This window comes from Triticum aestivum, chromosome 6B, assembly GCF_018294505.1.
Source record: "Triticum aestivum cultivar Chinese Spring chromosome 6B, IWGSC CS RefSeq v2.1, whole genome shotgun sequence".
Classification (NCBI taxonomy): domain Eukaryota; kingdom Viridiplantae; phylum Streptophyta; class Magnoliopsida; order Poales; family Poaceae; genus Triticum; species Triticum aestivum.
Window position 1 is genome coordinate 694,635,236 of NC_057810.1, and position 70,182 is coordinate 694,705,417.

At 45.5% G+C, this 70,182-nt stretch overlaps 5 protein-coding genes across 7 annotated transcripts; 3 read left to right on the top strand and 2 right to left on the bottom strand.

Annotated features, from left to right (window-relative positions):
• Positions 1-7,419: 7,419 nt before the first annotated feature.
• On the top strand, positions 7,420-9,492 carry LOC123139404 (quinone oxidoreductase PIG3). Its single transcript, XM_044559210.1, has 6 exons — positions 7,420-7,790; positions 7,891-8,070; positions 8,388-8,469; positions 8,561-8,668; positions 8,815-8,973; positions 9,114-9,492. The coding sequence occupies exons 1-6, from the start codon at positions 7,533-7,535 to the stop codon at positions 9,308-9,310; spliced, it is 984 nt and encodes a 327-aa protein (XP_044415145.1). The 5' UTR covers positions 7,420-7,532; the 3' UTR covers positions 9,311-9,492.
• Positions 9,493-11,754: 2,262 nt separating this feature from the next.
• LOC123139409 (quinone oxidoreductase PIG3) lies at positions 11,755-13,962 on the top strand. The gene is made up of 6 exons (XM_044559216.1): positions 11,755-12,173; positions 12,278-12,457; positions 12,780-12,861; positions 13,051-13,158; positions 13,292-13,450; positions 13,616-13,962. Exons 1-6 carry the CDS (start codon positions 11,916-11,918, stop codon positions 13,810-13,812), a joined length of 984 nt encoding a protein of 327 aa, XP_044415151.1. The 5' UTR covers positions 11,755-11,915; the 3' UTR covers positions 13,813-13,962.
• A 950-nt stretch (positions 13,963-14,912) lies between these two features.
• LOC123139410 (uncharacterized) lies at positions 14,913-16,446 on the bottom strand. The gene is made up of 4 exons (XM_044559217.1): positions 16,230-16,446; positions 15,479-15,590; positions 15,335-15,385; positions 14,913-15,183 (listed from the first exon to the last, which is right to left on the bottom strand). The coding sequence occupies exons 1-4, from the start codon at positions 16,409-16,411 to the stop codon at positions 15,100-15,102; spliced, it is 429 nt and encodes a 142-aa protein (XP_044415152.1). The 5' UTR covers positions 16,412-16,446; the 3' UTR covers positions 14,913-15,099.
• A 330-nt stretch (positions 16,447-16,776) lies between these two features.
• LOC123139408 (acyltransferase-like protein At1g54570, chloroplastic) lies at positions 16,777-21,061 on the top strand. Of its 3 annotated transcripts, none has more exons than XM_044559212.1 (13): positions 16,777-17,159; positions 17,280-17,331; positions 17,473-17,528; positions 17,845-18,003; positions 18,106-18,210; positions 18,407-18,510; positions 18,816-18,937; positions 19,138-19,246; positions 19,339-19,469; positions 19,586-19,955; positions 20,058-20,171; positions 20,492-20,574; positions 20,649-21,061. In XM_044559212.1, exons 1-13 carry the CDS (start codon positions 16,856-16,858, stop codon positions 20,926-20,928), a joined length of 1,989 nt encoding a protein of 662 aa, XP_044415147.1. In that variant the 5' UTR covers positions 16,777-16,855; the 3' UTR covers positions 20,929-21,061. The 3 variants fall into 3 exon arrangements, with proteins under 3 accessions (XP_044415147.1, XP_044415148.1, XP_044415150.1); XM_044559213.1 differs by having other exon boundaries at positions 16,970-17,159; positions 17,828-18,003; XM_044559215.1 differs by lacking the exon at positions 16,777-17,159 and having other exon boundaries at positions 17,292-17,528; positions 17,828-18,003.
• LOC123139407 (uncharacterized protein sll0005) lies at positions 20,917-26,983 on the bottom strand. The gene is made up of 17 exons (XM_044559211.1): positions 26,513-26,983; positions 26,186-26,419; positions 25,933-26,099; positions 25,657-25,834; positions 25,512-25,564; positions 25,228-25,371; positions 25,016-25,120; positions 24,570-24,695; positions 24,280-24,477; positions 23,806-23,912; positions 23,387-23,549; positions 23,048-23,113; positions 22,827-22,920; positions 22,575-22,687; positions 21,997-22,067; positions 21,627-21,819; positions 20,917-21,498 (listed from the first exon to the last, which is right to left on the bottom strand). The coding sequence occupies exons 1-17, from the start codon at positions 26,907-26,909 to the stop codon at positions 21,073-21,075; spliced, it is 2,835 nt and encodes a 944-aa protein (XP_044415146.1). The 5' UTR covers positions 26,910-26,983; the 3' UTR covers positions 20,917-21,072.
• Between the last annotated feature and the right edge of the window lie 43,199 nt (positions 26,984-70,182).

The following is a 70,182-nucleotide window of genomic DNA, read 5'->3' on the forward strand; positions in this document are numbered from 1 at the left end:
GACAGGTTCCACCGACTGACATGCACTAGTTGCATAAGGTGGCTAGCGCGTGTCTGTCTCTCCCACTTTAGTTGGAGCGGAATGACGAAAAGGGTCCTTATGAAGGGTAAATAGAAGTTGGCATATCACGTTGTGGCTTTCACGTAGGTAAGAAAACGTTCTTGCTAGAACCCTATTGCAGCCACATAAAAACATGCAACAACAATTAGAGGACGTCTAACTTGTTTTTGCAGCATGTGTTTTGTGATGTGATATGGCCAAAAGTTGTGATGAATGATATATATGTGATGTATGAGATCATGTTCTTGTAATAGGAATCACGACTTGCATGTCGATGAGTATGACAACCGGCAGGAGCCATAGGAGTTGTCTTTATTTTTTGTATGACCTGCGTGTCATTGAATAACGCCATGTAAATTGCTTTACTTTATTGCTAAACACGTTAGCCATAGAAGTAGAAGTAATCGTTGGCGTGACAACTTCGTGAAGACACGATGATGGAGATCATGATGATGGAGATCATGGTGTCATGCCAGTGACGAAGATGATCGTGGCGCCCCAAAGATGGAGATCAAATGAGCAATATGATAATGGCCATATCATGTCACTATTTGATTGCATGTGATGTTTATCATGTTTTTCATCTTATTTGCTTAGAACGACGGTAGCTTAAATAAGATGATCCCTCGCAATAATTTCAAGAAAGTGTTCCCCTTAACTGTGCACCGTTACGAGGGTTCGTTGTTCCGAAGCACCACGTGATGATCGGATGTGATAGATCCTAACGTTCGAATACAACGGGTGTAAGCCAGATTTACACATGCAATACACTTAGGTTGACTTGACGAGCCTAGCATGTACAGACATGGCCTCGGAACACGGAGGACCGAAAGGTCGAGCATGAGTCGTATAGAAGATACGATCAACATGGAGATGTTCACCAATGTCGACTAGTCCGTCTCACGTGATGATCGGACACGGCCGAGTTGACTCGGATCATGTTTCACTTAGATGACTAGAGGGATGTCTGTCTGAGTGGGAGTTCATTGAATAATTTGATTAGATGAAATTAATTATCATGAACTTAGTCTAAAATCTTTAGAATATGTCTTGTAGATCAAATGGCCCATGTTACCCTCAACTTCAACGCGTTCCTAGAGAAAACCAAGCTGAAAGATGATGGCAACAACTATACGGACTGGGTTCGGAATCTGAGGATCATCCTCATAGCTGCCAAGAAAGATTATGTCCTAGAAGCACCGCTAGGTGAAGCACCTATCCCAGAGAACCAAGACGTTATGACCGCTTGGCAGTCTCGTGCTGATGATTACTCCCTCGTTCAGTGCAGCATGCTTTACAGCTTAGAACCGGGGCTCCAAAAGCGTTTTGAGCAACACGGAGCATATGAGATGTTCGAAGAGCTGAAAATGGTTTTCCAAGCTCATGCCCGGGTCGAGAGATATGAAGTCTCCGACAAGTTCTTCAGTTGTAAGATGGAGGAAAATAGTTCTGTCAGTGAGCACATACTCAAAATATCTGGGTTGCACAACCGCTTGACTCAGCTGGGAGTTAATCTCCCAGATGATGCGGTTATTGACAGAATCCTTTAGTCGCTTCCACCGAGCTACAAGAGCTTTGTGATGAACTTCAATATGCAGGGGATGGAAAAGACCATTCCTGAGGTATATTCAATGCTGAAATCAGCGGAGGTAGAGATAAAAAAGGAACATCAAGTGTTGATGGTGAATAAAACCACTAAGTTCAAGAAAGGTAAGGGTAAGAAGAACTTCAAGAAGGACGTCAAGGGAGTTGCCGCGCCCGGTAAGCCAGTTACCGGAAAGAAGCCAAGGAATGGACCCAAGCCTGAGACTGAGTGCTTTTATTGCAAGGGAAGTGGTCACTGGAAGCGGAACTGCCCCAAGTACTTAGCGGACAAGAAGGCCGGCAACACTAAAGGTATATGTGATATACATGTAATTGATGTGTAGCTTACCAGTACTCGTAGTAGCTCCTGGGTATTTGATACCGGTGCGGTTTCTCACATTTGTAACTCAAAGCAGGAGCTGCGGAATAAGCGGAGACTAGCGAAGGACGAGGTGACGATGCGCGTCGGGAATGGTTCCAAGGTCGATGTGATCACCGTCGGCACGCTACCTCTACATTTACCTACAGGATTAGTTTTAAACCTCAATAATTGTTATTTAGTGTCAGCTTTGAGCACAAACATTGTATCTGGATCTCGTTTAATACGAGATGGCTACTCATTTAAATCCGAGAATAATGGTTGTTCTATTTATATGAGAGATATGTTTTATGGTCATGCCCCGATGGTCAATGGTTTATTCTTAATGAATCTCGAACGTGATGTTACACATATTCATAGTGTGAATACCAAAAGATGTAAAGTTGATAACGATAGTCCCACATACTTGTGGCACTGCCGCCTTGGTCACATTGGTGTCAAGCGCATGAAGAAGCTCCATGCTGATGGACTTTTAGAGTCTCTCAATTATGAATCATTTGACACATGCGAACCATGCCTCATGAGCAAAATGACCAAGACTCCGTTCTCCGGAACAATGGAGCGAGCAACCAACTTATTGGAAATCATACATACTGATGTGTGCGGTCCAATGAGCGTTGAGGCTCGCGGAGGATATCGTTATGTTCTCACTCTCACTGACGACTTGAGTAGATATGGGTATGTCTACTTGATGAAACACAAGTCTGAGACCTTTGAAAAGTTCAAGGAATTTCAGAATGAGGTAGAGAATCAACGTGACCGAAAGATAAAGTTCTTACGATTAGATCGTGGAGGAGAATATTGAAGTCATGAATTTGGTACGCACTTAAGGAAATGTGGAATTGTTTCACAACTCACGTCGCCTGGAACACCTCAGCGTAACGGTGTATCCGAACGTCGTAATCGCACTTTATTGGATATGTTGCGATCTATGATGTCTCTTACCGATTTACCGCTATCATTTTGGGGATACGCTCTAGAGACAGCTACATTCACTTTAAATAGGGCACCGTCTAAATCCGTTGAGACGACACTGTATGAATTATGGTTTGGGAAGAAACCTAAGCTGTCGTTTCTAAAAGTTTGGGGATGCGATGCTTATGTCAAGAAACTTCAATCTGAAAAGCTCGAACCCAAGTCAGAAAAATGCGTCTTCATAGGATACCCTAAGGAAACCATTGGGTATACCTTCTACCTCAGATCCGAAGGCAAGATCTTTGTTGCCAAGAACGGGTCCTTTCTGGAGAAAGAGTTTCTCTCGAGAGAAGTAAGTGGGAGGAAGGTGGAACTTGATGAAGTACTACCTCTTGAACCGGTGAGAAGCGCAGCTCAGGAAGATGTTCCTGTGGTGCCAGCACCAAGTGAAGAGGAAGTTAATGATGTTGATCAAGGTACTTCGGATCAAGTTACTACTGAACTTCGTAGGTCCACGAGGACACGTTCCACACCAGAGTGGTATGGCAACCCTGTCCTGGAAATCATGTTGTTAGACAACGGTGAACCTTCGAACTATGAAGAAGCGATGGCGGGCCCAGATTCCACAAAATGGCTTGAAGCCATGCAATCCGAGATAGGATCCATGTATGAAAACGAAGTATGGACTTTGACAGACTTGCCCGATGATCGGCGAGCGATAGAAAACAAATGGATCTTTAAGAAAAAGACGGACGCGGATGGTAATGTTACCATCTATAAAGCTCGACTTGTCGCTAAGGGTTATCGACAAGTTCAAGGGGTTGACTACGATGAGACATTCTCTCCCGTAGCGAAGCTAAAGTCCATCCGAATCATGTTAGCAATTGCCGCATACTATGATTATGAGATATGGCAAATGGACGTCAAAACGGCATTCCTTAACGGCCATCTTAAGGAAGAACTATATATGATGCAGCCGGAAGGTTTTGTCGAGCCTGAGAATGCTAACAAGGTATCCAAGCTCCAGCGATCCATTTATGGGCTGGTGCAAGCATCTCGGAGTTAGAACATTCGCTTTGATGAGATGATCAAAGCGTTTGGGTTTATGCAGACTTATGGAGAAGCCTGCGTTTACAAGAAAATGAGTGGGAGCTCTGTAGCATTTCTCATATTATATGTAGATGACATACTTTTGATGGGAAATGATACAGAACTTTTGGACAACATTAAGGCCTACTTGAATAAGTGTTTTTCAATGAAGGACCTTGGAGAAGCTGCTTACATATTAGGCATCAAGATCTATAGGGATAGATCAAGACGCCTCATAGGTCTTTCACAAAGCACATAGCTTGATAAGATATTGAAGAAGTTCAATATGGATCTGCCCAAGAAGGAGTTCTTGCCTGTGTTGCAAGGTGTCAAATTGAGCTCAGCTCAATGCCCGACCACGGCAGAAGATAGAGAAAAGATGAGTGTCATCCCCTATGCCTCAGCTATAGGGTCTATTATGTATGCCATGCTGTGTACCAGACCTGATGTAAACCTTGCCGTAAGTTTGGTAGGAAGGTACCAAAGTAATCCCGGCATGGAACACTAGACAGCGGTCAAGAACATCCTAAAGTACTTGAAAAGGACTAAGGATATGTTTCTCATTTATGGAGGTGACGAAGAGCTCGTCGTAAAGGGTTACGTCGACGCTAGCTTCGACACAGATCTGGATGACTCTAAGTCACAAACTGGATACATGTATATTTTGAATGGTGGGGCAGTAAGCTGGTGCAGTTGCAAGCAAAGCGTCGTGGCGGGATCTACATGTGAAGCAGAGTACATGGCAGCCTCGGAGGCAGCGCATGAAGCAATCTGGGTGAAGGAGTTCATCACCGACCTAGGAGTCATACCCAATTCGTCGGGGCCGATCACACTCTTCTGTGACAACACTGGAGCTATTGCGCTTGCCAAGGAGCCCAGGTTTCACAAGAAGACCAGGCACATCAAGCGTCGCTTCAACTCCATACGTGAAAATGTTTAAGATGGAGACATAGATATTTGTAAAGTACATACGGACCTAAATGTAGCAGATCCGTTGACTAAACCTCTCCCTAGAGTAAAACATGATCAACACCAGAACGCTATGGGTGTTTGATTCATCACAATGTAACTAGAATATTGACTCTAGTGCAAGTGGGAGACTGTTGGAAATATGCCCTAGAGGCAACGATAAATGGTTATTATTATATTTCTTTGTTTATGATAATTGTCTGTTATTCATGCTATAACTGTGTTATCCGGAAATCGTAATACACATGTGAATACATAGACCACAACATGTCCCTAGTAAGCCTCTAGTTGACTAGCTCGTTGATCAACATATAGTCATGGTTTCCTGACTATGGGCATTGGATGTCATTGATAACGGGATCACATCATTAGGAGAATGATGTGATGGACAAGACCCAATCCTAAGCATAGCTCAAAGATCGTGTAGTTCGTTTAGCTAGAGCTTTTCCAAATGTCAAGTATCATTTCCTTAGACCATGAGATTGTGCAACTCCCGGATACCGTAGGAGTGCTTTGGGTGTGCCAAACATCACAACGTAACTGGGTGACTATAAAGGTGCACTACGGGTATCTCAGAAAGTGTCTGTTGGGTTGGCACGAATCGAGACTGGGATTTGTCACTCCGTATGATGGAGAGGTATCTCTGGGCCCACTCGGTAATGCATCATCATAATGAGCTCAATGTGACCAAGTGTCTGGTCACGGGATCATGCATTACAGTATGAGTAAAGTGACTTGCCAGTAACGAGATTAAACGAGGTATTGGGATACTGACGATCGAGTCTCGGGCAAGTAACGTACCGATTGACAAAGGGAATTGTATACGGGATTGATTGAATCCTCGACATCGTGGTTCATCTGATGAGATCATTGAGGAGCATGTGGGAGCCAACATGGGTATACAGATCCCGCTGTTGGTTATTGACCGGAGAGGCGTCTCGGTCATGTCTGCATGTCTCCCGAACCCGTAGGGTCTACACACTTAAGGTTCGGTGACGCTAGGGTTGTAGAGATATTAGTATGCAGTAACCTGAAAGTTGTTCGGAGTCCCAGATGAGATCCCGGACGTCACGAGGAGTTCCGGAATGGTCCGGAGGTGAAGAATTATATATAGAAAATGCAGTTTCGGCCATCGGGAAAGTTTCAGGGGTCACCGATATTGTATCGAGACCACTGAAAGGGTCCCGGGGGTCCACCGGGTGGGGCCACCTATCCCGAAGGGCCCCACGGACTGAAGTGGGAGGGGAACCAGCCCCTGGTGGGCTGGTGCGCCCCCCTTGGGCCACCCCTGCGCCTAGGGTTGGAAACCCTAGGGGTGGGGGGCGCCTCCACTTGCCTTTGGGGGCAAGCCACCCCCTTGGCCGCCGCCCCCCTTGGAGATCCCATCTCCTAGGGCCCCCCCCAGGGGGCCTATATAAAGAGGGGGGAGGGAGGGCAGCCGCACCCATGCTCTTGGCGCTCCCCTCTCCCGTTGCTACACCTCTTCCTCTCATAGAAGCTTGGCGAAGCCCTGCCGAGATCGCTGCTGCATCCACCACCACACCGTCGTGCTGCTGGATCTCCATCAACCTCTCCTTCCCCTTGCTGGATCAAGAAGGAGGAGACGTCTTCCTCAACCGTACGTGTGTTGAACGTGGAGGTGCTGTCCGTTCAGCACTAGGATCATCGGTGATTTGTATCACGACGAGTACGACTCCCTCAACCCCGTTCTCTTGAACGCTTCCGCTCGCGATCTACAAGGGTATGTAGATGCACTCCTTTCTCTTGTTGCTAGATGAACTCATAGATTGATCTTGGTGAAAGCGTAGAATTTTTTTAATTTTCTGCAACGTTCCCCAACACACGCCGACAACCCCTACGGGTTCACACCTGCGACAATGACAACGAGTGCAACGGCTCTGGCGGGAGGTCTTCGACCTCACGTCTGGCTGGAAGTAGTAGGATTTTTTAGAGTAGTTTTTAGTTGTTTTTATTACACGATCTTTTACACTACAAAAATCTATGAATGAATATGAACAGCTCGATGCCGCCTTGTTTGAAATATTGTTGGACGGACGGCGTTCGACCGGATGTCCACCAATGCGTCACGAACAAAGGTGGGTTTTGTCAGGGATTAAATGGAAAGTGGGGCGGGGGAGACGAGACGGTTACGCTATAAGTGAGTAGACATGAGCTCTCGGCAAAATAGCTCGACGCCAAAATATTAAAAACTTAAAACCTCTTATTTGATTTTTCTGCATTTTAAAATAAAAATCTAAATTTAAAATGCAAATGCAAATGCAAATGTGATCTTATTCGAAACCTCAATCGTCACATCCGTGTTCGTTTGACCGATGCCGTTGAAGATGCCCTGACCACATTTTGCCGTCCAACTTTCTTGGGCCGGATCCGGTCGGAGAAGCCCGGCCCTATATCCGAGCAGAGCCGCCGAGAGCAGAGCCGTGGAGCAGTGGCCTGCAGACGCGGAGCTACCGAGAGCCGGAAGCCGGAAGCAAGTGAGCTGAGCGCAGGCGGGTGGAGGCGGACGGACGCGACGATGAGGGCGGTGGCGATCGCGAGCCCCGGCGGGCCGGAGGCGCTGCAGGTGCGCGAGGTGGACGACCTCCCGGCGCCGGGGGAGGGCGAGGTGCTCGTCGCGGTGGCCGCCGCCGGCGTCAACCGCGCCGACACGGTCCAGCGGCAGGGCCGGTACCCGCCGCCGCCCGGCGCCTCCCCCTACCCGGGGCTCGAGTGCTCCGGCACCATCCTCGCGCTCGGGGCCAACGTGCCCCCGCGCTGGGCCGTCGGCGACCAGGTGATGTCGCCGTCTCCCCTGCCCTGCCCCCATGGTGATAAGATAACCGCTGCTGCTCCGGAGTCTGAACCTCAATTTTGCATACGCTTTTGCGTCGCAGGTGTGCGCGCTGCTTACCGGTGGCGGGTATGCGGAGAGGGTGGTGGTGCCGGCGGGGCAGCTGCTCCCGGTGCCGGAGGGGGTGTCCCTGACCGACGCCGCCGGCTTGCCCGAGGTGGCCTGCACCGTCTGGTCCACCGTCTTCATGACCAGCCACCTCTCCCCCGGCGAATCCTTCCTTGTAAGAAATTCTCTCTTGCTAATTTGTTGCCCCATGTGATGATTGCAAACGGCGTATCAATTCACTGCACTTGCTGCTTTGTGAGGATGAGATTGCTTGTGAATCTCTTACTGGCTTACACTGAGAATTGAGTCCCATATCTTTTTGGTAGAACAAATTGGCATGCTTCAGTTAACTGGGGAATAGCAAAGTAGATGATGGCTATAATTATGGAGTGTGAACTACTTTAGCAGTTACTCATATGCAAAATGGGGTGAATTATCCTGGACTCCTGGCTGTATGTATTCCTGATGGTTGGGTGTCTCCAATGTATGCAGATCCATGGCGGATCGAGTGGAATCGGTACATTCGCTATACAGATTGCGAAGCACCTTGGTGTTAAGGTTTTTGTTACTGCAGGTTTGTTAGTTATACACTTACTAAGAGAAAAAATAAGATATTACCAAATCGTTTCTGAATCTGTGCTAGTAACTCTGTCACTCTATTCTAGGAAGCGAAGAAAAACTAGCTGCCTGCAAAGGTTTGGGAGCGGATGTATGCATAAACTACAAAACTGAAGATTTTGTAGCGCGCGTAAAAGAAGAAACCGATGGAAAGGGTATGCTGCTGCTACCCTTTTGCAATGTTTGATACTCGGATCTGTTCTTCTGTTATGGTGGTTGCTAACCCCTAGTGTGTTACCTACTCACACCTATCAAGTTTATATACTCCTACATTAACAATAATACAAAATACCTTTACCAGGTGTTGATGTCATTCTGGACAATATCGGCGCATCTTATCTCCAGCGCAATCTGAACAGCTTAGCTGTTGATGGTAGACTCTTCATCATCGGTTTCATGGGAGGCACTACAACTGAAGTGAACCTGCAGGCGATGCTTGCCCGAAGATTGACCATACAAGGTTAGATGGATATTTGTGATTTCAGTATTGCCATCTTATGCCTATACTTGTTTTTTGCTTCATTGTTTTTTCATGATTGTACTATTCCTAAACATCATCTCTAATCTACCACTTGGTCGAATTGCCATGATTTTGTGCAGCTGCTGGATTGCGGAACAGAAGCCTCGCTAACAAAGCCCAGATCGTCAGCGAGGTGGAGAAGAACGTGTGGCCTGCCGTCGTGTCGGGCAAGGTGAAGCCGGTGATTTACAAGACATTCCCTCTGTCTGAAGCAGCTGAATCTCACAAGTTGATGGAGACGAGCTCCCACATTGGCAAGATACTGCTGATTCCATGATTGGATATGGTGTATCATGTATTCATGTGTACACTAGCCGCTGTGGGCACTGTTTACTGTGGTGAACTATGCATGGACATGCCCTTTTATATTGTAATAAGCTGGATCTCTAAGTGCTGGTGAAATTGGATATGTATCTCGAGGATAAATAGTCACAATAAAATGTTGGAACTTGGAAGTCTTGTCCTTTCATCTTATGGGAGGATTATTGATGTTGAGATTTTTCCACAATAGTTTTGACTGAATTTCCGATTTGAATAAGTCGATTCTGTGGGAGGAAGAAGACCGAAGGAGAAAAAAAAAGGGTAAATACCTAACATTCGGATTTTGCCCATTGGCAAATCGAACGTTTTTCATGGCAGCTTTAGTTGATGCGAGGATGGCAAATTAGTTTTCTATGGCAACTTTAGTTGTCGCGAGGATGGCAATTTAGTTGGCAAGCATGTCAATTTTCAGGCAAAAAACAAACTAAGGACGGAATTGACATGCTGAACAACTAAATTTGCCATCCTCGCATCAACTGAAGTTTCCATAAAAACCGTTTGATTTGCTCTAGGCAAAATCCGAACGTTCAACGCTTACCAAGGTCCAAAAATAAGCTGAAGGAAGAAAAAAGAAGGACAAACATTCAATGTTTAATTTAAAATGGCCTAGAGAATCGAATAACTTAAAATAAATTTTGAGACGACTTACCTATAGCCACTTCCATATTCTCCCTATTGGCGTGATCGACTTTTGAATTTTGAATTGGAAAAAGAAGTTTATACGCACTTGAAACGATGACGTGTGGTTTATCATATCGATTCAAGGATTCAACTGCGACGAGTGCGACTCCCGAACGCTGGTCCTTAGGGGCTTTGGTACGAGAGCGGCGCGTCGACGGCTCGTTCTGACGGCGGCAATGGTCGTTTGACTGTCCAATGTCCATGAACCTCGATGTAATAATTTTTATTATATTTGGGTGCTTTGTACTTTCAATAAATCTTTATAATAGGTCTCTACCTCTATGGGGCCCTCGAGAGAAGTGGGGGAGGACTGGAAAGTGTCAGGTGATTGGAGGCAAAGGACTTTCATTGGTATTGTGCTCCCCCCTCCTCCCGCGACGCTCCCGCGAGCGTCCGGGAGGAAACCCTAGCGCCGCCGCCTCTCCTCCCCTCCTCCTCTCCCCCCCTCGCCGCCGCCGAGGGGCGCGAGCGGGCGAAGCCCGGTCGTCGCCGGCGGCGGCGGGGCCCCCTCATCTCCTCGCGCGGGGATCTCGGCGCGGGCCGGATCTCGCGTGCCGGGACGCGGCGCTGGTTGTCGGGCGCGGCGGCGCAGCGGCGCTCCGGCGGGGGCCGACGACGGTGGCGTGGCGGCTGTGTGATGGGCGGCAAGGCGCGGGGTGGTGCAGGCCGGCGGGCGGTTTTAGGCGGCGGTTGCTTCTCGGCAGCTCCGGCGAGCCCCCCCTGGCGCTGCGGGTCGTGTGCGACCGGGTCGCGGGCGGCACCTCTCGCCGCGGCTCTCTGGTGGAGGGGCGGCGCAGCAGCGGTGGTGGTGGGCGCCCCCGTCCAGTCGGGCCCTTGCGGCTGGACGGCGGAGCTCGACGCGGGAAGACCCCCCTGATGGCCTCCCATGGCTCCGGCGGCGGCAGATCTGCCATCTCATCCGTCTTCCTCGACTTCGGGTGGCGGTGGCTGCTCTCCGGCGGGTCCGGACCTTCGGCTTCGGGGGCGAAACAGGTGGTTTCGGGGGGGAGGCTGGTTGGGGGATGAGCGTCTTTGGCCATTGGCCGTTCCCCCACCTCCCCCTTCCCCCGGGCAGCGTCATGTCGCAGTTCGTCTCGAGGCAGCGCCCGCCGGCGACTCCAGGAGGCGGTTGGGGGCGTGGATCTGGTCAAAGTCGTGTCCTTTGGGAGTTCTCGCGGTGGTCTGGTGGCAGGGCGGCGGCCCTGGCGGTGGGAGACGCGGCGGTCGTGGACGGACTGCGCGGCTCGGATGCGGGCGAGCATCTATGGCCGCTCAGGTGGCATAGCTGCGGGTGGCTGTCGGACCGGGGAGGCGACGGAAGAGTTGAAGCACCGGAGTACATCACTTGCCCAGTACGCGCTCTGGCCGACGATGATGGCGTCCGCGGACGTCGTGTTCCTCCCTGCAGGCTTCGTCGTGGTGCTCCTTCTCCTTCCTTCTAGCTCCGGGTGAAAGCTTGATCTTCGGATCGGACGGTGGCGACATTCCGTGGTCGTACCCCTTCTTGGAGGCATCGTCTTGGAGCCCTCGGTCCGGCGTGGTCCGTCACACTTCTTCCCGGTTCATCGGGCATCCTGTGGGGGCGTGGTAGTCGTTGAGGGTGTGTGTCGGTGCCCGGCATTCTTGTATCTCGTCTTGGGTGTGTGTGGTGTGCGTTTGTATCGATGGCTTGGTTGTGGATGTTGGTTGCTTTATAATCTAAAGCGGGGGGAAACCCTTTTTCGGAGAGAAGTGGGGGAGCCAGCGGGGACCACGCAGCTAGCCGCCGGCGGCGGGAACTTTCTACCGTCTGTCGACCTCATGGGGGGATACGTGCAACCCACTCGCGGCCGAGCTGAGCAGGCAGTGAGAGCGACGAAGGAGATCGACGCCGACAACGGATGAGGGCGGTGGCGATCGCGAGCCCCGGCGGGCCGGAGGTGCTGGAGGAGCGCGAGGTGGAGGACCCCCCACCGCCGGGGGACGGCGAGGTGCTCCTCAGGGTGGCCGCCGCCGGCGTCAACCGCACCGACACGGTCCAGCGGCAGGGCGGGTACCCGGCGCCGCCCGGCGCCTCGCCGTACCCGGGGGTCGAGTGCTCCGGCTCCATCCTCGCCCTCGGGGCCAACGTCCACCCGCGCTGGGCCGTCGGCGACCAGGTAATAGCTTTGTTCAGTGAAGTTCACCTCACCACCTCCTCTGCCCTTGCTGCTGCTGCTCTGCTATGGTGATGCATCTGCTGTTTGGCTTGCGGGCTATGCAGGTCTGCGCGCTGCTCGCCGGCGGCGGGTACGCGGAGAAGGTGGTGGTGCCGGCGGCGCTGCTGCTCCCGGTGCCGGAGGGAGTGTCGCTGACCGACGCCGCCGGCTTGCCCGAGGTGGCCTGCACCGTCTGGTCCACCGCCTTCATGACCAGCCACATCTCCCCCGGCGAATCCTTCCTTGTAAGACATCTCTCTCGATGATTTGTTGGGATTGCAGGCCGAAGAATCTGCCCCAGTCATCCCCACATATGATTCGTACTACTACTAGGAGCTGAACATTTTGTTCAGTCAGATATCTTTGGTCACAACAAATTGGCATGCTCTGACTAACTGAAAAACAGCAAAGTACTGAATGATGCCAACTCGAATGGAGTACGAAATGATTCAGTAGTCCCTTGTATGCAAAAGGAGGTGCACAATCAGTGTCGTGAGAATTGAACTGGAACTGAATTTTCATGCCTATGTTTTCGATTGCTGATGAGGTATCTCTAATCCTATGCAGATCCATGGTGGATCAAGCGGAATCGGCACATTTGCCATACAGATCGCAAAGCACCTCGGAATCAAGGTTTTTGTCACTGCAGGTTTGTTGGTTCAGATAGATAGATACAGTATACTCCCTCCGTCCCAAAATAAGTGTCTCAACTTTGTATTAGCCCTAGTACAAATTTGTACTAAGCTTAAGACACTTATTTTGGGACGGAGGGAGTATATGCTACTAAGATGTTTTCTGAAAGTGTGCCGCAAGTAACTCTGTTATTATGCTGCTCTAGGAAGCCAAGAGAAACTAGCCGCTTGTGCGGGTTTGGGTGCGGATGTATGCATAAACTACAAAACCAAAGACTTTGCAGCACGCATCAAAGAAGAAACAAATGGAAATGGTATTATCCTGCCTTTCTCTTGTAATGCTTGATGCCCTGATGCAAAAATAAAACACAATATTTTGGCTTTCCCAAGTTATGCTTGGCAATTTAACATTCATTCTCACTGTAATATGGGGAATATCTCTACCAGGTGTCGATGTCATTTTGGACAACGTCGGCGGACCATACCTCCAGCGCAATCTGGACAGCTTAGCAGTTGATGGTAGGCTTTTCATCATTGGTTTCATGGGAGGCACCGTAACTCAAGTGAACCTGCAGGCCATGCTTGCCCGAAGATTGACCATACAAGGTTGCATTGATCCACACAATTTCCCCGCTTCTCGTTATGCCACATGTTTTTTTCCTGATCACAGATTTTATATCAAAGCTTTTTGTTTGTTTTATGCGATTGGACGATTCCTAAATGGCATCGCTAATTTTAGCAATGGGATTGAATTGCTATGGTTATGTGCAGTTGCTGGGCTGCGGAGCAGAAGCCTGGCCAATAAAGCTCAGATCGTCAGCGAGGTGGAGAGAAATGTATGGCCAGCCGTGGCGTCGGGCAAGGTGAAGCCGGTGGTTTACAGGACACTCCCTCTATCTGAGGCAGCTGAAGCTCACAAGTTAATGGAATCAAGCTCCCACATTGGCAAGATACTACTGATTCCATGACTGGGTATGGTATCCTTCAGCTTTGAGCAGTGTGTAAACCACACATTGATGTGCTATCCTATCTTGTAATTTGGTTCTTGAAGTGCTGATGAAAGTGGATATAAACATATATTGAAAACCATTAGTTATAATAAGTGTTGGAACTTCGAAGTCACTAGATTTGGGTTTGAAAAAAAGTCGCTTGGTTGAGGCGCCTGGCATGGTGTCCTTGATGATGATGCTCCTAGTTCAGATCCTACTTTGCAGGATTAGCATTGGACGGTCACAACCATGATGCATTACTTTGCTCAGTAGGATTAATCCAGGCACCTGAGTAGGTTGATGGAGGATTAGTGCCTGTATATTTTGGATTGGGCAACTGTTGCATAAACAGAACTGAACAATGACAACTGCATATTTTGGATTGGGAAGTGTTGCATAAACAGAACTGAATAGGTTTGTGACAACTGTATATTTGAACTGTATTATAACCTGAATAGGTTTATGACAACCGTATATTTGCACTGTATTATAACCTGAAAATGTTTATGTAACCAGAAGACTTGAACAGAATTTCACAGTAAGGGATAACTGGTCAGAGACAAGAAGAGCAAGACAGGCCTCTGTTTTTCTTTTTTTTTGATAAAAAAATTGAAATGGAGGCAAAAAGATTTGCCTCATCATTAATTAAGCAGAAGAGAGTTGGCCAGTTAATCAACGGGAAAACCGGGCTAAAACCGTCACAAACTGCCGAGCGGCACACACATGATACCCCACACACCCCTCAACTAATAGGGCCTCATCACGATACAGCTTACCACTCATGCCAAGTGGTTCCTCTGTTTGATTCCCTCAGAAGAGAATGAAAACATATAGTGGTCTACAAATCTTAATATGCCGCCTTTTAGGCCCCCCCTTTGTAATAAGGTGGATTGGCAGGTTCAAGAAGAAAAGGAATGTCAACAGCCAAGATTTTTTACTTTTGAAAACATACACCAACGGAATTGGAGGTAACCATCACTACATTGCGTGTGTACAGGTGCCAAGCAATTTTCCCAAATCCAGCACAAAACTTAATACTGTACATAATATTTAAATGGAGCCAAAAACACACCTATGCATTGCTACTCACAAGTTATTACTTCCAAAATTGTACCAGGGTGTATAGGTCATTAACAATTGCAAACACAAGTTTCTTTGCTGCAGTCGCGATATGTACTATTACAAAGCTGCTCATTCCATCTGTCCTCACTCCAATAATAAGAAAAATGAAAACGAAACTAGTGCTAATCTGCCAGTGAAATGTACTTATTCCTGATTAATATTCAATGGAACGGTGCAATTGCACTCCAGTTTCATGGATTCAGTCTGCCTCTTCAACATCTCATTATCCTGCAGCGATGGAGATGAGCTTAAGCAAGGCATGTACATAGGAGAGAGTGAAAATAAATGGAGAGGAAGCAGACGGTCAAATGAAACAGGATACGCAGAACCAAGGTTCTGATAGAGTGAGAAAATGCACTGAAATTTGCCCCAAAATTACCTTTTGCAACTCTTCAAATCTCCTGGTTGAATCAGACAGTGAGGTCTTGACCTACAAACAAAGATTGTCCCATAAGCATCGCAGACGTGAATCATGGGAGAATATTTAGAGTGTACAGGTACATATGCTGGCAATGGAACCAACCTTTAAAAGTTCATCTTGCAGGTCCCTGTTTTTCGCCAACTCCGTGTCGTATTTCATTCTCCACTCAGCGGATTCATCCATTGCCTCTAGGTTAGCATGCTCGAACTGCCTCCTGCAAAGATGACCCAGCAAAAGAATACCAATAAACCGCTTAGCCATGCCTCTGACAAAACATCAAGATAACACGAACACGAACACACGCATATATGAAATTGTACGGACCTAGATTAAAATTTGACCGGAGACAAACAATGGCTATGGAAAAATCAAAATCAACAATGTTCTGTATGGACCAGGCAAATATAGCTTAACTAACATATGCCAGTCAAATTCTTGCTGAAAAGCATGTACTAGATACTGACAATGGCAAACACATATGTCCAGTGGAAATAAACAAACAAGGAAATAATGCCCCAATTTCACCGAACTCCCCTTGAACCCCCCCTTGATCAGGCAGCTAATTCTCAGACCATCTGGACTGGCATCAGGTAGTAAAAAAGGAACTAGAAAGAAAAGCATCTAATGCCATATAAGTCTGGATCTATGGTTTCTTACACCCAAATTGTGATATGGAATGGCAGAAAACGAACTGCCTGTCACCAAGATTTGCTCCTTGGAATCCATTCTACAGACTGAATCCGAGAGTTTTCCTCCTAGCCATGATCCACCCGTCGAACAGGCATGAGGATCCGTCAGCAGGAGGAAGGAAGGTGGGGAAGAGGGGAAGGACGCGCGGGGGCGGGGTGCGAACCGGAGCTCCTCGCGGTCGTCGGCGGTGAAGGAGGGGTCGTCGGACTGGCGCGCCCAGATGCGGAAGTAGACGGCGGTGCCCATCAGCAGCGCCACCGCGAACGCCGCCATCAGCGCCTGCCGCTCCTGCCGCCGCCCCCCTCCTCCCCCGCTCCCTACTCCCCCACCTCGTCCCCCCATCATCCTCCTCCTTCCTCGCCGATCTGCCCTCCACACCCCACAAGCTCCCGGCAAAGCTCCTGTTTACTCGCGCAGGCCTCTTCACGGCCCACCCAGCCGCGCGCCCCGGCCCAGCCCGTTCGTAATCTCAGCCCACTGGGCCCAACCATTTCGGGCCCAGCGCATCGTTTTGCGTAGGACGTGGCCGCCGGGCGGCGAAGTCCACCACGCTTCAGACACCACCGGCCACCGCCGACAGGAGCCGTTTCAGCGCAGAGAAGAGGGGGAAACCATGACCAATGTTTGGCGTGACGACGCCATGGCCGCACTCACACTCTCTGGGCCTCATTGAGATGCAGTTATGTCTGTCGCGCATCGGATGCATGAGCGGCGCGCATGGCTCATGCTTAAGTACGTAGGTCCCTCTTGAAACCATGGCCGGGATGCTCAAAAGAAAGCTTAGCGGCAATGGCGACTCTCTCCCTCTCCCTGGCACACCCGCAGGTGCTCCCCCTCTGGCAACAAGGGCTGCGGCAGCGACGGCTGCATGGCTCGTCCAGACACGCACACGCCGCCGGGAGGGTGCAGGCCAGCTACAGGGGTCTTGAGCCGCTGTACGATGATGGGTACGGGACGGTCAAGGACCTGGGCCACTACTACCGGGCGATCGGGGAGCTGGTGGAGCACGACGGCGGGCCGCCCCGCTGGCTTTGCCCCGTCGACGCCGGCGAACCGGCGGTCGAGGATGCCCCGGTCATGCTGTATTTGCCAGGTGAATGTGTGTTCGTGTCTGGAAATTGATGTTGTGCCTTCGACAGCCATGCACGTCTTTATACCTGAATTTCCGGTTAGGGGTTATGATTTGGGGTTACATACATATTAATCTTTGCAGGGATAGATGGAATGGGGATGGGGCTCTGCATGCACCACAAGGCTCTTGGAACGTGAGATACCAAGACTAGTTTACTTGGAAAAATTTATGGCAAACCCGGAGTAGTGTGATTGTGATACTACCTCGAATACATTATGCAGTTTTTTTCTTTCTAAAAGGAGAATACACTATGCATTTGTTCCTTCATTTGCAGGATATTTGAACTTAGATGCATGCATATTCCTCGTCGCGACCGCACGCCGTTCGAAGGTATGGGATATCTGTGTATTTAATTTGTTACTTTCTCTCCCGAGCATTTTCCCTCCCAAGTGAAATTCTGAGCTTATTTTAAGATTAAGAGTGAAAGACATCCTTTTTGTTGCAAATGGAACATTTCATTTCTCTCGGCGTCTGTATCATGAAGATGCACACAACACACAAAGTCATTTTTTAGAGACATGCCTTCAGGTTGACCTGTGGCAAAAACAAAAGATCCCCAAAACGCGTTAAGCAGAGCCAACGCCGCACGTCCAGTTATCAAGTTCTAAAGATTAACTGTATGGTTTTAGCTCCTTTTATTTTCCAGAACTTGTCACAATGGTAGAGGATGTTGTGAGAGCAGAGCATTCTGCTTCTCCTACTAAGCCCATCTACATATTGGGGAATTCATTTGGAGGATGCATAGCCCTTGCAGTCGCCGCTCGCAATCCTGGCACTGATTTGGTACTGGTACTAGTTAATCCAGGTATGCAAGAAATTCTGATGGTGTGCCAGTGAACCTGCCTATTTATGAAAAATTTCTGATATACATTTTTTTTTGTTTCGTCTCTCTTTTCTTCTGGGGAAGCTACATCATTTGAGAGATCACGCATAAAAACACTTCTGTCGGTTTTCAGCCCGTTGTCGGACCGTGCCTGTATTGCAGCTGCAGCTCTACTGAATTACAACATCCGTAAGTACCTTGTCGGGTCCAACATAGAAAAATTGAAAAAGGAACAAGTGTAGGAATAGCCTATAAATTAAGCAAAAACATTGATGCATTTATTGGACTGAAATTTGCCTGATATATACCATTATGTCATAAGTTACATTTGTTCCCTAAGTTTTTTGCACTTGCTTCTTCTATTCTTCCTGTTCATTGAGACCAGACAATGAGGTGAACATGGCACTGAGTATAATGAAAAGTGGGAGGCATCCTTTAGAAGCACTCAGCAGATTGACAAGTAACATGTCATCTTCCCTGAAGCATTCGGTGTGTACCATCGACCTCTCTGCATCTTGTTTCTATGTATCTAATTTTATCAAGACAATACAAATTAAGAAATAAAACATGTCAGTAAATAGTTGGGTGCATCAATTGATGTAGAGGCCAAAGGTTATCCTACCTTTCTGGGAAAAAAAATCAAATTAAGGGAGAAAATGGTCTGGAAATAAATTCAGTTTCCTGCTATCTTTTTTTCTCGTGTTTCTTTTGGTTTGTAAGATTAATGTGTGCAAAAATATGTGCCTTCAAATTTATTCATTTTTGAAGGAATATATGTGTGCCTTTAATTGCAGAAAATGCTGGACAAACTACCAAAAGACACACTAAAATGGAAGATTAAACTGATCAAACAGGCTGCATCATACGCTAATAGCCATATACAATCAGTTACAGCCGAGGTGCTACTGCTAGCCAGGTTTGTGGCCTTATTAGGCACTCGGTTCTCTACTTCCATTTTCATCCTTAGCTGCAGATTTTTGTCAAATGATAAATTCAAGCTACTGCATGATTTAGCAGTGTTTCTGGTTTGAATGCGTATTTTTTTGTCAGATTTCGACCAATTGATTTACGGTATCATGATTCATGACTCAAGTTCTTTTGTATGGTTGCACTCAGCTGCGCCGACAGGTTACTTCCGAGCAAATCTGAAGCTAACAAGCTACAGAAGAAGTTACCCAAATGCAGAGTCTTCTTCTTTGAGAAGCATGGCCACAGCTTGCTGCTGGTGAGCTTTTTTAAGCAGACTTTTATCAGATTGCAGTATATCTTATGCACTGAAAGGAACATGTCAAAGGACAATGCTGATGAAAATTTCAGGAGCATGGTGTCCATGTCTCATCCATCATCAAGTGCTCTTCCCTCTACCGCCACTCGAGGCGCTACCACCGGGTTCGCGACTACATACCGCCGTCGGCAACCGACATGAAGGAGGCCGACAAGATCAGCAGGTAGTAACCTAGATCACCACACCCAGCAGCAAATTCTTACACCCTTCATTCATACGTGCCGAATAATCATGAATGTACTACTACCACTTATTACACGCTGTACATAATAATAACAGGGGCACGATGCTCAAGACGTGCCCGGCGATGTACTCGACGATGGAGGACGGCGCGGTGGTCCGGGGCCTGGCGGGGCTGCCGGAGGAGGGGCCGGTGCTGCTGGTGGGCAACCACATGCTGATGGGCACGGAGATCATCCCGCTCGGCGCGGAGCTGATGCGGCGGAGGAAGGTGGTCGTCCGCGGCGTCGCCCACCCGCTGCTGTTCCCGAGGAAGGCGAGGACGCGGTCGCAGGGGCACGACCTCTTCGACCTCCTCAATCTGTGGGGCGGCGTGCCCATGACCTACCGGTGCATGTACGAGCTGCTGGCCGCCGGCGAGTTCGTGCTGCTCTACCCCGGTGGCTATAGGGAGGCGCTCCACTGCAAGGTAGGAGCAGGGTACACAACATAATTTGTTGTTAATTTGTTCTACTCCGGAAACTGAGTAGATGCTATTTTTGATTATGAACTTGTGGAATGTGGATTGTAGGGAGAAGAGCACAGGCTTTTCTGGCCGGACCAGGCTGAGTTCGTCAGGATGGCGGCGCAGTTCGATGCCACCATCGTGCCGTTTGGAGTCGTCGGAGAGGATGACCTTGTGAACGTAAGCCATTGACTGTTTCTTTTAAGTTTTCATTCAAGTGGTTTAAGGTACGCTCGGTTTTGGCCTTACTTGATCGAGAACACGAGTTTATGGACTAAACCCGATCACTTCCCAAAGTATTGGCCCAAAGTGTGCAATTAATTTGAGTTAACGGACCAATGACACATTTCATTCCAACACTTGCATCTAAACATTTCTATTCTTGGGTTATGTATCAACTATCAAGATGATGAATGTATCCTAAAACCGTTAGAGATTCAAGAATGCAACCACAATCATGCATTCCCTAACCGACATTTGCACCCCTTCTGAACATGCAGCTGCTCTGGACATTCAATGATATTAAGAGCGTGCCCTTCGGCAGGAAGCTGCTGCGGGGCTACAGCAACCATCTGAAGCTAAGGTTTATAGAGCTTGGGAACATTCGTTCTCTTCTCACCATGAACTGAGGCTAAGGTTGGTTGGTTTCTGCTGCAGGGACACTCACGAGGTGATCTTCCCCGGCGCAGTGCCGAAGATTCCCGGCCGGTTCTACTACCGGTTCGGGAAGCCGATCCCGACGAGGGGGCGGCAGGACGTGCTCACCGACCGGCGGGCCGCGACCGAGCTCTACTTCGATGTTAAATCGGAGGTGGAGGAAATCATCGCCTACCTGCTGGAGAAGAGGGAGGAGGACAGGTACAGGAGCATCCTGCCCAGGCTCCTCTACAGAGCTGTGAGGGGGCCCAAAACTGAAGTCCCAGCCTTCAACCCTTAACATATACAGTACTACTAGTAATGTTGCACGTAGCACTAAATATGGATGTATATATATTCTCAAAAACTCATGACCCATACCATAATACTAATACTCTACATGATTATACTGCACAAAAGTGTGGGCGTGCTCATTTACAAACTCTTAGCTACGAGCTAACTGCGGCGGCGGAGGCGCGGGCGCCCGCAGTGTCGGCAGATACTCCTCCGAGAGGAGGACGGCGAAGCGGTGTGCGCCGATGGCGGCGGACACGGCCGAGACGACGAGCGCGCTCAAGCCCACCTTGGCCATCAGCAATGGCTCCTCCCTGAGATCTTTGACAAACTTTGAGAATATGACCTTCAGCCTTCGGTCCCTCACGACCTCCTGTAACGACGACACCATGGGTGAAATCGGTGCTTCTTTGGACAGGGACATGCCAAGGTCGTCACCCATGCTGTCCCTGGATCGTTTCAGCCCGGACACCTTGACCATCCACTGGCAGACGACGTCGGCGAGAGCCCGGCTCAGGAGGGCCCGGAATATCGCCGCGTCTTTGGAGATCAGGTCCCGGGCAAGAGACTTGTGGTTCTGCACAACCAAACACAAAGTGAGCTCAAGACTCGGTTCAGCTTAGTTCAGGAAAGAACAGTCGGGAGAGCCAGCTGATTCAGGTTAAGAAGCGTCCGAAAATAGCGAAGGGTCGTTACGTCACGTACTGCTGTCATTATAAGCCTCCTTATCACAATGCTATCCCTTGATAGCAAGAGCCTCAGGCAAAGGTTTGCAGTGTGCATCGCCCTTTCTGGTGTCGCGCGGTCGAGGGAAGATGCGTCGCTGATCTCTGCAAGGTTTGAAACATCCAGGCCCTTTCTCTCGGGCAGAGCGCCAGTGTTTTGCCTGAAGTTACCCCTTCACATATATGAGAATAATGTCAGCACGCATATCATGCCTCAGACAAAACTGAATATTTGTTTGATTTCGAAGTGCTGAAAACTAAGCATCCTAATAGGAGGCTCCAGACCATTCAGAAAAGCAATTATGTTTGCTTGGTTTTTTGAGAAGACAAATCCAGAACTGGAAATCTACCTTGCTGATGCCAGCTTTAGAAACACTGCAATCTTGTGCCACTGGAACTCTTTTCTTTTGTTGAAAATCACCTGTGTTACATATGATTGGCGTCAGCAATATGGTAGATGCTTTTTTTTTGTTATGGAGCCACGGAACATCGAAATTGTGACCTGTTTCCATGCCGTACAATACAGACCACCGGAGCAGCTAGACTAGTCTTACATATTGCTAGAAGATCGAAAGAGGAACTAGGGAGTCTAGGGAGATAATAGGCCTCGGCCCTACTAAACACCGCTGCTTAAATGTGGGTCATGTTACTAGCTCAAAAGTAGTCGAGGTAAAGAGATTCTTCTGTGAATCTTTTTAGAACAGAAAAATAAGAGAAGATTGCAAATATGAAAGTATATTGCTGAGTGCTGCCTATTAGCTGAAAACTAATGATTTTATGGAAGAGGAGTCGGATGATGGTACGTGTTTAAAAGACTAACTTTAGCTAAGGAAGACAACAGAACAGTGAAGCTATCAATTAGATGCAGGACCTTCCTGGTATATAATCATGCATGCCATTCTAGAAATTAACTGGGATAAAGGAGTACCTGATGCAGGACCTTCCTAGTATCAAGTGAGTTATCAGACAGAAGCTTCCTAACAACATAGGGATATGCTGCCTGAAATGTTTTAAAAGTTCCATCTTGTGCTATGGCAAGTCCTATCAATTACAAAGGGTACAAATAAACCTCTGAAGAAACAAATCGCAATCAAAACAGACTAAGCTGGAGTAAACAACTCATGTATACACATATTTATCAAACCAGTTCAGCATCTTCACATCTGATGAACAAGCTAACCTTCCAAAGAGGCAATTGACCGCAGGACGAGCGTAAAATATGGTGGCATACGAAAGTGATATTTAAGTGCTATAGACCAAATTTTTCCAAGTACCTACAAGATGTTTGCAGCGGTTCAAGAACCACAGCACCAATGTGAAATGAATTTCATTAGACTACACATATAGGGATATCAGACCAACTGTATACGGAACTGAATCTACAGAGAGAAGGCCACTCACCCTACTAAACTTGATGTCTGGAATTCCACCTTCAAAGGTTACCTCGCCCAATGTATCCTCTAAGTCCTAAAATAGCAAAGAAAATATTGTAAAAACAAATTACAAACATCTTTTGGTGGGAAATCACAGCATCCAAATGAATTATGAGTTCATAACCCATTCTCTTTATCCAAGCGATAATGGGAGAGGCTAGATAATTGTGTGGACAACGAATCTGAAACATCTTTTGGTGGGAAATCTTATACATATAAAACTACACAATGGTCCAAGGGTAGTATAAAGCTTAAAATTAATTGAGCCCACTGATAAAGAAAACACATATTCTGCAAAACATATTACCATTGTCACCCGACGTAGATTAGTTCTTGGTGGAACAACATCCATTTCTATCAAATCGTAAACAAGGGAGGCCCAATCTCCATTTACTATGTGCACAATGCTCGAAAGCATAGCTCGGCTATGTTTCTTCTCCATCTCGCAAAGCAAACCAAAATCAAGAAACCTAACATGTTTAGGAAGATGTTACCACAGCTCGACAAATATTTCACCAGAAATGCAATTGAAATATAATTTCATCGAGCAAACTAAACTATAAGCTCTTGTAGTTTGTGTCATATGTGATAAACTACAGAATAAAATGGCCGTGTGCACAACCTCCTTTCGAAGAAAAAAAGTTTGTACCATATGAATATATTGTCTGCTCATTACTGTAGGAGTCATTTACTTGTAGCATGCAACAGAAATAAACTGGTACTTACCCAACACGACCATCAGGTGTATAACGCAAATTCCCAGGATGAGGATCAGCATGCAGCAAGCCTGTTTCAAGGAGCTGTACTAATGATGACTCAACACCTTTATTGACCTTGTTATCGAAGCAAATAACAGAATGTTAAAATCGTTGGCCAGTAAGCTCAAACTGAATAATAAAATGTCCAAATTGTCGGTAAACCCTATATACTGTAGAACATCCTTCAAGATTCAAGATATATATCTTAAATTTGCATTATTCTTAGACAAGCACAAGGTGGTACAGAACTACCTGAATTGCAACCTTTCAAACATAAAGAAGCACTCACCAAGTTATCAATGAACATAACATCATTTCCAAATATTTGCTAACAAGAACTACTACTTGGTTGGTAATAAACTCATTTATGGCACTCATCTTATGTCAAATCGGACAAATAACTACGGAATTTTTTATGAACAAACTACTAGTACTAAAATACCAGGTCAAGAAGGCGGGCTTTTGCATCCAACTTCTGTTTCTCTGACAACTCAGCAATGTTACCAGAAATTCCTTTAGCCAGAGAAAGCAATTCCCTGGGGTTTTCACCAGCCACCCACTCCATAGTCAAAACCCTCTTCCTAGTAAGTAGTTTGAGAACCTTCGGAACCATTACAAACGAATATTTCGAGTGAGTGTCCTGCAAGAGGAGTGGAAACCATGAGCTAAAACCAAACCTAGAGAAGACATGTGTTAGCAAAGCATGGGTGGGGGACAAGACCAAAGAAGCACCAGGAATTTAGTAGCATTAGCAGCTTCAATATTGTAGTCCAACTCATCAACAAAACCTCTACCCAACTCATCAGCATAGAGGGAAATGTTACTTCTTCGCTTTGCAACTTTCCTCACAAAAGAAAGCTGTAACAAATAGTACATAGTAAACAACTGAATAACCAAGCATCACAAGAATGAGACTACAATAATAGAAAATGCTGAAATTGTACAGTCAGAGCAAAGAGCTAAAGGACGTGGAAAGAACAGACAAATATAGGAAGAAAAAATTTATGTGGTACTTCTCGTGTCCAGCCAGGTTCCAAAGTTACACTATCACTGTAGAGCAAAATATTAGGAGGATAGAAAGGTAAAACTTGTCCTGTAAAAGTGACTACTATTGACAGGCCAATACAAATAATAAATTGCACATAGCAAGTTGAGAGAAGTGTAGAAAAATTACAGACCCCAAGGCGTAGTATATAGATGTCCCTCAATACAGAAGGAAGAAGGTTCGGCCGCTGAACCTTTATGGCCACAAGAGCACCATCAAATGTACGCCCCTGATAAACCTGATGGAGATGGTACAATAATATGAATAAAAATATATCGGCAACTCCAAACAATCTTTCTCTAACACATTAGAAGCAGAGGGCAAAGATCTTGGATAAAAAATTACCTGTCCAAAGGAAGCTGATGCAACAGGCTCATCAGAAATGTAACTGAAAACCTGCGAAACAGGGCGCTCAAATTCTCCCTCAATGATCTTCATTGCATCCTCTCTTGGGAAAGGAGGAACTCTCTCATGCAACTCGGCAAGTGCCTGAAATTGAGGTGCTAAGGCCAGTTTAATTTCTAGTGAAAGAATATGAGCACTACTTAACTGTGAAGCAAATGCTTGTTAAGAAGATGAAGCAATGTAAATGTAAAATTTGGTAGTATCCTGGAGTGGTTTTACCTAACCTCAGAAATCTCCGAGCCTAAGATATCAGGTCTTGTTGAGAGGGACTGTCCGACTGCATACATAGGATATGATAGGCGTATCAGGAGTAATTCGAAGCGGATGAGCACTACCATGTCTTTACACTGTCAAACATGAATACCAGACCTTTTATGAAAGTAGGCCCAAGGTCAAGAAATGTATCCTTGAGAAGCTGTCCAACCATGAATTGTGAAGCATCGAAACCTTCGTTGCTGACACTACTGCTGTGGGTAGCATCTGCGGTCAGACTTGCCTTTTTAAACATTTGCACCTTTACCACACCCACGAGGAATGCGAATAGTATCTACAGGATAGATATCATATCACGTCAAACCATTATACAAATCAGCTGAAGCAAGTAAAAATCTAGGTAAAAGCAAAGACGGTGGCCTTGTAGCTTACTTGAACCGTGCGAAACACAAGGATATGAGGCCGTGAAACAAAGTATTGTGCGAGCAGATCGGGGTCGTAATGCTGGGGCAGAGGAGTGCTGAGAATGGCCAAGAAGTAGTTGACATACAAGTTGAGGGCATCGAGGTCGGCCATCATCAGCTCCATACAAGACAACCCTACCAAATCCATGGGGAAAAAAGGTTAACAGTGTGACCAGTGAAGCTTAATTGATGTCTAGTCTTGCTTCTGTACACTGAGGAACCTGGTGGGTGGGGATGAGGAGGGAAGGCCGGGGGCTGAAGAGCCTGCTGCTGCTGCTGCTCTTTCTGCTGTCCATTGGGTTTCTTGAAAACTGGTTTGAGCTCAGTAGATTGCTGCTGGGATTGAGGTTGCTGCTTGCTTCCGAGGAACCGAAGCACGAACTCCTGCTTGGAGGAATCGGCGTACACCTTGAGGGCTTGCAGATCGGCCATCACCAGCTCCACGCAAGACAACCCTGCGGAAATTTGGGGGAAATGCCGTCAGAAACAAGGCAATGTGATGTGAGCTGAGCTTAACTTGGCATGCGCTCTCGCCGGCGGTGAGGAACCTGGAGGGTAGGCTGGGAACGCCGGGGCTTGGGGGTGTGGTGGCGCCGCCGCCTCCTGCTGCTGCTGCTGCTCCGCCGGCTTAGGTCTCGGCCGCTTCCGCTGCTGCTGCTTCTTCTCGAGGAAGCGGAGCCAGAGGGCGTCGCGGAGGGAGCCGCCGGCCGCGGCCTGGAGGAACTCGCTGTCGCGGCGGAGCACGCCGAGCACCTGGTCCAGGGCCCCTCCGCCCCCGCCTCCTCCTCGCCCCCCGCTCCCGCCCGGCTGGTGCGGCAGGCTCCGCTTGCTCCTCCCCCACCACGACCGCTGCTGCCGCGGCGCCCACTTGTCGCCGTTGCCCCCTCCGCTGCCGCTCGTCGCGGCGCACACGGGCAGCACGGCGGGCCGCACCAGCGGCGACATCGCATCCGCTCCGGATTCCGGGGAGGAGCAGGAAGGGGGGAGTGATGGTGGTGGGCACGGCGGCAAAAGTGTGCGAGAGGAGACTCAGTGGCCACGCGCCGCACACGTCATCGGCTCATCGTCCAGGTGGCCAGCGAACTGGCCGATCCACTTGGATACCATTCTTAGGCCAACTCCAGCGCGCGACCCCATCCTGTCTGGATGCGTTTAGGACAGAATGAACGAATAGCGCGGCCCAACGCGCGGCCCAAACAGAAAAATGTCCGGATTTCGTCCGTTTTTGACCCATTCCCGGTCTAAACTTGTGCCGAGTTTGGGGTGAAACGGACACGCGCGGACGGGCTCGACGCACGCCCTTGTTTCCCGTGGCCTGCCTATCGGGGTCACTAGCAGTCCATTCGCTTCCAACGCCTCCACCCGCTCTCCCCCGCCGCCGGTGCCGACACTTTATCCGGCCGCCTCCTCACTGCTCACCCTCCGGCCGTCCATACCAGAGCACGTCTCGACATGGCCGCCACCACACCCGCGCTTTCGTAGGAGTTTTGGCCGTCGCTTGGAGGAGATTTGGTCGTCGCCTTCGTAGCCGGTGGTAGAGGGGATACGACCGGCGGCGACGTTTATGGACCACGGCGGCCACGGCAGCTCCCGACGAGTGCTCCAGAGCGGCCAGTAGCCGACCGCTAACCACCCCTGCTGCATCGAGATGATCATCGCGGCCTCTTTGCCACCAGGACCGCAAGGTGTTTGACACTTTGCCCACAAAGGTATGGATAGTGGAGATGAATTTTTCTTCCACCACTTCATTTATTCATCGGACAATTCATCCTCGGATGATGAAGATCTTGTGGTGGCTGCACTGGTCGTTCACGACCACATTGAACGACAACTTCCTCGGTACAAGGCGTCACTCCTTGGCCGTGCTTCCAACCTGAACCACAACAGGGAGAGAGGCCACGCCCTGCTCTATGCCGATTACTTTGCGAACACCTCGCTCTTCAAGCCGGATAAATTTCGTCGCCGTTTTCGTATGGCAAGGCATGTGTTCAATCGTATCCGAGAGGGAGTGGTTGCTCATACCCATACTTCGAGTGCAATACGGATGCCCTTGCAAGCTTGGATTATCCTCTTACCAGAAATGCACCGCGGCCATCCGCATGCTTGCATATGGAATTCCAAGCGATCTGGTAGATGAGTATGTGCGTATGAGTGAGTCCACATGTCTGCTGTCACTGTACAACTTTTGCAAGACCGTGGTGGCAGTGTTTTGCCCTGAGTACTTGAGGCAGCCAAATGCCGCTGATACATAGAGATTGTTGGCGACCAACACAGCTAGAAGCTTTTCAGGCATGCTTGGCAGCATAGATTGTATGCATTGGGAGTGGAAGAACTGTCCATTTGCTTGGCAGGGCCGGTACAAGGGGCATGTTAAAGCGTGCACTGTCATATTAGAAGCGGGGGCTTCGCATGATCTTTGGATATGGCATTCTTTTTTTGGCATGGCAGATTCTCACAATGATATCAACGTGCTGCAACGTTCTCCAGTCTTCGCAAGGCTTGCAGAAGGCCACTCCCCACCTGTCAACTTTGAGATCAACGACCACCAGTACAACAAGGGATACTAGCTAGCTGATGGTATATATCCTTAGTGGTTAACTTTTGTGAAGACAATCTCAAATCCCCAAGGTGAGAAGAGAAAGAGATTTGCCCAAATGCAAGACAGTACTAGAAAGAATGTGGAACGTGCTTTTGATGTGCTTCAATCCCGATGGGGTATCGTTCGAGACCCTGCGCTGATATGGGATGAAGGGAAGCTTTGGGAGGTGATGACTGCTTGCGTGATCATGCACAACATGATCGTCGAGGACGAGCATGATGGTACAACATCTTCGGCCAAGGATTTGATTTTTAAGGTGAAAATGTTGAGCCCCTGCACCAAGAACCGGCCACGTTTGAACAGTTTGTCCAACTTCATCGTGAAATGCGTGATTGGCACACTCATTTGGATCTTCAAAATGATTTGATTGAGCACATGTGGACTCACATTGGCAACCAATAGATGTATTGGTTCATTCAAGACAATTTCGATACGGTTGTAAAACTATATTATTAGAGACAATTTCGATTAGGTTGTAAAATGATTTTTATTTTTAGACAATTAATATTTGAACGTACAAACTTGTTTTCAATATTGAAATATGAATATATGAGCATTTTTGACCGTGGCGGATAGGATGGGGCCAAAGGATGCATCCGCGCGCTGGACACACGGCCACCGCATCCCAGGACAGGTCCGAACATGACCCCATTGCCCTACCCAAACGGACAGAATCCGGGTAAAACAGACGTCCGTTTGGGGTCATGCGCTGGAGTTGGCCTTACACTTTCAAAATAAATAAATCAAAACCCCTTCCCATTAATTATTTAAAAGTTGGAAATGTTAGCTGGCGGACCCTCTTTCTGCCATCGGATTTTGTTGCACGCGAGGGAAGACATGCCAGACTTTCTAAAGAGTTCGTTGTGGCAAAAAGCTAGCGAACCATGGCTTCTCGAAAACCGCACCACCAAACTAATTGTTTATGTTCCTGAGCCTACATTCGGGGACATGGGATCGAATCCCAGCTGCCCCTTTTTCAAATTAACATGGCGGTTTTTATTTTGTTAAGAGGGCATTTTTTTAGTTTTTAACATGGCATTTTTACTAAAAATTAGCATGGAATTTTTTATTTTTTAAGAGGATGTATGAGGTGTATTTGTTTTTCCCAAAAAAATCAATGTAAGGTGTATTTTTTCTCTCAGTTTTTCATGTGTGTCCTTCCACCACACAATACATGCCTTAGATAAAAAGTACTCCCTCCGTTCCCAAATAATTGTCTTTCTAAAGATTTCAACAAATGACTACATACGGAGCAAAATGAATAAATCTATACTCTAAAGCATGTCTACATACATCCATATGTTGTAGTTCATTCGAGATGGCTAGAAAGACAATTATTTGGAAACTCACTCTGTTTCTTTTTATTTTGCATGTACAAAGTTTGACTAGCTTTGTAGAAAAATGTATCAACATTCACACTATGAAATCAATGTTATTTAGTGCATGACGAAATTAATTTTTATAACATATAACTTTAGTATTGTAGATGTTGGTATATTTTTCTATAAAGTTAGTCAAACATTGTAAAGTTTGACATTGACCAAATCTTATATTACTAGAAACGAAAGGAGTAACACGCAGTCCCAAATAGGAAGGTAGTAAAAACCGAATCTCTCTTCCTGATTGCATGCACTCACATTTCTCTCTCTCCACCCCACAAATTGATTTTAGGTGCAGCGAGACTCAGTTTACTTTTATTAGATTTTTGATTATTTAGTTGTCACTAATTAAGCAATTAACTACTTAATTAGCTTTAGGGTATTTTCATCCAAAATTCTCCTCAATTATGCGCCTTGATACCGTGACAAAAAAAATACACCTTACATAAAGAAAAAAGATGGAGTATATGGCAGTTTTACTAAAAAGACTAGAAGATTAAAGCGCGTGTTGATGCGTCCGTTTAACTTGATGAATGGATGATAGAATTTTTGTCAAAACCTGAACGCTGAAAATAATTGAGAAAATTTGGATTACATGTGGGCGAGAGTTGTTCAAAACTCCAGGTAAAGATTCACATAAGCTACAGAAATATGTGCACGGGAAAAATGACTAAGATTTTTAACAACATTATTTAGCATAGCATACAAATATCCGATGTAGTCATTCGACGCATGCCGACCAAGCTTTCGGAAGGTAAACTCTTTGCAGTTTTGAAACTATCGTTGTAATAATTGTACCAAGCATGGCTTTTATCTGTATTGACTAGAGCAATAATCAAATGCCAGAAAATTAGGAGCAATCTTTTGAAATCACATCTGAAGAACCTCTAACAAAGAATGACATGGGAAGTGATTAATGAAAGATTACCCAAATCGGACCTAATAATTCAAGAATTAAGGAAACAAAATTAACATGAACATCATATTCAACTGCATGTAGCATTTCCCAGTAAGCTCTTGATAATGGAAAGGTTGTCTCAAGATACGTGTAGTATATCCCTTTTTAGCAAATAGTCCCTCCAAAGAAATATAAGAGCGTGTGGATCACTACTTATTTCTTTACAGAGGGAGTACATACATTATATTACTTGGATGTAGGCATAAATTACAATGAAAAACTGTGCAGATTGCTCAAGTGTCGTGGTTTAATTCTAAGCTGTAGTTTTGACCAAGCACAATAACGCGGCCTCATTTAGGCCATAGACCCTCTAAAAATACATGATCTCCTCAAGCAATATTTCCTCCGGTTACCTACTCCTGATGAAAATAAACACTCACAAGTGTGTAACTATGCTTTTAAAATAGGAATCATGGATGACTCGGTGAGATCCTGTATGGGAAAAAACAAGACGATCCTTTTGCTTTTTCTGGCATATGTTCGTTTTATAGTTTGGTTGAGAGAGAAGATTGTGTACCGTCCCAATGCGCAATTCCGGCCCGATCAACCATAAGAGGCCTAAATAGTTCTCTGGAGCAGTAATCCAAGAGATAATCGAGAACACTAACACAACATTAGATCAATGCAATCGGCGGCCAACAAAGGCAACACACTGTGGTGGCTTGTAGGTCACCCTGTTTTACTGTTTCCCAATTAACATGGAACTTTTATAATTTTTTGTACATGCCAGATTTTATTGTTAAGAGGATGTTTTTTTAACTTAAGTACATGGAAATTTTACTAAAAAATAACATAGCCGTTTTTACAATTCTTTGTTCATGGCAGTTTTTATTGTAAGAGGATGATATTTTTAGTAATAATACATGACAACTTCATTAGAAGAGGATGGCATTTTTATTACTCGAGGATGAAAATTTTGTTTATAAGAGGATGGCATTTTATTATTACAGGATGTCATTTTTATTTATAAGAGCATGGCATTCTTCATTTTTTATAATAGGATGGTATCTTGATTATAGTGATGATGACATTTTTAAGAGGATGGCATTTTTAGTTTGAGAGGTGGGATTTTTTATTATTTTTAATAAGGTGCCATTTTAAATTTGAGAGTATGGCATTTTTTATTACTCCTACCTTTTCAGCTTATTTTGTTCATGGCATTTTGTCATAAAGAAGAAATTCAATGGGCTTTGGGCCAATTGGGGGTCGCCATGGCCCTCCTAGCTGGTGAATTGGAGAAACATTCGGTGGAGCACCTCTCCCCTGGCGAACAAAAATGTTCGCTAAAGGTTCCCTCTTAGTTGACGTCTCACAGATAAAAATTAATATGGCAGTTTTATATTTTTTGTACATGGAGGTTTTTATTGTTAAGATGGTGTTTTTTCACTTAGGTATATGGAAATTTTACTAACAAAATTAACATGTCAATTATTATGTTTTTTTTGCACATGGCAGTTCTTATTGGAAAGAAGATGGAATTTTTATTATTAGTAAGAAGACATTTTATTATAAAGAGGATGGTAGTTTTGTTACTAGAGGATGATAGTTTTGTTGAGAATGACATTTTTATTATTAGAGGACGGAAGATTTATTTATTAGAGCATGTTTTTTTCATTTTTATAATAGGATGGTATTTTTATTATAGTAAATTAGTAATGATGGTACTTTTTAGACATGATGACTTTTTTTTTTGAAAGGGGGCATTTTAATTTGAGAGGTGATAATAATAATAATAATAATAATAATAATAATAATAATAATATTATTATTATTATTAAGATGGTGGATTTTTAATTTGAGAGGATGACATTTTAATTACTGCCACATTTTGATATTTTTTTGTTCATGGCATTTTCTCATAAAAAAATTAGTGGGCTTTGGGCTAATTGGGGCTTGCCATGACCCTCCTCAATGGCGCTAATGGGAGAAACGTTTGCTGGAGGACCTCTTCACTGGCAAACGAAAACGTTTGCTGGAGGTTCCCCCTCACGTGGCATCTCAATGATAAAAATTTAACATGACAACTTTATAGTTTTTTGTACATTACAATTTTAATTGTTAAGAAGATGATTTTTCACTTAGGTACATGCAAAGTTTACTAATAAAATTAGCATCATAGTTTTCATAATTTTTATTCCATGACAGTTTTTATTGTCAGAGGATGATTTTTTTATTATTAATAACATGACATTTTTATGATAAGAGGATGTCAGTTTTAATACTGGAGGATGGGGTTTTGTTTATAAGAGAATGCAATTTTTATTATTAGAGGATGGTAGTTTTATTTATAAGAGCATCACATTTTTTACATAATAGGATGGCATTTTTATTATAGTTATGATGTCATTGTTGTTATAATTATACCTAGCATCACTTTTATCTGTATTGACTAGAGAAATATTATAAAATCAAATGGCAGAAAATTAGAAGCAATCTTAAGAAATCACATCTGAAGAACTTCGAATAAAGTATGACATGGGAAGTGATTAATGAAAGATTACCCAAATCAGACCTAATAATTTAAGAATTAAGGATACAAAATTAACATAAACGTCATATTCAACTTCATGTAGCATTTCCCAATTAGCTCTTGATAATGGAAAGGTTGTCTCAAGATACATGTAGTATACCCATTTTTAGTAAATACTCCCTTCGTAAATAAATATAAGAGCGTGTGGATCACTATTTATTTCTTCATAGAGGAAGTGCGTACATTATATTACGTGTACGTAAGCATAAATTACAATGAAAAACTATGTAGATTGCTCAAGTATTATGGGTCAATTCTAAACTGTAGTTTTGACCAAGCACAATAACACGACCTCATTTAGGCCATAGAGCCTCTAAAAATACATGATCTCCTTAAAAAATATTTCCTCCAGTTACCTACTCGTGATGAAAACAAACACTCACAAGTGTGTAACTATGCTTTTAAAATAGGAATAATGGCTGACTTGGTGAGCTCCTGTATGGCAAAAAACAAGACGAGCCTTTTACTTTTTCTAGCATATGCTTGTGTTTTATAGTTCAACTGAGAGAGAAGTCTGTGTACCGGCCCAATGCACAATTCCGGCCCGATCAACCACAAGAGGCCTAAATAGTTCCCTGGAGCAGGAATCCAAGAGACAACCGAGGATGCTAACACAATGTTAGATCAATGCAATCGGCGGCCAGCAAAGGCAACGCACTGTGGCGGCTTCTAGGTCACCATGTTTTACTGTTTCTTAATTAAGTTGGCAATTTAATAATTTTTGATATGGCAATTTTTATTGTTAAGAGGATGTTTTTTAACTAAAGTACATGGAAATTTTACTAAAAAAAATAACACGGCGTTTTTTACATTTTTTTTGTACATTGCAGTTTTTATTGTAAGTGGATGACATTTTTAGTAATAATACATGGCACTTCCATTATAAGAGGATGGCATTTTTATTACTCGAGGATGACAGTTTTGTTTATAAGAGGATGGCATTTTATTATTACAGGACGGCGGTTTTATTTATAAGAGCATGGTATTCTTCATTTATTATAATAGGATGGTATTTTTATTATAGAGATGATGACATTTTTTAAGAGGATTGCATATTTTTATTTCGAGAGGCGGCATTGTTAATTTGATATATGGGATTTTTATTATTTTTAAGATGGTGCCATTTTTTATTTTAGAGGATTGCTTTTTTTATTACTGCCACTTAATTAGATTATTTATTTATGGCATTTTCTCATATTCAATGGGCTTTGGGGCAACTAAGGGTCGTCATGGCCCTCCTCGTTGCGGAATGAGAGAAACGTTCACTGGAGGACCTCTCCACTGGCGAATGAAAACGTTCGCTGGAGGTTCCCTCTTAACTGGCATCTCACAGATAAAAAATAATATGACAGTTTTATATTTTTTTGTACATGGCGTTTTTTATTGTTAAGAGGGTGTTTTTTCACTTAGGTGCATTGCAATTTTACTAAAAATTAACATGTTAATTATTATATTGTTTACATGACGTTTTTTTTGTTAAGAGGATGGAATTTTTATTACTAGTAAGAAGGCATTTTTGTTACTGGAGGATGGCAGTTTTGTTTATAAGTGGGTGGCATTTTTATTATTAGAGGATGTCAGATTTATTTATAAGAGCATGTTTTATTTTTATTTTTATAGGAAGATGGCATTTTTATTATAGTGATGATTGCATTTTTTGACAGGATGACATTTTTTTATTTTGAAAGGTGGCATTTTAAATTTGAGAGGTGATACTATTATTATTTTAAAGATGGTGGCATTTTTAATTTGAGTGGATGTCACTTTTTATTACTACCACTTTTTTGAGTTTTTTGTTTCATGGCATTTTCTCATAAAAAAATAGTGGGCTTTGGGCTAATTGGGGCTCGCCATGGCCCTCCCCGATGGCGTATGGGAGAAATGCTTCCTAGAGGACTCTCCCGTGCCGAACAAAAACGTTCATTGAAGGTTCCCTCTCACGTGACGTCTTCATGATAAAAATTAACACAAGAGTTTTATAATGTCTTTTACATATAAGTTTTTATTGTTAAGAGGATGATTTTTCACTTAGGTACATGACAATTTTACTAGAAAATTAGCATGGCAGTTCTCATAATCTTTTGTCCATGGCAGTTTTTATTGTAAGAGGATGATACTTTTATTATTAATAACATAACATTTTTATGATAAGAGGATGTCATTTTAATACTTGAGGATGGCGGTTTTGTTTATAAGAGGATGCAATTTTTATTATTTGAGGATGGTTGTTTTATTTATAAGAGCATCACATTTTTCATTTACATAATAGGATGGCATTTTTATTATAGTTATGATGGCATTGTTGTAATAATTGTACCTAGCATGGCTTTTATCTGTATGGATTAGAGAAATATTATCAAATGAAATGTTAGAAAATTTGAAGCAATATTTTGAAATCACATCTGAAGAACTTCGAATAAAGTATGACATGGGAAGTGATTAATAAAAGATTACCCAAGTCATACCTAATAATTCAAGAATTACTGAAACAAAATTAACATGAACGTCATATCCAACTTCAGGTGGCATTTCCCAATTAGATCTTCATAATGGAAAGGTTGTCTCAATATACGTGTAGTATATATAGCCATTTTTAGTAAATACTCCATTCATTAAGAAATATAAGAGCGTTTAGATCACTACTTATTTCTTTACAGAGTGAGCAAATACATTATATTACCTGGATGTAAGCATAAAATTACAATGAAAAACTGTGCAGATTGCTTAAGTGACATGGTTCAATTTTAAGCTGTAGTTTTGACCAAGCACAATAACGTGGCCTCATTTAGGCCATAGAGCCTCTAAGAATGCATGATCTCCTAAAGCAATATTTCCTCCGGTTGCCAGCTCGTGATGAAAACAAACACTCACAAGTGTGTAAGTATGCTTTTAAAATAGGAATCATGGCTGACTTGGTGAGTATGTAAAAAGACAAGACGAGCCTTTTACATTTTCTGGCATATGCTCGTGTTTTATAGTTCGGTTGAGAGAGAAGCCTGTGTACCGGCCCAATGCGCAATTCCGGCTCGATCAACCACAAGAGGCCCAAATAGTTTTGTGGAGCAGCAGTCCAAGAGACAATCAAGGACGCTAACACAACGTTAGATCAACGGAATCGGCGGCCAGCAATGGTAACACACAGTGTGGGTTTGTAGGTCACCCTGTTTTACTATTTCTCAATTAACATGGTAGTTTTATAATTTTTTGTAGTTGGCAGTTTTTATTGTTAAGAGGATGTTTTTTAACTTAAGTACATGGAAATTTTTACTAAAGAATAACATGGCAATTTTTGCAATTGTTTGTACATGGCAGTTTTTATTGTAAGAGGATGACATTTTTAGTAATAATGCATGGAACTTTCATTATAAGAGGATGTCATTTTTATTATTGGAGGATCACAATTTTGTTTATAAGAGGGTGGAATTTTATTACTACAGGGTGACAGTTTTATTCATAAAAGCATTGCATTCTTCATTTTTTTATAATAGCATGGTATTTTTGTTATAGTGATGATGGCATTTTTTAACAGGATGGCATTTTTTATTTTTAGAGGTGGCATTTTTAATTTGAGAGGTGGGATTTTTATTACTTCAAGGGTGCCATTTTTAAATCTAGAGGATGGCATTTTTTTATTACTGCCACATTTTTAGATTATTTTGTTCATGGCATTTTCTCGTAAAAAAATTTCAATGGCCTTTGGGCCAATTGGGGGTCGCCATAACCCTTGTCGCTAGTGAATGGGAGAAACGTTCGTTGGAGGACCTCTCTCCTGGCGAACAAAAACGTTTGTTGGAGGTTCCCTCTTAGCTAACGTTTTAGAAATAAAAATTAATAAGGTAGTTTTAGATTTTTTTTGTACATGGAGGTTTTTATAGTGAAGCGAGTGCTTTTTCACATAGGTACATGGCAATTTTACTAATAAAATTAACATGTCAATTATTATAATTTTTATGTACAGTTTTTATTCTAAGATGATGGAATTTTTATTATTAGTAAGAAGGCAATTCTATTATAAAGAAGATGGCATTTTTGTTACTAGAGAATGGTAGTTTTGTTTATAAGAGGATGAAATTTTTGTTATTAGAGGATGTCAGATTTATTTATAAGAGGATGTTTTTCTTTTCATTTTTAAATCAATGGAATTGGCGGCCAGCAACGACAATGCACCGTGGAGGCTTCTAGGTCACCCTATTTTACTGTTTATCAATTAACATGGCAAATTTATAATGTTTTGTGCATTACAGTTTTTTTGTTAAGAGGATGTTTTTTAACTTAAGTACATGGAAATTTTACTAAAAAAATAACATTACAGTTTGTACAATTTTTTGTACATGGCAGCTTTTACAATTTTTTGTACATGGAAATTTTACTAAAAATTTACATGGTAGTTTGTACATTTTTTTGTGAACGTCGACTATATGATACTTGACCATATTTGTGCCTAAGGGAATGCATTGTGAAGTAGTTATTAGATGATGGGTTGCTAGAGTGACAGAAGTTTAAACCCTAGTTTATGCGCTACTTCGTGAAGGAACGATTTGGATCCAAAAGTTTAATGCTATGGTTAGATTTTATCTTAATACTTTTCTCATAGTTACGGATGCTTGCAAGGGGTTAATCACAAGTAGAAGGTTTGTTCAAGTAAGGACAACACCTAAGCACCGGTCCACCCACATATCAAATTATCAAAGTAGTGAACACAAATCAAACCAACATGATGAAAGTGACATGGTAAAATTCCAGTGTACCCTCAAGAATGCTTTTCTTATCATAATTGACTATTTTGGACCGTCCTTTGCCACAAAAGGATGGGCTACCTTGCTGCACTTTATTTACCTTATCATTACTTGTCTGTTACAAATTATCTTGCTATCAAACAACTTGTTACCGACAATTTCAGTGGTTGCATACATTACCTTGCTGAAAACCACTTGTCATTTCCTTCTGCTCCTTGTTGCGTTTGTCAATCTTACTTATCGAAAGGACTGCGATTGATCCCCTATACTTGTGGGTCATCACACAATCAACCTTTGAGTGGTGATTCTATAACCAACACGCTAACAAGTGTTTTTCACACATCATGGTTCACTTGTCGGCATTCCAGTTACAACCAACACGGAGACCAAGAAATGGATGATGATGGCAAGAAGTATCACTACATCAAGAACTCATAAGAGGTTGTGCAATTCCCGTGACATTCTTAACATGAAAGAGGGCAACACTCGAAGGTAGAGTGGATTAGAAGCTGAATTGTCTTCTTGATCTACAGAATTGATAACCCACAAGTATAGGGGATCATTTGTAGCCTTCTTCGATAAATAAGAGTGTCGAACCCAACGAGGAGCTAAAGGTAGAACAAATATTCCCTCAAGTTCTATCGACCACCGATACATCTCTACGCACACTTATTGTTTGCTTTACCTAGAACAAGTATGAAACTATTTTGCGAGAATAAAACTACGAGTACTTTGTGAGAATAAAACTATGAATAAATTGCAAGGTAATAAAAGTGGATAAATTTTGTCAATAAGAAAGTCATTTATCCCTAGGCAATCGATAACAAGTACCGATAATCATTCTTGCAATTTTATATGAGGGAGAGGCATGAGATAACATACTTTCTCCACTTTGATCATATATATGCACCTATGATTGGACCCCTAGCAAGCATCCGCAACTACTAAAGATCATTAAGGTCGTGAAACTCAACCATAGCATTAAGTATCAAGTCCTCTTTACTCCCATACGCCATAACCCACTTATTCGCGTTTAGCCTGCCGTCACCCCCGCAACACTGACAATAAGCAAACCATCGATGTCTACTACGCAACTTTATTCTTGTAGACACGTGTTGGGCCTCCAAGCACAGAGTTTTGTAGGACAATAGCAATTTTTCCTCAAGTGGATGACCTAAGGTTTATCAATCCGTGGGAGGCGTAGAATGAAGATAGTCTCTCTCAAGCAACCCTGCAATCAAATACAAGAAATCTCTTGTGTCCCCAACACACCCAATACAATGGCAAATTATATAGGTGCCCTAGTTCGGCGAAGAGATGATGATAAAAGTGTAGTATGGATAGTAGATATGAGTTTTTGTAGTGCGAACAATAAAAAAACAGCAAGGTAGTAAATGGTAAAACAAAGCACAACCGGTATTGCAATGATGTAAAATGAGGCCTAGGGTGCATACATTCACTAGTGCAATCTCTTAACAATGCTAACATAGTTGGATCATATGACTATCCCTCAAAGTGCAACAAAGAATCACTCCCGAGTTTCTATTAGCGGAGAACAAAAGATAGAAATTGTTTGTAGGGTACGAAACCACCTCAAAGCTATTCTTTCCGATCGATCTATCCTAGAGTTCGTACTAAAATAATAGCAAGCTATTCTTTCCGATCGATCTAATCAAGAGTTCGTACTAAAATTAACACCACATGACACATATCAACTAACCACTAGTAGAAAACAGGGCCTTTCATTCAGGCTAGATAAGCCCATTAGTCCCGGTTCTGTCACGAACCAGGACCCATGGGGGCATTGCTCCCGGTTTGTGAGGCCAGGGGGCCTGCCGGGCCTCGTGGGGGCATTGGTCCCAGTTCGTTTGGCCCCTTTGGTCTCAGTTGGTGGGACGAACCAGGACCAATGGGCCTCGCTCCTGGCCCACCACCATTGGTCCTGGTTGGTCTCTTGAACCGAGACCAAAGGGTGTCTTTTAGTCCCGGTTCAAGCCATGAACCGGGACCAATGGTGATCCTATATATACCCCCTCGCCGGTGAGCAGAGCACTCCACACTGCTCTGTTTTTTTTGGACGGCGAGGAGAGGGCTTTGTGGTGCTCTAGCTCACCTCCTATGCACATGGGGTGTTCGATGGAATGCCCGAGCCACACTACTTAGGCTTTCTCCTATCCAAGCTCGACCTCCAAGCTCCATTTTCCTCAATATTTGTCTAGGTTTAGCGGTCCATCCCGTCTCGTCCCCGTCTTCACCGCTGTCGATCGCCCGCGCCGATCTCATCACCGGCACCACCGTGGTGAGCCTCTTGTACTTATCTTCTTTCTGAAAGGAAAAGATTCTTACTTGTATGTTTAGATAGATACTTGTAGATACTTGTATAATTTTCTTACTTTTATTATTGCTTCTTATTATATAGTGCGATGGTTTTGGTATCTGCCCCCGTCGGCCTCGTCCTGTCTATGATTCGGATGTGGTATATATTATCTTTTATAACTATTTGGTTCATTTATTGTTTATGACATTTATGCCGACCAATGTGACATAGATTTTATTTATCTAGGAGGTATGTGAACCGAAAATTCCAACCGACCCTATTGTCGAGAGGTTAAATTTAGTTAAAGAAGAAAACAATTTCTTGAAGGAAAAAATAAAAAAATTGAGGAGGAGAAGATGATATTGGAGTTGCATGTTACGGATGTCGTCGAAAATCAAAAGATCAAGATGGATGCAATGCGCTTGAAGATTAGAAAGATTAGAAAATATGCCATTCATACCGAGGCTTGGTATCATTATGCCGTTGGATCAATTATTACCTTGGTTGCGATTATGATCGCATTTGTTTTCGCATTGAAATGTTTTACATAGTTTCAATGTATGGTTTAATTAATTAGATGCTCTGGAGAGCTATATGTTGTTCAATGAGAGAACTATGTATGTACTTTAGTTTTGATGTGATGATTTACTTCTATTAATTTGGTCACTTAATTATCTATTCATGATGTTCTGTAATGGTTTTTGACACACTTAATTATATATAATGCACGCAGATGAACCGGCAATGGATGTACGGTGACAGACACACCTCCGAGTACATTAACGACGTGCATAATTTTCTCAAAGTGGCTGAGGCAAACAAGCAGAATGGTTTTATGTGTTTTCCATGACCTATATGTGGGAATACGAAGTCTTACTCTGACTCGAAAACCATTCACACCCACCTGCTTTATAAGGGTTTCATGCCACACTATAATGTTTGGACCAAGCACAGAGAAATAGGGGTTATGATGGAAGACAACGAAGAAGAAGAGGACGATGACAACTATGTGCCCCCTGAATATGGTGATGCTGCAACGGGGGAAGCTATTGAAGATCAAGAGGAACCAAACGATGTGCCCGATGATGATCTCCGCCGGGTCATTGTTGATGCAAGGAGACAATGCGGAAGTCAAAACGAGAAGCTGAAGTTCGATCGCATGTTAGAGGATCACAAAAAGGTTTGTACCCCAATTGCGAAGATGGCAACACAAAGCTCGGCACCGTACTGGAATTGCTGCAGTGGAAGGCTGTCACACCCCTAGCTTCTGGCAATGCACTAGTGCTAGCCTTTGGTGATGCATCATGTTTACCTTTTACAGAAAGTTGAAATGGGGATGACAGAACCCCCAACACCCCCTTAAACCATCTAGGGTTTACTAAAATCATTTTCACTGAACCCAAAATGCCCTTATAAAATGTTCATCATCTTTGCCTTGGTCTAGAACCTCTGGCAAAAATGGTGCACAAATTTCTAGGTCATCGAAAGGTCACTGGATTAAATCATATGTTATTTGAATTTGGGCAGTTAAATGCTAGTAAATATTTCAAATGTCCAAATAATCCTAAACTGAAATGTTCCATGTTGGATATTTCTATAAAGTGGGCATGTGCACTTTGGTGATTTTTGAAAGGGTCTAGGTATTTTTAGAAAAGCCCTGAAGTTACAGAAGTAATAGAAAACAGAAAGTAAAAGAAAACGAACTTACCTGGGCCAACTCACCTTTGCAGCCACCTGGCGGCCCAAGTGGCCGGCCCAGCCCACCTGGCCCCCTCTCATGTCGTTTTCCTCCTTGTCAGGAGGACGAGCGCGTGGCCGACGCATGCCGGCGCATGCCCGGCCACCTCCTGCTTGCCTCTTCGCCCTGGCCTCTTCGGGTGGTGCCACGCAGCCCCGTGGAACCCCCTCGCTCACTCCCATGACCCTATCCCCTTCCCTGGCTCTCTCCCTCGCACACACCAAGCGCAGCCATCGCCGCCGTTCGCCACCACCGCTCCCAGAGCCACTGCCTCACCTCGCCGACTCGCTCAAAAGAACCGCATGGTCACCTTCATCATCTACGAGGAGCCACGCGACGCCGGACGCCCCGCATCACCTGCTACCTCGTCTTCTTCCTCCTCTGCCGCCGGAGATCGCCGGCGCCCGTTCGTCGTCCATGGTGCCTCCCCGAGCCCGCTGAGTCCTCCGTTGGAATCCCAGTGAGCCCCTCCATCTTTCCCCTCATTCCCCGCGCTCTAACTTGCGCGCTAGCCACCACCCCGCGAACACCCGACGCCGTCGTCCGCCATGGCCAGCGAGCTCCATGCTTCTGAGCCCCTCCGCTCAGGCCAGTTGCTCCAACCTGCTTCTGCTGCCCTGTAGGTGCTGCCTAGCCACTCCGTTCGCTCGCCCGAGCAGCGTAGCCCCGCGCCCGCACATGCCGAGCTCTGTCCTCCGCAAAACTCATCGCTGGTGCCTCTACAGGCCACCCTAGCTCCAGCCGCCACCACCACTGGATGCGGCCCTCCGCCAACTCCTCGTAGATGCTCCCTGCGCACCAAAATGGTCCCGGGCCTGGTAAGGCGACACCCGTGGAAATACCGTGCATGAGGCCGCAAAGTGATATGAAGTGTTACATGCTAGATCGGTGTGGCGTTGAGTCAGGGTCCTGACAAAGGCGGAGAATGGTCTACCTGACAAAGGATTTGAGAAGCTACTGAAAATATTGAAGAAGAAGCTTCCAAAGGATAACGAATTGCCCGACAGTGCGTATGCAGCAAAGAAGGTTGTATGCCCTCTAGGATTGGAGGTGCAAAAGATACATGCATGCCCTAATAACTGCATCCTGTACCGTGGTGCGTACGAGGATTTGAACGCATGCCCGATATGCGGTGCATTGGGTATAAGATGAGACGAGATGACCCTGGTGATGTTGACGGCGAGCGCCCCCGGAAGAGGGTTCCTGCCAAGGTGATGGGGTATGCTCGTATAATACCATGGTTGAAACGCCTGTTCAGAAACAAAGAGCATGCCAAGTTGATGCGATGGAACAGAGAGGACCGTAAGAAAGACGGGAAGTTGAGAGCACCCGCTGATGGGTCGCAGTGGAAAAATTGAGAGAAAGTACTGGGAAGAGTTTGCAGGTGACGCAAGGAACGTATGGTTTGGTTTAAGCGCGGATGGCATTAATCCTTTTGGGGAGCAGAGCAGCAATCACATCACCTGGCCCATGACTCTATGTATATATAACCTTCCTCCTTGGCTGTGCATGAAGCGGAAGTTCATTATGATGCCAGTTCTCATCCAAGGCCCTAAGCAACTCGGCAACGACATTGATGTGTACCTAAGGCCATTAGTTGAAGAACTTTTACAACTGTGGATTGGAAATAGTGCACGTGCGTGGGATGAGCACAAACATGAGGAATTTGACCTGCATGCGTTGCTGTTTGTCACCATCGATGATTGGCCTGCTCTCAGTAACCTTTCAGGACAGACAAAACAAGGGATACCATGCATGCATGCACTGTTTAGATGACACCAAAAGTATATACCTGGACAAATGCAGGAAGAACTGCTTCCAGTTGCATTGAGGGGGCTTCAACCAGAAAACGTTCGATTAGCCATTGTGAAGCTATGTTCATTCCTCAATGCAATCTCTCAGAAGGTGATCGATCCAGAAATCCTACCAAGGTCAAGGAGTGATGTGGTGCAATGTCTTATCAGTTTCGAGCTGGTGTTCCCACCATCCTTCTTCAATATCATGACGCACGTCCTAGTTCATCTAGTCGACGAGATTGTCGTTCTAGGCCCTGTATTTCTACACAATATGTTCCCGTTTGAGAGGTTCATGGGAGTCCTAAAAAAATATGTCCGTAACCGCGCTAGGCCAGAAGGAAGCATCTTCATGGGCCATCAAACATAGGATGTCATTGGGTTTTGTGTGGACTTCATTCCTGACCTTAAGAAGATAGGTCTCCCTCAATCGTGGTATGAGGGGAGACTGGGTGGAAAAGGCATGCTAGGAGGGGACTCAATAATATGTAGGGACGGGCATTCTTAGTCTCAAGCACACTACACGGTTCTACAGAATTTTACCTTGGTGACCCTGTATGTCGATGAACACAAGAACATTCTGCTCTCCAAACACCCGGACCAGTGTGACGACTGGATTACATGTGAACACATTAGGAGTTTCGGCAGTTGGTTCCAAACACGTCTCAGGTGTGACAACACTGTTTCTGATGACCTGTAATCGTTGGCGAGGGAACCATCTTCAACTGTAATGACTTACAAAGGGTATGAGATAATTGGGAATACATTTACGCGATCGCCCAAGATCAAAAGAGCACCAACCAAAATAGTGGTGTCTGCTTTGATGCAGCAACCAAGAGGGGAAATGACACATATTATGGTTACATAGTGGACATATGGGAACTTGACTATGGATATGATATTAAGGTCCCTTTGTTTGAGTGCAAATGGGTCAATCTGTCAGGAGGCGGGGTACAGGTAGACCCACAGTACAAAATGACAATAGTGGTTCTGAACAATCTGGGGTACACAGATGGACAATTCGTCCTAGCCAATGATGTGGCGCAGGTTTTCTATGTGAAGGACATGTCTACCAAACCGAGAAAAAGAAAAAGATAAGGAAGGGATACATCATACGATGAGACAAAGTGCCACATAGTTCCTGCAGGAAAAAGAGACATCGTGGGGTTGGAGGGTAAGACAGACATGTCTGAAGATTGTGAAAAGTTTCATGAAATTCCTCCCTTCAAAGTCAAGGCTGACCCAAGCACCCTGTTAAACAATGAAGATTATCCATGGTTACGGTGCAATAAGCAAAGGACACAAGCGAAGAAAAAGTGAAGACTTTCTATCAACAACTATTATGATGATGCCTTTGATCTAGAATATCACTACAGTTACATGTGAACAAATGAAATCACTTTGTAACAGATGAGTTTTCATCCGAAACCCTGATACTTCCAAAGAGATTGTCTGTTTTGTACACGAAGTGCATCCAGTTTTTGTCGTAACCCTCTCAACTTTTTAGCACATGCTATGTGGGTGAAATGATGATACCATGCCAAATTTCAACCTTTTCAGAGTTCAATTGTAGTGCTTTTCAATTTAAGGGTCATTTAGCTCAAAAACAAAATCAGTACAGGCATGAAAAATACCAAATGAAGTCAGAGAGGGTTGAAAATTGATGATGTGGCTTTGAATGGTGCATTTTGAACACACAAAAAGTCTAGAGTTTAAATAAGTTAAAAAATGGAATCCCTTTGTAACACATGAGTTTCCGTCCGAAACCCTGATACTTCGAAAGAGATTGTCCATTTTGCACACGAAGTGCATCCAGTTTTTACCGTAACCCTCTCAACTTTTTAGCACATGCTATGTGGGTGAAATGATGATACCATGCCAATTTTCAACCTTTCCAGAGTTCATTTGTAGTGCTTTTCAATTTCAGGGTCATTTAGCTCAAATAATGAACTAATAGCAAAAAGAATGAACTAAAATAACCAATTAAAATATTCTGTTATGATCAACTAAAACAAAACTATAATATCCTTCAATAGCAAAAAGAATCAACTAAAAAGCTTTTATAAAACTCCAATAGCAAAAGGAATCAACTCAAAAAACTTTTATAAACCTCCAGTATTATTGAAACTAAAATTATATAAAATTTATGCAACCAAAATTATCAAAGTATTTTCTGTTCAAAACATTAAAAGCAAAAAGAATGTTCATAAAGAATTTTTTTTGTTAGAAACTTTAATAGCAAAAAGAATTATTATAAAGAATTTTTGTGTTAGAAACTAAAATAACAAAAATCTATTTTTGAATATAATGATAAAACACAGTAATATTAAATAGCAGGAAAAAGAATCACTCAAAAATTTATTTTTATAGTAAAGTTATTCAAAAACTAGTGATTCACGCAAATTTAAAAAAATTCAAATTTAAACTATTCAAATTGGAAAACAAATGGCACTAACAGAAAGTTTATAATTTTTATTACCTAAAAGCAAAAAGAACTAAAAAATAAAGCAAAAAACAAAAGAAAATAAATAATGCAAAAAACAGAAAAAGAACTGGGAAAAATAAAAAAAATGCCACCTACTAGGCCACCACGGCCTGAATACGACTAGAAACCCTACCATGGGCCAAGATTCAGGCCCGCAGAAGGCCGAGCAGGCCCATCAGGAATAGCAGTGACAATTAGGCACGTAAGCCTGCAATGGAGAGGAGCTCGAGAGGGGTGCGGCAGTGGGGATTATAAACCACCGCGCGCCCCTCTCAACTAGGGAGGTGGGACTAAAGCTTTCGCCACGGGCAGCACGAGGCCTTTGGTCCCGGTTGGTGGCACCAACCGGTACCAAAGGGGGGCATTGGTACCGGTTCGTGGCACCAACCGGTACCAATGCCCCCCTATGGTACCGGTGGGTGCCACCAACCAGTACCAAAGGCCTCTGTTTCCCGCCATTTGGGCTGCTGAAAAGAGACCTTTGGTACCGGCTGGTGGCACCAACTGGTACCAAAGGGGGGCATTGGTACCGGTTGGTGCCACGAACCGGTACCAATGTCGTGGGTATATAAGCAACACTTGTGCAGATTTTGTTTCAGTTCTTCTTCCGCCCCGACGACACCGCCAGGCTGCCCCGACGACGCCGCGCCCCTGCCCCTCTGCCCCAACGACGCCGCGCCCCTGCCCCTCTGCCCCAATGACGTCGCACCCCTACCACGACGGCGTTGCCGCGCGCGCCCCTGCCCCGACGCCGTCTCCACGCACCGCCTTGCCCCTGCCCGTTGCCGCGCGCGCCGCCCTTGTCCCTACCCCGTCACCGCACCGCTCCTGCCCCGACGCCGTCACCGCGCCGCCCCGCGCGGTCACCGCCCCGGTCCACGCCGCCCCTGCCTCGACGCCGTCGCCGTGCCACCTCTGCCCCGACGCCGTCGTGCCCAGGTCCGCGCCGCCCGCGCTAGGTCCGGCCGGCCTCCTCCAATATGCATTTTTGTTATATATGTTGATGATGATATGAGGATGTTGATGATATGATGATGTTTTTTTTCATATATGTATTAATTTTTTATTTAAGTTGTCAGTAGATATCTATTTTAGGTTAGTGCATTTTATCACTAATTTTAGGTTAGTTGATCGATTTTGTGCATTTTAGGTTTGTTGTACCGATAACTTCGACATGAGGGGGGGGGTCGATATACCCCCTCCCCAATAACATTATTTTCTATGTATATGTCGTCGTTGTCGATATAACCCCTCCCCGATAATTTCGACGTGAGGGGGGGTTGATATACCCCCTCCCCGATAACTTCGACATGAGGGGGGGGGGGTCGATATACCCCCTTCCCGATAACATTTTTTTTCTATGTATATGTTGTTGTTGTCGATATACCCCCTCCCCGATAACTTTGACATGAGGGGGTTCGATATACCCCCTCCGCGATAACATTTTTTTCTATGTATATGCCATCATTGTCGATATACCCCCTCCTCGATAACTTCGACATGAGGGGGGTCGATATACCCCCTCCGTGATAACATTTTTTCTATGTATATGTCGTCGTTGTCGATATACCCCCTCCCCGATAACTTCGACATGAGGGGGGGGGGGTCCATATACCCCCTCCGCGATAACATTTTTTTCTATGTATATGTCATTGTTGTCGATATACCTCTCCTCGATAACTTCGACATGAGGGGGGGGTCGATATACCCCCTCCGCGATAACATTTTTTTCTATGTATATGTCGTCGTTGTCGATATATATACCCCCTCCCCGATAACTTCGACATGAGGAGAAGAAGAAGGAGAGGAAGAAGAGGAGAAAAAAATAAGAAGAGGAAGAAGAAAAAAAAAGAGGAGAAGAAGAAGGAATAGAGGAAAAGAAGAAAAAATAGGAAAAAAATCTATTTTTTCTTCTTCTCCTCTATTCCTTCTTCTTCTCGTCTTTTTTTCCTTCTTTTTTTCCTTCTATTTTTTTCTTCTTCTCCTCTATTTTCTTCTTCTTCTTCCTCTTCTTATTTTTTATCGGAAACTAGGGTGTCGGAAACTAGGGTAGAGGGTCAAGGGTTGCCGAGGGGTCGAGGGTTGTCGAGGGGTCGAGGGTCGCCGAGGGGTCTATGTTTGCTACTATTAATATATCCATCTCTCATGTTTGTATATTAATTGCCATGTTGTAATTGAAGAAACTATGGATCAACAAAGAGACTTCGAACAAGAAGAGATATTGGAGGACATAATCCGCGACGGAGGTGATGTCTTGTTATTTCTCAACGACCTCGAAGAAGGTCTGGAAGAAGAGGAAGCAGGCCACGATGATCAAACAATGAAGGAGGAAAGTCATGATTGTGATGGTGGCTCCGGCGACCGTGATGACAGCTTCGGTGACCGAACGGAGTCGGGATCAGCTGTTGCAAAGTCCGGCGAGGTATAAGCGATACCCCATCCTTGTGTCATATAAAGGAAATATTGTTGATGCTAATAGAAGCATCATGAATTTTAATAGGGGCCACGACCGAAGTGGCGTCCCTTAAGAAGGCGCTATCCGAGGCCGAAGACAAAGCGGCCAAGGAGCGCATCGAGCGCGAGAAACAGGAGGCTCGGGTTGATGAGGTCCAGCAAGAGCTCCAGGACTTCGTCAAAAAATTTGAATCCTTGGAGTGTGACTCCAAGACGCAAGAGTCCAAGCTTGTGAAGGCCCTCCAGAGCATGCAAGACGCCAAGGCCGAAGCCCAAAAGGCCCTCCAGGAGATTCAGGCGGCCAAGATGATAGCGGCACGTAAGGCATTCATTATGCAAAGCAAGCATGTAAAGGAGACTTTCCTTTTACTTACCCGAATTTGGAGCTCTCCAGGAGCATTCGTAGGTCTGCGGCGCAGCATATCGAATGCCACGGAGTTCTACCGTGCCGAAGAAGGGAGCTCGAAGGAGAAGTTGTTCTGGTCTCAATATACTGGGACCGAACATCCGATGCCCTTGAGCGACCAGCTGAAGCAACTGGTCGAACTGCACAAGGCGGCTAAACTGGCCATGAAGGATTTCATAGTTCGGCTGTGGCCTGGCGTGCCCCTGCCCAGCAGCTACTTAGGCCTTGTAAAGCAGATGGAAATGCATGTCCGTGACTTGAAGTCATTAAGCGGTCCGTCTGCATTGAAGGTGCACGCAGGGCCTTGGCCCGTGCGAAAGTGTTCTGGGCGAAGATGGACGCCGAGAAGCTGGTGACGGAGGGGCTGCCGAAGGGCAAAGAGCATCGCCACCCCGAACAGTATTATGACATTGTCCTGAAGGGTGCCCGTCTTGTGGCGGATGAATGTGCTAAGGATGTAATTTTTGAATGAATGTACTCATGTCATCCTATAATATGAAAACAAGTTCATGTGCGCTATATAACGCTTGTTGATTTAAAATATTACCTTCTGTGCGGCTGTTTATAAAGTCTGAGAGTTGGCCAGTCGTCGGCTTCTGCCCCCATGTAACTAGTACTGGGGTGTTCGGGATAAATCTAAACACTATTTATCCAAAATTTTGGTCCTTTAAGGAGGTGTTTAGCGCAACGAACAAGGCAATCAGACTATACATCTTTATCACTCTCACTTAGCCATAGCAGTCTACAATTTTAAATTTTGGCGAAGCCCCTAGTATTCGGAAGGCTGAACTTGGGGCGCTATACACGCCTAAATCGGACAACGTCGATTCCTCTCCTGAAGCGGAGAAAATCTTTAAGGATTTGAGATCTCTCGAACAGCGACTAGCTCTCGCCTCATCATGATAGTTAGTTTTCGGCTTTCTCTACTGAGGTGCTCGTCCGGAAGAACCGGGACACAATCGCAGTAGTTCTCCCTGTGCTACCTTAGCCGATATAGCGGAACGTAAGTTACCAGAACATAGGAGCCGGGCAAACCTAACTATTGACCCAAGACACGATTTGGAGCTGATGCATATAATGCTATAAGTTTGGGGTGCCGCATTGTCGAAAGTGTTTGGACTTTTTTGCCATGTTATGGGGTACACTGAAGCCCCTGGCAAGCGAGACGTACCAAAATGTACGGGTGCAATTTGGAATAAATAAGCAGCAAAGGAAAAGGATAAAGACATGCAATAGTAAGCTGACGCTGTACATTATTTTCCATTGTTATTTAAATAATACATCAAAGCGTATGTATACAAGTAGTGCGGTAAGCGAAATACGACTATTTGACATGTTTTGGCCAAGGGTAAGTTGCATTTGGGTATGTAAAATAGGTATAACGATCGTTATCAGAGACCACCTGAGGATTCCCTTATACGTCAAAGCTTCTTGTCTCCTTGGTGTTTCCTTCCCGTGATGTGTCCGGTAGTCGGACAATCGGAGGAGCCTCCGAAAATAGGGACCTGAAAAGAAAAGGTGTGAAAATACACAGATCCTGGGGCGGTTGAGCCGCATTGTGGACCGTGTCGTAGCCGTGCCTCCGCCTATGCACATGGTATTTTGAGTGTGTAATTATGGACGCACGACACAAATTTCACCGCTTGACTGGGACTAGGGCGGAGGCCGAATTGCTAGGCGAGCTCTGGACATGCCGGACGATCCTGTTGCAGGGTACTCCGGACTCGCTTGACGGTGTCCGGGAGCTTTATCGCTGAATTGGCGGTCTGCCTAAGAAGGCTGCTTTGTACTTCTGCTGCGAGGGCCGCAGTGTGCTCCTCCGTTCGGAGCGAGCGCTCTGTGTTTCCATTAACTGTTATAACCCCTCGAGGTCCTGGCATTTTGAGCTTGAGGTATGCGTAATGCGGTACCGCATTGAATCTGGCAAATGCGGTTCGTCCGAGCAGTGCATGATAGCCACTGCGGAAGGGGACGATGTCGAAGATTAACTCCTCACTTCGAAAGTTGTCCGGAGATCCGAAGACCACTTCCAGTGTGATTGAGCCCGTGCAACAGGCCTCTACACCTGGTATGACACCTTTAAAGGTGGTTTTTGTAGGTTTGATCCTTGAGGGGTCGATGCCCATTTTGCGCACTGTATCCTGATAGAGCAGGCTCAGGCTGCTGCCACCATCCATAAGGACTCGTGTGAGATGGAATCCGTCAATGATGTGGTCGAGGACCAATGCGGCCGAACCGCCATGACGGATACTGGTGGGATGGTCCCTGCGATCGAAAGTGATCAGACAAAAAGACCATGGGTTGAACTTTGGGGCAACTGGATCCATCGCATAGACGTCCCTTAGTGCACGCTTCCGCTCCCGCTTGGGAATATGGGTTGCGTATATCATATTCACCATTTTTATCTGGGGAGGAAATTTCTTCTATCCTCCTGTGTTCGGCGGCCGGAGCTCCTCGTTGTCATCGCTATGCAGCCCCTTTTCCTTGTTTTCGGCATTCAACTTGCCGGCCTGTTTGAATACCCAGCATTCTCTGTTGGTGTGGTTGGCCGGTTTATCAGGGGTGCCATGAATTTGACACGAGCGATCGAGTATGCGGTCCAGACTGGACAGGCCCAGATTGTTTCTTTTGAATGGCTTTTTCCGCTGACCAGATTTAGAGCCACTAAATCCGGCATTGACTGCCGTGTCTTCGACACTATCACTATTTTTGTGACGCTTGTGTTTGTTGCGTCGTGGTTTGTCGTTGCTATCTCTGGCTTTTGATGTGCCAGGATTGCTTGCTGTGTTGTTGCTACGAGCCAACCAGCTATCCTTTCCCGCACAAAAGCGGGTCATGAGTGTCGTGAGGGCTGCCATGGACTTTGGCTTTTCTTGGCCGAGATGTCGGGCAAGCCACTCGTCACGGATGTTATGCTTAAAGGCCGCTAGGGCTTCGGCATCCGGACAGTCGACAATTTGGTTCTTTTTAGTGAGGATCCGAGTCCAAAATTTCCTGTCTGACTCTCCGGGCTGTTGGGTTATGTGACTTAGATCATCAGCATCCGGTGGTCGCACATAAGTGCCCTGGAAGTTGTCCAGGAATGCATCTGCCAGGTTCTCCCAACTCCCGATGGAGTTTGCTGGCAAGCTATTCAGCCAATGCCGAGCTGGTCCCTTGAGTTTTAGTGGGAGGTACTTGATGGCGTGTAGATCATCTCCGCGGGCCATGTGAATGTGGAGGAAGAAATCTTCTATCCATACCGCGGGGTCTGTAGTACCATCATATGATTCAATGTTCACGGGTTTAAACCCTTATGGGAATTCATGATCCATTACTTCATCAGTGAAGCATTGGGGGTGTGCGGCGCCTCTGTGCCGGGCTATATTGTATTCGGCCCAGCCGGATTTTTTGGTATATCCGGCGTGACGGTCATCGTCACGCGTTGGGGCGCGCCCTCGTGATCTGTAGATCGATCTTGACTGTCCTGCTTTGTTTTTCAATTTGTCTCGCAGGTCATGCATGGAGCCCCAGGCCTTTGTATTTTTGCTTGTTTGGCGTCGGGGTGCGGGCTGGACTTCAGGCTGAAACGCCGCTTTGTCGCGGCCACAAGGTGGCCGGTCAGCCGCATCATGCGTTGGTAGTGTAGGCTTTAATGCCTCCTCCTCGAGTTGAGGTTGCAACCTGTGCTTTGGGTAACTTTTGGTTGGGCGCTCGATTCCGTATTCCTCGGCTGCGAGGGCCTCGGTCCATCTGTCAGTTAGCAGATCTTGATCAGCTTGAAGCTGCTGCTGCTTCTTCTTCACGCTTTTTGCAGTGGCTATAAGCCGACGCTTAAAGCGCTCCTGCTCGACGGGGTCCTCAGGCATGGTGAATTCTTCGTCGCCAAGGCTCACTTCATCTTCGGAGAGGGGCATGTAATTGTCATCCTCTGATTCTCCATCTGTTGCATGTTCCTTAGGGCTAGCTTGCTCATCTTCTTGCTCGGCCTGCTCGAAGCCTGGCCGGGCAGGATTGTTTTCGTCTTCGGCACCATCCGGATTGCTATCATCTCTTGTGCCGGTATCACTATTTTTGCTATGGCGGGGCTTAGAGCGGCGCCTATGACGCCGGTGCCTAGATTGCTTCTCCAAGGGATTATCCTCCGTTGCCTCATCGCCATTGCTCTCTTTGGGGGTATCCACCATGTATATATCATATGATGAGGTGGCTGTCCAGCGCCCTGAGGGCGGTGGTTCTTGATCTTCTCCTGCATCGTCGTCCATATCATCGATGTCTTCGGAGTGGAAGTCAAGCACGTCGGTTAAGTCATCGACAATGGCTATTAAGTGGGTGGTGGGTGGGGAAAGAATTTCTTCGTCGTCCGCTTCCCACTCCAGTCGGACATAGTTCGGCCAAGGGTCTCCTGACAAAGAGAGAGACTTTAATGAATTTAGCACGTCGCCAAAAGGCGAGTGTTGGAAGATATCCGCGGAGGTAAACTCCATGATCGGTGCCCAATCAGATTTGATAGGCACGGATGCACGCGGTTCGGAACCTATGACCGAAGACGAGTCCGAGGGTCCGATGACACAGGTCCCTTTGGAGGTGAAGTCTGTGTTTGGCTCTAGCGCCGATGAGTGTGCGGCCTCCGTGGCGGGGTCCATCCACCCGTCGTCGGATGGCGCGATCTGCTCCATATTAAGGGCCGGGGCAGCCGCAGGTGTGATCTTGCGAACTTCATCCAATGGCAGATCTAAGTCATGCTCGTCGTGACTGTTCGGCGCTCCTGACATAGGCTTGAATCCGTCGAAGATCAAGTCTCTGCGGATGTCGGCAGTGTAGTTCAAGCTTCCAAACCTGACCTGATGGCCAGGGGCGTAGCTATCGATCTGTTCCAGATGGCCAAGCGAGTTGGCCCGCAGTACGAAGCTGCCAAATGCGGAGATCTATCTGGGGAGGAAAACCTCACCCCAGACCGCGTCGTTGAAGATGATTGAAGGAGCCATCAAGCCTTATGGTGACGACACAGTGGAACTCTTAATGAAAGCACCAATGTTAGTGTCAAAACCGGCGGATCTCTGGTAGGGGGTCCCGAACTGTGCGTCTAAGGCTAATGGTAACAGGAGGCGGGGGACACGATGTTTACCCAGGTTTGGGCCCTCTCGATGGAGGTAATACCCTACTTCCTGCTTGATTGATCTTGATGATATGAGTATTACAAGAGTTGATCTACCACGAGATCGTAAAGGCTAAACCCTAGAAGCTAGCCTATGATTATGATTGTATGTTGTCCTACGGACTAAACCCTTCAGTTTATATAGACACTGGAGGGGGCTAGAGTTACATAGATTCGGTTACAGAGGAGGAGATCTACATATCCAAATTGCTAGCTTGACTTCCACGCAAAGGAGAGTCCCACCCGGACACAGGACGAAGTCTTCAATCTTGTATCTTCATGGTCCAACAGTCCGGCAAAAGCATATAGTCCGGCTGTCCGAGGACCCCCTAATCCTGGACTCCCTCAGGCGCCTCGTGGCGTTTATGACTTCAACTCCAAGTCTTCTGGTTTGCTTTTGGTCCAAGAAAGATCACCGCAAAGGTTTCATTCCATTTGGACTCCATTTGGTATTCCTTTTCTGCAAAACTCTAAAATAGAAAAAAAACAGAAACTGGCACTGGGCCTCTGGTTAATATGTTAGTCCCAAAAATAGTATAAAAGAGCATACTAAAGCCCATTAAACATCCAAAACAGATAATATAATAGCATGGAACAATAAAAAATTATAGATACGTTGGAGACATATCAAGCCCCCTCCTTCTCCTTCCTTGGCCTCCCCCTAGATGGGAGGAGAGTTCCCCCTCTGGTCCATGGCCTCCATGGCGGCAGAGGGGCAGGAGCCCCTCCGAGATTGGATCTCCCTCTCTGTTCTCTTCTGTTTCGTGCTCCGTGAGGGAGTCCTGGATTAGGGGGTCCTCGGACAGTCGGACTATGTACTTGTGCCGGACTGTTGGACTATAAAGATACAAGATTGAAGATTCGTCCCGTGTCCGGGTGGGACTCTCCTTTGCGTGGAACGCAAGCTTGTCATTTCGGATATGTAGATTCCCTTCTCTATAACCAACTCTGTGTAACCGTAGCCCCCTCCGGTGTCTATATAAATCGGAGGGTTTAGTCCGTAGGACTAGAACAATCATAATCATAGGCTAGCTACTAGGGTTTAGCCTCTGCTATCTCGTGGTAGATCAACTCTTGTAATACTCATATCATCAAGATCAATCAAGCAGGAAGTAGGGTATTACCTCCAAAGAGAGGGCTCGAACCTGGGTAAACATTGTGTCCCCCGCCTCCTGTTACCATTAGCCTTAGACACACAGTTCGGGACCCCCTACCCGAGATCCGCCGGTTTTGACACCAACATTGGTGCTTTCATTGGGAGTTCCACTGTGTCATCACCATAAGGCTTGATGGCTCCTTCAATCATCCACAACGATGCGATCCAGGGTGAGGTTTTCCCCGGACAGATCTTCGTATTCGGCGGCTTCGCACTGCAGGCCAATTCGCTTGGCCATCTGGAGCAGATCGATAGCTACGCCCCTGGACATCAGGTCAGGTTTGGAAGCCTGAACTACAACACCGACATCCGCAGAGACTTGATCTTCGACGGATTCGAGCCCATGACAGGTGTGCCGAACAGTCACAAGGAGCATGACTTAGATCTGCTATCGGACGGTGTTCGGGAGATCACACCTGCAGCCGCTCTGGCCTTAGATCCGGAGCGGATCGTGCCCTTCGAGGACGGATGGATAGACCCCGCCATGGAGGCCGCACACTCATCGGCGATAGTGCTGAACACAGACTTCGCCTCCAATGAGGTCTGTGTCATCGGACCCTCGGACTCGTCTCTGACCATAGGCTCCGAACTGCGCGCATCCGTGCCTATTGAACCTGATTGGGCACCGATTATGGAGTTTACCTCCGCGGATATCTTTTAGCACTCGCCCTTGGGCGACGTGCTAAATTCATTAAAATCTCTGTCCCTGTCAGGAGACTCTTAGCCGAACTATGTCCGGCTTGAGTGGGAAGCGAGTGATGAAGAAATTCGTTCCCCACCCACCACCCACTTAATAGCCACTGTCGAACACTTAACCGACATGCTTGACTTCGACTCCGAAGACATCGACGGTATGGACGACGATGCCGGAGAAGAATAGGAACCACCGCCCATAGGGCGCTGGATATCCACCTCATCATATAATATATATATGGTGGACACGCCCAAAGAAAGCAATGGCAACGAGGCGACGGAGGATAATCACCTCGAGAAGCAATCTAAGTGCCGACGACGCCGTTCCAAGCCCCGCCATAGCAAAAATGGCGATACCAGCACAAGAGACAATAGCACTCCGGATGGTGCCGAAGACGAAAACAATCCCTCCCAGCCAAGCTTGGAGAAAGCCGGACGGGAGGATGGGCAAGCTAGCCCTAATGAATAGGCAATAGATGGAGACTTGGAGGATGACAATTACATGCCCCTCTCCAAATACGAGGTGAGCCTCCACGACGACGAATTTATCGTACCGGAGGATCCCGTCGAGCAGGAGCGCTTTAAGTGCCGGCTTATAGTCACTGCAAAAAGCCTGAAGAAAAAGCAGCAGAAGCTTCAAGCTGATCAAGATCTGCTAACTGATAGATGGACTGAGGTCCTGGCAGCCGAGGAATACAGACTCGAGCGCCCAACCAAAAGCTACCCGAAGCAGAAGTCGTTACCTCAATTTGAGGAGAAGGCAACAGAGCCTACACTACCAGCGCAGGATGCGGCTGACCGGCCACCCCGTGGCCGAGACAAAACGACGTATCAGCCCGAACGCGAGCCCGCACCCCGTGGCGAAACAAATAAAAACACAAAGGCCAGGGGCTACACGTATGACCGGCGAGACGAAGTGAAAAATAAAGCAGGACAGTCAAGATCAATCTACGGATCACGGGGGCGCGCCCCAACGCGTGGTGATGATCACCATGCTGGATACACTAAATACAAATCCGGCTGGGCTGAATACAACCGACCAGACTCATTTGAACTATGTCGTGATGTAGCCCGGCATAGAGGCACCACACACCCCCTATGCTTCACTAACGAAGTAATGAATCATGAGTTCCCAGAAGGGTTTAAACCCATGAACATCGAATCATATGATGGGACAATAGATCCCGTGGTATGGATTGAAGATTCCCTTCTCCACATTCACATGGCCCACAGCAATGATCTACATGCCATCAAGTACCTCCCACTAAAACTCAAGGGACCGGCTCGGCATTGGCTAAATAGTTTGTCGGCAAACTCCATTGGAAGCTGGGAGAACCCGGAAGACGCATTCTTGGATAAATTCTAGGGCACTTATGTGCGACCACCGGATGCTGATGACTTAAGTCACATAACCCAACAGCCCGGAGAGTCAGCCAGGAAATTCTGGACTTAGTTCCTAACTAAAAAGAACCAGATTGTCGACTGTTCGGATGCCGAAGCCCTAGCGGCCTTTAAGCATAACATCCAACACGAGTGGCTTGCTCGACAACTCGGCCAAGAGAAGCCGAAGTCCATGGCAGCCCTCACGACACTTATGACCCGCTTTTGCGCGGGCGAAGATAGCTGGCTAGCTCGTAGCAACAGCAAAGGAAACAATCCTGGCACCTCAGATGCGAGAGATAGCAACGGCAAGCCCCGACGCAATAAACACAAGCGTCGTAATCATGGCGACAACACTGAAGACACGACCGTCAATGCCGGTTTCAGTGGCTCTAAGTCCGGTCAGCGGAAAAGCCATTCAAAAGGGACAATTCGGGCCCGTCCAGTCTGGACAGTATACTCGACCGTCCATGCCAAATTCATGGCACCCCAGGAACACAAGCCAATCATACAAACAGAGAATGCTGGGTCTTCAAACAAGCCGGCAGGCCAGGTGCCGAAAACAAGGAGAAGGGGTCTTAAAGCAAGGACGACGATGAGGAGCCCCGGTCACCGAACACAGGAGGGCAAAAGAAATTTCCCCCGCAAATCAAAACGTTGAACATGATAAACACCACCTACATTCCCAAGCTGGAACGGATGTGCACTCTTAGGGATGTCGATGCAACGGAGCCAATCGCCCCAAAATATAACCTATGGCCGATCACCTTTGATCGTACGGATCGTCCGACCAACACCAGTCCGGGCAATTCAGCCACACTAGTCCTGGACCCAATAATTTACGGATTCCACCTCACATGAGTCCTTATGGACGGAGGCAACAGTCTAAACTTGCTGTATTAGGACACAGTGCGCAAGATGGGTATCGATCCTTCAATGATCAAGCCCACTAAAACCACCTTTCAAGGTGTTATACCAGGTGTGGAGGCCCGTTGTGCAGGCTCCATCACTCTGGCAGTAGTCTTCGGATCACCGGACAATTACCGCACCGAACAGTTAATCTTCGACATCGTCCCTTTTCGCAGTAACTATCACGCACTGCTCGGACGAACCGCATCTTCTCGATTCAACGCAGTGCCACATTATGCCCACCTTAAGCTCAAGATGCCCAGTCCGCATGGTGTCATAACAGTTAATGGCAAATCCGAATGCTCCCTCTGCGCTGAAGAATGCACCGCCGCCTTAACAGTAGAAGCAACGAGTGGCATCTTTCAATCGAACCTCGAATCAACGGCCAAGTTCCCGGACACCGTCAAGGGAGTCCAAACTACTTCGCGGCAGGATAGCCTGGCTCGTGAGGAGCTCAATCAAACCCTCTGGCTATATATGGAGGCAAAGCTAGGATATGCCACACAATGCAGCTTAACCGCTCCATGGCCCACAAACATCTTTTTTGCACTTCCTTTGCAGGTCCACTTTTTGTGTAGGCCATCACTGGTGCATGGCGACCAGACCCTCGAAGGGACGAATACACTAATAAGGGAAACAACTCAAACGCGTAAGGGAATCCTTAGATATTCCCCTTGATGATCATCCAGAAATTGCCCAGATCCGCTCACGGCTTCCCTCCCCCAGTCACAGCAGGTTCTGAAGTTATATTTCCTTTTATCACACTATCTTGTACTCATACACATCAACGTATTATTCAAATTACAATATATGGCTTTATATGACGCTTACTTGCTGCTCTTTTTTGACATCATTTGTCAAATGGCATTCGTACACTACGGCGCGCCTTAATATGCCAGGGGCCTCGTTGTACCCATAATACGTCAATCAAGTCCGAACACCCTCACAGTCGTTTGGCACCCTGAACTTATAGCATTATATGCATTGGCTCCAAATCATGTCTTGGGTCAATAGTTGGGTTTGCCTGACTCCCGTGTTTTGCTACCTTATGTTCCGCTCTATCGGCTAAGGTGGCACCGAGAGAACTACTGCGATTGTGTCCCGGTTCTTCCGGATGAGCGCCTCAGTAGAGAAAGCCGAAAACTGATTGTCATGATACGGCGAGAGCTGGTCAGCTGTTCGAGAGGTTATAAAATCTTTAAGGATTTCTTCTGCATTATGCGATAACTAATGCAGCGTGTGATGGATCAGTTTTTCTTCCGATCAGGTGCTTATAGAGCCCCTCGTGCGGTCTTCCGAACACCAGGGGCTGCGCCTACCTTCCTTTTGTCAAACTCCTATGGCTAAGTGAGAGTGTTAAAGCCTTATAGTCTGATTGCCTGGTTTGTTGTGCTGAACACCTCCTTCAAGGAACCAAAACTGGGGTAAAGAGTGCTCAGGTTTATCCCGAACACCCCCATACTTCCTACGTGGGGGCAGAAGCCGACGACTGACCAACTCTCAGGATTAATATATATAAAACGGCCGCACAGGGGGAAAAAACTTTCAAAACAGAACATGCAATAAATAATAGAAATGACCTTGTTCAGAATTACATAGGACAACATGACCATATTTATGGGAATATAATGTCCTTGGTGCATTGCTCCGCCCCAAGGCGGGCTCCTTTCAGGACACCATCATAGTATAACTCGGGCTTGCGGTGCTCCTTCCCCTCCGGCGGTCCTTCGGTCATCAGCTTTTCAGCATCCATCTTCGCCCAGTGCACCTTCGCGTGGGCGAAGGCCATCCGCGCACCCTCCATACAGACCGACCGCTTGATGACTTCAAGTCAAGGGCAGGCACTCAGAAGCCACTTCAAGAGCCCGAAGTAGCTGCTTGGAATCGGCTCGGCAGGCCATAGCCGGATAATCAAATCCTTCATGGCTAGTTCGGCCGCCTTATGCAGTTCAATCAGTTGTTTCAGCTGATCGGCAAAAGGCACTGGATACACCGGCGCCAGATACTACGACCAGAAGAGCTTCTCCGTAGTGCTCTTTTCTTCGGCTCGATAAAATTGTGCGGCATCAGATATGCTGCGTGGCAGCTCCGCAGATACCCCTGGTGAAATCCGAATTCAAATTAGCAACATAATTTTCTCCTCAAATACTTGCTTTGCATAACCAAAGCCTTACCCGCCGCGATCTTCCTCGCCTCCTGGATTTCCTCCAGGGCGCCTTGGGCTTCCCCCTGGGCATCGAGTGCGGCCTGATGAGCCTTGGTTAGTTCGGACTCTTTCTCCGTCAAACTCTGCTCCAAGGTCTCACATTTCTTCACAGCCTCTTGAAGCTCTCGCTCAGCTTCAATAACCCTGGCCTCGTGCTTCTCACGAAGAGCCTGCTCTGCGGCCGCCTTTTTCTCAGCCCCGGCCACAGCCTCCTTAAGAGCCTCGACTTGGGTCGTCTCCCCTAGAGCACATTATGAACATATTTTTATCATACTAAATTATTCATGCGCGCTGAACGCGAGCAAGGTTTTTCATACCTTGGTTATCCTCCACCTGCTTCTTCACTCGGCCGAGTTCTTCTTCGGCCCGCTCCAGACTCTGCTTCAGTCCGGAGACTTCCGCAGTATGAGAGGCGGCAGTCGCTACAGACGCCTGCTTATAAAAAAAGAGGGAAAGATGCAATAAAGTAAGTCTCCTGCGAACATATATTGATTCTCTGTCCGGTTCTTTCACCGAACAGTGTATCAAGGGCTGGTACCTATACTATGACACTCTTCGAAACCTCACAAAACATACCTCAAAGCCCATTATAAGGCTGATGCAGGCTTCGTTTAGTCCACTCTCAGCAGATTGAATCTTCTCAATCACCGCACCCATAAGGGTGCGGTGTCCTTCAACGATGGAGGCGCTCTTCAGCGCCGCCGATAAAGTATTCGACACCTCTGGTTGGACAGAGGTTGCTGATGGAACAGGCGCACCCCCTCCAACCGAGGAAGGCTGCTTACCTGATTCCAGAGCCGTATCGGTCTCTGGAATTGTGTCCGGCAGGGGGCCGAATTTGAGATAGCCCCCGCTGTCGATGTCCACGAGAGCCTTTTCTCCCGTGTGTCCGGTCACCAAGGTTTGACCCCCTGGCGCTCCCTTGACGTTCTTGTCACCCCCTCCTAGGCCTAAGTCCCTTTGGGACAATGCCTCGATATCACTCACGTGTTTTGGGGAGGGGGCCTTCGGGGGTGTCCCGCTGTCCATAGCATCCGAGCTCAGTAAATCCTTCGAGGAGGATTGTTCGGTGCAGGACCTCGCCGGACTGCAAAGAGTATGGCTCAATGATTAAAACGTCATGCCACAGTGAGTCTGGATGCGCAAGCGTGTTGGGATTTTATACTCATGATTTCACCTAGGAAAATTGTGGAAAGCACATTAAGCATTTCCCTTGGGTTACGCAAATAAAACATGTGACTTGTAAACATATAATGGCTTACTGAACTTGCAGGACGGGACAGTTGGTACCCGCGGTCTTCGGCTGAGTCCAGCCACGATTTGCCGGACTTAAAGAACACATTCCAGATATCCATGTGCGAGGAGCCAAAGAACTCCAGCAGGGTCTGGTGCTTGGCCGGGTCAAATTCCCACAAATTGCAGGTCCTTTGTTGTCAAGGGAGAATCCAGCGAACTAACATCACCTGGACTACATTGACAAGCTTGATATTCTTGTCTTCCATATCCTTGATGCGCATCTAAAGCACCGACAACTCGTCGGGCGAAGACCAGCTTAGGCCCTTCTTGGGCCAGGACGTAAGCCGCAGGGGAGCTCCAGATTGGAATTTGGGAGCGGCGGCCCATTCCGTGCCGCGTCGCTCAGTGACATAAAACCACTGCTGCTGCCACTCTTTGACGAAATCATTGAAAGTACCTGATGGCCATGTGACATTGGACATCTTGCTCACCATGGTGCCTCCGCACTCGGCGTGCTTGCCGCTCACTACCTTGGGCTTCACGTTAAAAATCTTCAGCCATAAGCCGAAGTGTGGCGAGATGCGGAGAAAGGCCTCGCATACAACGATGAATGTCGAGATGTTGAGGAAGGAATTGAGGGATAGATCATGAAAATTGATCCCATAGTAATACATGATGTCGCGATCGAATGGGTGGAGGGGAAACACCAGCCCGCGGAAAAAATGCGGGAGTAATACAACCCTCTCGTGGGGTTACGGGGTTGGGACGATATGTCCCGCCATCGGGAGATGATGTCTGATTTACTTGGCCAGATACCCAGCCTCCCGAAGCTTTTTGATATCCTTCTCCCGGACGGTAGAGGCCATCCACTTGCCTCCTGCTCTGGATCTGGACATTTCCGGAGGGCCTTTATGGGCGAGGAAGACGAACGCTTGGGCGCTAGAGCTCGAGCGAAAGAAAATGGATGAGCAGAGGAAGGAGGAGGCGTGGGTGAAAAAGAAGGAGTCCTTATCTCCTTATAAAGGCAGCAGGGATCCTGCGCCTCCCCACTTGCCCGGTAAACTCGCTTATTCCCCAAGCGCCGCGTTGATAGCGCGGTTGGGTTACCCACACCCGTATTGATGAGAAACCCGTGATAAGGGGACAAGGAAACTGCCTCGCAATATGTGAAGTAGCAGGTTGAGAAAAACGGTTCCAATAATGACCGGGCCGTGATGTGATGTCATGCTGTGAAATGTTGTCAGCAGATTAGATTTGTGGGACATTGTGCTCTCTATGGTGGTATGTGGAATTTGTTTTGTAGAGCTGAACACGATCCTTGTGTTCAAGATCTTCTATGGAGTATTTGGAGAAGGAACCCGCCTTGCAATGCCGAAGACAAACTGCACGCCGGACTCATCGTCATTGAAGCCTGGTTCAGGGGCTACTAAGGGAGTCCTGGATTAGGGGGTCCTCGGACAGCCGGACTATGTACTTGTGCCGGACTGTTGGACTATGAAGATACAAGATTGAAGACTTCGTCCCATGTCCGGGTGGGACTCTCCTTTGCATGGAACGCAAGCTTGGCAATTCGGATATGTAGATTCCCTTCCCTGTAACCGACTCTATGTAACCCTAGCCCCCTCCGATGTCTGTATAAACCGGAGGGTTTAGTCCACAGGACAAGAACAATCATAATCATAGGCTAGCTTCTAGGGTTTATCCTCTACGATCTCGTGGTAGATCAACTCTTGTAATACTCATATTATCAAGATCAATCAAGCAGGAAGTAGGGTATTACCTCCATAGAGAGGGCCCAAACCTGGGTAAACATTGTGTCCCCTGCCTCTTGTTACCATTAGCCTTAGACGCACAGTTCAGGACCCCCTACCCGAGATTCGCCGGTTTTGACACCAACACTCCCCAGATCTGGCCCTTCATGGTTTCTTAAATTCCCGAAGATCCGTAACTCGTGCTGAAATTTTTACACAATTTTTTTCATGAATTATCTTTCTTGCGCCAGAAGAAGGGACCCTAACCAACTTTCGAGGAGGGCATAAGATACCTGGGCGCGCTAGGGGGTGCCCGGTGCGCCCTGGTGGGTTGTGCTCACTGTGGGCCCCCATTTACGTTGATTCCACCTCCCAAAAATCATAAATATTCCAAAATAATTCTCCTTCAATTTTTATCGCGTTTGGACTTTGTTTGATATGGATTTTTTGCGAAACAAAAAAATGCAACAAACAGGAACTGGCACTGGGTACTTGATCAATAGATTAGTCCAATAAATCATATAAACAGTTGCCAAAAGTATGTAAAAGTTGTATAATAGTGGCATGAAACAATCAAAAATTATAGATACGACGGAGATGTATCAACATCCCCAAGCTTAATTCCTGCTCGTCCTCGAGTAGGTAAATGATAAAAAAAGATAATTTTTGATGTGGAATGCTACCTAGCATAAACTTGATCATATATCTAATCATGGCATGAATATTAAGACATAAATGATTCAAAGCAATAGTCTATAATTTGACATAAAGACATCAATACTCAGGCATCCCAACAAACAATCATGTCTTTCAAAATATCAACGCTAAAGAAAGCTATCCCTACAAAATCATATAGTCTTGTCATGCTCTGTCTTCTTAACACAAAGTATTTATCATGTACAACCCCGATGACAAGCTGAGCAATTGGTTCATACTTTTTGACGCGCTTCAACTTTTCCAACCCTCACGCAATACATGAGCGCGGGCTATGGATATAGCACCACGGGTGGAATAGAGTATGATGATAGGGGTAAATATAGAGAAGACAAAAAACTAGAAAGTCTCACATCGACGCGGCTAACCAACGAGCTATGGAGATGCCCATCAATTGATATCAATGCGAGGAGTAGGGATTGCCATGCAACGGATGCACTAAGAGCTATAAGTGTATGGAAGCTCAATATGAAAACTAAGTGGGTGGGCATCCAACTTGCTTGCTCATGAAAACCTCGGGCATTTGAGGAAGCCCATCATCGGAATATACAAGCCAAGTTCTATAATGAAAAATTCTCACTAGTATATGAAAATGACTACATAGGAGACTCTCTATATGAAAAACATGGTGCTACTTTGAAGCACAAGTGTGGTAAAAGATAGTAGCAATGCCCCTTCTCTTTTTTTTCTTTCTTTATTTTTTTCTCTTTTTTCTTCTTTTTTCTTTTTTTCTTCTACTTTTTTCTCTTTTTCTCTCATTGTTCGGAGTCTCATCCCGACTTGTGGGGGAATCATAGTCTCCATCATCCTTTCCTCACTAGGACATGCTCTAATAATGAATAATGATGATGATCACACTTTTATTTAGTTATAACTCAAAAGAAAATAAAAATTACAACTCGATACCTAGAAAAAAGTACGAGTCTATTTGAATGCCTCTAGTAGTGTACCAGGATGTGCAACGATTTAGCATAACAATGATATCAAAAAATGGACAAGACATGAAAATCATGTTAGCTATCTTATGGTCATGCAAAGCAATATGATAATGAATGCTCAAGTCATCAAAGCGGAAGCGGTGGAAGTTGCATGGCAATATATCTCAGAATGGCTATGGAAAGGCCATAATAGGTAGGTATGGTGGCTGTTTTGAGGAAGATATAATAAGGCTTACGTGTGATAGAGCATATCATATCACGGGGTTTGGATGCACCGGCAAAGTTTGCACCACGTCTCGAGGTGAGAAAGGGCAATGCACGGTACCGTAGAGGCTAGCAAATTGCGGAAAGGTAAAGCCTTATAATCCATGGACTCACATTAGTCATAAAGAACTCATCTACTTATTGCAAAATTTTATTAGCCCTCGAAGCAAAGTACTACTATGCATGCCCCTAGGGGGATAGATTGGTAGGAAAAGACCATCGCTCGTCCCCGACCGCCACTCATAAGGAAGACAATCAATAATAAATCATGCTCCAACTTCATAGCATAACGAGAGACTATACGTGCATGCTTCGGGAATCACAAACCTTAACACCAATATTCTTACTAACCACAACCGTTTACTAGTACCTCCCACATATTATCATCTCTATATCGCAAAACTATTGCAATAAATCAAACATATTGATACGTCTCCAACGTATCTACTTTTCCAAACTCTTTTGCCCTTGTTTTGGACTCTAATTTCCATGATTTGGATGGAACTAACTCGGACTGACGCTGTTTTCAGCAGAATTGCCATGGTGTTATTTTTGTGCAGAAATAAAAGTTCTCGGAATGACCTGAAACTTCATGGAGATACTTTTTGGAATTAACAAAAAATACTGGGGAAAGAATCAACCGAAGGGGGCCCACACCCTGGCCACGATGGTGGCGGGCGCGCCCTACCCCCTGGGCAGACCCTCCTACCTCGTGGCCCCCTGGACCTCCACCGACCTCAACTCCAACTCCATATATTCACGTTTGGGGACAAAAAAATCAGAGAGAAGGATTCATCGCGTTTTACGATACAGAGCCGCCACCAAGCCCCGTTCTTCCTTGGGAGGGCTGATCTGGAGTCCATTCGGGGCTCCAGAGAGGGGAATCCATCGCCATCGTCATCATCAACCATCCTCCATCACCAATTTCATGATGCTCACCGCCGTGCATGAGTAATCCCATCGTAGGCTTGCTGGACAGTGATGGGTTGGATGAGATTTACCATGTAATCGAGTTAGTTTTGTTAGGGTTTGATCCCTAGTATCCATTATGTTCTAAGATTGATGTTGCCATGACTTTGCCATGCTTAATGCTTGTCACTAGGGCCCGAGTGCCATGATTTCAGATCTAAACCTATTATGTTTTCATGAATATATGAGTGTTCTTGATCCTATCTTGCAAGTTATAGTCACCTTCTATGTGTTATGATTCGGCAACCCCGGAGTGACAATAGTGGGGACACTTCCTGGTGATGACCGTAGTTTGAGGAGTTCATGTATTTACTAAGTGCTAATGCTTTGGTCCGGTTCTATATTAAAAGGAGGCCTTAATATCCCTTAGTTTCCATTAGGACCCCGCTGCCACAGGAGGGTAGGACAAAAGATGTCATGCAAGTTCTTTTCCATAAGCACGTATGACTATATTCGGAATACATGCGTACATTATATTGATGAACTGGAGCTAGTTCTGTGTCACCCTATGTTATAACTGTTGCATGATGAATGCCATCTGACATAATTATCCATCATTGATCCATTGCCTACGAGCTCATTTCATATTGATCTTTGCTAAGTTATTTCTCTGTTGCCACTGTTACGATTGCTACAAAGCTGCTACTGTTACTTTTCCAACCGTTACCGTTACTTCCATACTACTTTGCTACTAAATACTTTGCTGCAGATATTAAGTCTTTCAGGTGTGGTTGAATTGACAACTCAGCTGCTAATACTTGAGAATATTCTTTGGCTCCCCTTGTGTCGAATCAATAAATTTGGGTTGAATACTCTACCCTCGAAAACTGTTGCGATCCCCTATACTTGTGGGTTATCAAGACCTTTTTCTGGCGCCATTGCTGGGGAGCATAGCTCTATTCTCTGATTCACTTGGGTTTATATCTGTTGATCACTATCAGGAATCTGAAGGACAACAAAACCAAGATCTATATCCCTCAACTACGAGGGGAGGTAAGGAACTACATCCTAGCTCTGCACTTGATTCACCTTCTGTTTTGAGTAAACTTGCGGCACCTGCACCTGCTATTGATTCTAATATGTCGCATGTTATGGGTGATGCCACTTCTGTTGTGCATGATGCTTATGATGATACTACTTCTCTGCTTGATAATACTGTCCCACTAGGTGAATTTCTTGATGAACAACTTGCTAGGGTTAGAGAGAATGAAATTATTGAAACCGATGATATTAATGAAAGTGATCATGAAGACTCCCCCTAGATATGAATTGCCTTTTATAACTGAGGGTTATGTTATGGATGAAGAAACTGCTAGAGACTTTCTTGCTTGCAATGATAGATATGATCTTAAGAAACTGTTAGCTAAACTGAAGGAAAAGTCTTTGAATGCTAGAATGCAATATGATCTTGCGTTTGCTACTTCACATATCTGTGTTACTGATAAGGATTATGAATTCTCTGTCGATCCTGAGTTAATTACTTTGGTTGAATCTGATCCTTTCCATGGTTATGAATCTGAAACTCTTGTGGCACATCTTACTAAATTGAATGATATAGCCACCCTATTTACTCATGAGGAAAAAATTCGCTATTACTATATTCTTAAATTGTTTCCTTTCTCATTAAAGGGTGATGCTAAAATATGGTTTATTTCTCTTGCTCCTGGTTCTGTGCGTAGTCCCCAGGATATGATTTATTACTTCTCTGCAAAATATTTCCCGGCTCATAAGAAACAAGCTGCCTTAAGGGAAATATTTAATTTTGTGCAAATTGAAGAAGAGAGTCTCCCACAAGCTTGGGGGAGGCTTCTCCAATTACTTAATGCTTTGCCTGATCATCCTCTCAAGAAAAATTAAATACTTGATATCTTTTATAATGGACTAACCGATGCTTCCAGAGACCACTTGGATAGTTGTGCTGGTTGTGTTTTCAAGGAAAGAACTGTTGAGCAAGCTGAATTGTTATTGAATAATATATTGCGTAATTATAATGATTGGAGACTTCCAGAGCCAACTCCAAAGAAAAGGGGTATTCTATTTCTCAGTCCTGAAGATATACAAGAGGCAAGGAAATCTATGAAAGAAAAAGGTATTAAAGCTGAAGATGTTAAGAATTTACCGCCTATTGAAGGGATACATGGTCTTGATAACTCGACACAGGTAGTAAAGGTAAATTCTCTCTATAGATTTGATGAAGGTGATATTCCTCATATAAGTCTGCTAGTCAATGTTGGGATGAGTTTGATAATTTTATTGTTAAACAAGAAAACTTCAATGCTTATGTTGGTAGACAATTGAAATGTAATGCTTATATGGTTGAACACTTGAGTGATTATATGTCAAGAGTTAAAAGTGATCTTAAGCTTATTAGTAAACATGCTTCCATGGTTACAACTTACAACTCAAGTAGAACAGTACTTAAGGCACAAGATGATTTGGTCAATGAGTTAAATAATAAGAACAATGATATGCTGTTAGAGTTATGACTAGGGGTGGTAAAATGACTCAAGAACCTTTGTATCCTGAGGGCCATCCTAAGAGAATTGATCAAGATTCTCAAAGAGTTAATTCTGATGCACCTAGTCCCGCTAATAAAAAGAAAAAGAATACTGATAGGACTTTGCATGCTTCTAGTGAACCTGATATAGACACACCTGAGAGCCCCAATGATATTTCTATTTCTGATGCTGAGACACATTGTGGTGATGAACATGAACCTAGTAATAATGTTAATGATGATGCTCAACCTAGTAATGATAATGATGTAGAGATTGAACCTGCTGTTGATCTTGATATCCCATGCTACCTCTTAAGCTTACATTGGTTTTTCCCTTGAAGAGGAAAGCATGATGCGGCAAAGTAGAGTAAGTATTTCCCTCAGTTTGAGAACCAAGGTATCAATCCAGTAGGAGATAACACACAAGTCACCGAATACCTGCACAAACAATCAACAACTTGCACCCAATGCGATAAAGGGGTTGTCAATCCCTTCACGGTTACTTGCAAAAAGTGAGATCTAATAGAGATAGATAAACCGTAAAGTAAATATTTTTGGTGTTTTTCGTTTATAGATTGGAAAGTAAAAGATTGCAAAATAGTAGATCGAAAACTAGTATGATGTAAAAGAGATTCAATATAATGGAAAAGAGACCCCGGGGCCATAGGTTTCACTAGTGGCTTCTCTCAAGATAGCAAAAATTATGGTGGGTGAACAAATTATTGCTGAGCAATTGATAGAAGAGCGCATAATTATGACGATATCTGAGGCAATAATCATGAACATAGGCATCACGTCCATGTCAAGTATACCAAAACGATTCTGCATCTACTACTATTACTCCACACATCGACCGCTATCCAGCATGCATCTAGAGTATTAAGTTCATGAAGAATGGAGTAACGCATTAAGTAAGATGACATGATGTAGAGGAATTAACTCAAGCAATATGATGAAAACCCCATATTTTTAT

What these genes read in the sequence shown, in the direction of transcription:
- LOC123139404 (XM_044559210.1), top strand. Translation starts at nt 7,533, where the DNA reads ATGAGGGCGGTGGCGATCGCGAGCCCCGGCGGGCCGGAGGCGCTGCAG. An exon ending in GCTGGGCCGTCGGCGACCAG is followed by an intron (nt 7,791 to 7,890) that starts GTGATGTCGCCG and finishes TTTGCGTCGCAG; the next exon opens with GTGTGCGCGCTGCTTACCGG. An exon ending in AGAAGAAACCGATGGAAAGG is followed by an intron (nt 8,669 to 8,814) that starts GTATGCTGCTGC and finishes TACCTTTACCAG; the next exon opens with GTGTTGATGTCATTCTGGAC.
- LOC123139409 (XM_044559216.1), top strand. Translation starts at nt 11,916, where the DNA reads ATGAGGGCGGTGGCGATCGCGAGCCCCGGCGGGCCGGAGGTGCTGGAG. An exon ending in CCCCCGGCGAATCCTTCCTT is followed by an intron (nt 12,458 to 12,779) that starts GTAAGACATCTC and finishes AATCCTATGCAG; the next exon opens with ATCCATGGTGGATCAAGCGG. An exon ending in CAAGGTTTTTGTCACTGCAG is followed by an intron (nt 12,862 to 13,050) that starts GTTTGTTGGTTC and finishes ATGCTGCTCTAG; the next exon opens with GAAGCCAAGAGAAACTAGCC.
- LOC123139410 (XM_044559217.1), bottom strand. Translation starts at nt 16,411, where the DNA reads ATGATGGGGGGACGAGGTGGGGGAGTAGGGAGCGGGGGAGGAGGGGGG. An exon ending in TGCAAGATGAACTTTTAAAG is followed by an intron (nt 15,386 to 15,478) that starts GTTGGTTCCATT and finishes CTTTGTTTGTAG; the next exon opens with GTCAAGACCTCACTGTCTGA. An exon ending in GATTTGAAGAGTTGCAAAAG is followed by an intron (nt 15,184 to 15,334) that starts GTAATTTTGGGG and finishes CCATCGCTGCAG; the next exon opens with GATAATGAGATGTTGAAGAG.
- LOC123139408 (XM_044559212.1), top strand. Translation starts at nt 16,856, where the DNA reads ATGGCGACTCTCTCCCTCTCCCTGGCACACCCGCAGGTGCTCCCCCTC. An exon ending in GGTCATGCTGTATTTGCCAG is followed by an intron (nt 17,160 to 17,279) that starts GTGAATGTGTGT and finishes TAATCTTTGCAG; the next exon opens with GGATAGATGGAATGGGGATG. An exon ending in AGCAACCATCTGAAGCTAAG is followed by an intron (nt 20,575 to 20,648) that starts GTTTATAGAGCT and finishes TTTCTGCTGCAG; the next exon opens with GGACACTCACGAGGTGATCT.
- LOC123139407 (XM_044559211.1), bottom strand. Translation starts at nt 26,909, where the DNA reads ATGTCGCCGCTGGTGCGGCCCGCCGTGCTGCCCGTGTGCGCCGCGACG. An exon ending in CTAGGAAGGTCCTGCATCAG is followed by an intron (nt 22,068 to 22,574) that starts GTACTCCTTTAT and finishes TATGTAACACAG; the next exon opens with GTGATTTTCAACAAAAGAAA. An exon ending in GGAGGCTTATAATGACAGCA is followed by an intron (nt 21,499 to 21,626) that starts GTACGTGACGTA and finishes TTGGTTGTGCAG; the next exon opens with AACCACAAGTCTCTTGCCCG.